This window comes from Prionailurus bengalensis, chromosome D4 (assembly GCF_016509475.1).
Source record: "Prionailurus bengalensis isolate Pbe53 chromosome D4, Fcat_Pben_1.1_paternal_pri, whole genome shotgun sequence".
NCBI classification, from domain to species: Eukaryota; Metazoa; Chordata; class Mammalia; order Carnivora; family Felidae; genus Prionailurus; species Prionailurus bengalensis.
This window is the reverse complement of record NC_057359.1, coordinates 31,322,960-31,395,048: the sequence shown is the minus strand read 5'-3', so window position 1 is coordinate 31,395,048 and position 72,089 is coordinate 31,322,960. Positions and strand designations below refer to the sequence as shown.

The following is a 72,089-nucleotide window of genomic DNA, read 5'->3' as shown; positions in this document are numbered from 1 at the left end:
TAATATCATTTTACAAATATTTGTATTTCTGTGGAGTTGGTTGTTATTTCTCCTCTTTCACTTGGGATTTTCTTCATTTGAGTTCTCTCTCTCTCTTAATGAGTCTGGTTAGAGGTTTATCAGTTTTGTTGATATTTTCAAAAACCAGCTCCTGATTTCATTTATCTGTTCTATTGTGTTTTTTTGTTTTGTTTTGTTTTTTTAGTTTCTATACAATTTCTTTCTGCTCTAATCTTTATTATTTCCTTCCTTCTGGTGACTTTAGGTTTCATCTATTGTTCTTTTTTTGTGGTTCCTTTAGGTGCAAAGTTTTGTTGTTTTATTTGAGTTTTTGTTTTGTTTTGTTTTTGCTTCTTGATATAGGTCTAAATTGCTGTAGACTTTCCTCTTAGGACCACTTTTGCTGCATCCCAATGGTTTTGGACCACTGTGCTTCCATTTTCATTTATTTCTAAGTATTTTTTAAATTTCTTCTTTCATTTTCTGTTAACACATTCATTGTTTACTAACATGCTGTTTAACGTCTATGTATTTGTGGTCTTTCCAGATTTTTTCTTCTGGTTGACTCATTGCATTGTGGTCAGAAAAGGTGTATTTTATAACTTCAATCTTTTTGTAATTATTAAGGCCTGATTTATGATGTAATATATATTATATGATCTATTCTGGAGAATATTCAATGTGCACTTGAAAAGAATGTCTATTCTTTTCTTCTGCTTTAGGATGGAATTTTCTGAATATATCTATTAAACCTATCTCGTCCAGTGTGCCATTCAAAGCCTTTATTTCCTTGTTTATTTTCTGTTTAGGGGATCTGTTGACTAGTGTAAGTGGAGTGTTAAATTCCCCTACTATTACTGTATTATTATCAATTAGTTCCTTTATGTTTGTTATTAACTGTTTATATATTTGGGTTCTCTCATGTTGGGTACCTAAATATTTACAACTGTTAGATCTTTTTGGATTGTTCCATTTAGATGATATATTGCTCTTCTTTGTCTGTTGTTATTGTCTTAGTTTTAAATCTCGTTTATCATATGTATTGCTACACCAGCCTCCTTTGACATACATTTGTATAATAAATGTTTCTTCATCTCTTCACTTTCAATCTGCTGGTGTCTTTGGGTCAAAAATGAGTCTCTTATAGGCAACCTATAGATAAGTCTTGTTTCTTTATCCATTCTGACATGCTATGTCTCTTGATTGGAGTGTTTAGTCCATTTACATTCAAAGTAATTATTAATAGATATGTATCCATTGCCATTTTCTTGCTTGTTTCGTTTCTGAAATTTTTTTTCTCTGATCCCTTCTTGTCTTTGTCACTTTTGCTCACTCCTTTCCACTCAGAGTCCCCTTTTATATTTTTTGCAGAACTGGTTTAGTTTTCATAAACTCTTTTAGTTTTGTTTGTCTGGGAAACTCTATCTCTCCTTCTATTTTTAATGATAGCCTTTCTGGATAGAGTATTGTTGGCTCCAGACTTTTCTCACTTGGCCATTTGAATATAATATGCTACTCCCTTCTGGCTTGCCAAGGTTTTTTTTGTTTGTTTGTTTTTTTTCAACATTTATTTATTTTTGGGACAGAGAGAGACAGAGCATGAACAGGAGAGGGGCAGAGAGAGAGGGAGACGCAGAATTGGAAACAGGCTCCAGGCTCTGAGCCATCAGCCCAGAGCCTGACGCGGGCTCAAACTCACAGACCGCGAGATCGTGACCTGGTTGAAGTTGGATGCTTAACCGACTGCGCCACCCAGGCGCCCCAATGGCTTGCCAAGGTTCTATTGAGAAACCTCCAGCTAACCTTATGAGTTGTCTCTTATAAGGAATTCTTTTTTCTTGTTGATTTAAAGGTTTTTTTTTTTCTCTGTATTTTGTAAATTTAACTACAATATGTATTGGTATGGATCTGCTTTTGTGGATTTTGATGGATGTTCCGTGTGCCTCCAGGGTCTGGATATCTGTTTCCTTCTTGAGATTAGGGAAGTTTTCAGCTATTACTTCTTAAATGACATTTCTGCCCCCCTTTCTCTTTCTTCTTCTTCTGGGACTCCTATAATACAAATGTGATTACATTTGATGGAGTCATAGACTTCCCTATTCTCATATTGCCTAACTCTTCTTTCTCTCTTTTGTTCATCTTTATTGCTTTCCATTACTTTGTCTTCTCGTTCACTAATTTTTCCTCTGCTTCTTGCAGCCTGCTATTCATTGCAACAAAATGTTTAATCTCATTTATTGCACTTTTCATATAATCATTACTTTAAATTCTGTATCAGGCATATTATTTATTTTTCACTAGATCTCCTGCTGTGATTTTGCTGTTATTTCACTTATGACATATTTCTCTGGCTCCTCATTTTGTCTACCTCTCTGTGTATTTCTCTGTGTTAGGAAAGTCAGCTACATCTTCTGATTTTGAAGGCAGTGACTCTATGAAGATAGGTTCTATACTGCCCAGCAGTGCACTCTACCCTGGTCACTAGAACTCTTATGTGTGTTGCTTGTGTCCTGTGTTTGAGTCACTTTCCATTTCAGCCCAGATGTCTACAAAGACTGTTTGCATTTTGTGGACTGTGTTTTCTCTCTGGGATGTTTGTGAGACCCAGGCTCTGATGGGGTGTGATCATAGAAAAGCTCAGGGGCAAGGCAGCAATGTTAGCAAAATTTTCACTCAGCTGTAAGGCCTGGGCTGGTTCCTTTCCAGCTGGCTGGTCATGGGTGTGCAGTGTGTGGTGGTGGTGCTGGGAACTGAGTTCATGTGTTGTCTCTGTGTATGGCAGCTGGGCAGGGCCTGTGCAGCATTATCAAAATTTGCACTGAGTCACTAGTCCTAGGCAGAATTCCAGGAAGCACAGTGGCAGTAGGAGCATGCTGCATGGCAGTGGTGGTGGCCAGGGGTATGAAATCTGTGTTTGTGATGGCCTCGTGCACCATCTGTGCACCTGGAAGCTGGCCATGGCATATGGCATCTGTGTGCATGGCAACCAGCACAGACCATGGTGGCTGGGGCATAGGATATCTGTGTATTCAGCAAATGAGCAGGGAATACACAACATTAACAAAATTTGTACTGAACCCAGGGCCAAGGCCAGCAGTCTTGGAGTGGATGAGTTCTCAGGAGAACTGGTGGGTAGGGCACACTGCCTGTGCAGTGCCTGTGCAGTGTCACCTCCTGCAGATGGCTCAGTGTTTATGCTGGTGGGTAGGGATGGGAAATAGTACCTGCTAACTCCTTTATTCCCAGAGAAATCTACCAACACACACCAAAATCAAGATAAACATATCTCCATGCTGTTGCAAGCTGTCATCTCTATGTAGCCTCTCCTAGGGCTGTTGTCTTTTTATGATGGGGACAGTCTATCACTCATCCTGCCTGTTCATCCAGTGCTGAGTCAGCTGACATTTAAAACTCAAGGCTCCAGTTTCTTTTTTTTTTTTTCAACGTTTTTTATTTATTTTTGGGACAGAGAGAGACAGAGCATGAACGGGGGAGGGGCAGAGAGAGAGGGAGACACAGAATCGGAAATAGGCTCCAGGCTCCGAGCCATCAGCCCAGAGCCCGACGCGGGGCTCGAACTCACGGACTGCGAGATCGTGACCTGGCTGAAGTCGGACGCCCAACCGACTGCGCCACCCAGGCGTCCCAAGGCTCCAGTTTCTAATGGTTATAGAAACTCACAGAATTCAGCCCCTCTGGTTTTCAAGGTCACACAATATGGTTATTCATTTTCCCTGTGTAGGCTCCCTGGTAGTTTGTGCTGTTCACCACTACAGCTCTTGTAGACAGCTCCTCTGTGTCCTTCTTAATCTTCTACCACTTCTGCCCTTCTTAATCTCTATGATATGGCTTTTTTTCCACCTTTAGTTGTGGAGTTTGTTTTTCCAGTCTTCAAATTGCTCCCTTGTCTATTCACTTGTGTGACAGTGATATCAAGTAAAAAATATGGGACAAGGTGAGCTTAGAATCCCCCTAATAAACCATCTTCTCAAGCCTCACATGTGTTACATTTCTCCATATTAATAATGAAACAGCAGAAAGATAAATTTAAAAAGTCATCCCATTTTCAATTGCACCTAAAATAATAAGATACCTAGGAATAAACCTAACAAAAGAGGTCAAAAACTTGTATTCTGAGAACAATAAAACACTGTAAAAGAAATTGAAGTCAACACAAAAGAAATGGAGACATTCCATGCTCATGGATTGAGAGAACAAATATTGTTAAAATCATTATACTATCCAAAGCAATCTATGCACTTAATATAATCCCAATTGAGATACCAACAGCATTTTTTACAGAACTGCAACAAACAATCCTAAAATTTGTATGGATATATGCAAAAGAACCTGAATCGCCAAAGCAATCTTGAAAAGGAAAATCATAACTGGAGGTATCACTTTTCCAGATGTCGAGTTGTACCACAAAACTGTAATAATCAAAATAGTATGGTACTGGCACAAAACAGATACATAAATCAATGGAACAGAATAGAAAGCCCAGAAATAATCCCGCTCTTATAATTCAATTAATCTTTGACCACAGAGGAAAAAATATGCAATGAAAAAATACAGTCTCCTCTATAAAATGTGTTGGGGAAAACTGGTCAGTTATACTCAAAAGAATAAAACTAGATCACTTTCTTACGCCATACACAATAATACATTCAAAATGGGTTAAAGACCTAAATGTGAGACCTGAAACCATAAAAATCCTAGAAAAGATTATAGGCAGGAATTCCTCTGACTTTGGCCATAGCAACATTTTTCTAGATGTGTCTCCTGGGGCAAGGGAAACAAGAGCAAAAATAAACTATTGGGACTACACCAAAATAAAAAGCTTTTGCAAAGGAAACAAAACTAAAAGGCAACACACCGAATAGGAGAAGATATTTGCAAATGACTTACCTGATAAAGGGTTAGTATCCAAAATATATTTTAAAAAAAACTTATAAAACTCAACACCTCAAAACAAATAATCTAAAATGGGCAAAAGACATGAATAGACATTTCTCCAAAGACATCCAGATGGCCAACAGACACATGAAAAGATGCCCAACATCACTCATCATCAGGGAAATGCAAATTTAACTACAATAAAATATCACCTGACACCTGTCACAATGGCTAAATTCAACAACACAAGAAACAACAGGTGTTGGCAAAGATGTGGAGAAAGAGGAAACCTCTTTCTTGCACTGTTGGTGGGAATGCAAACTGGTGTTGTAGCAGGATTCTCACACAGAGTCATGACACTGAAGCTTTTTAATTTCCAGGAAGCAATTTTATTCATGCCGGCACCGCTCAGTTGGGTTTGTACCCAAAGAACTGAGTACTAAATTTCACGTGACATACTTTTTTACATGTTTTCTATTTCTTTGTCTCCCATATATGGTAATACACATAAACATGCAGTCTGATTAAATAGTCTCAGTTTACAAGGTCATGAGGGATGTTGCACATAGCCAGGTTACCTTGAAGTTTTCTCCCCTTTTTTTTTCTCTCTCCTCAAGGGACAGGACCCTACCACATTCCCCCCTTTGATGCTCGGACCCCTCTGGGTCAAAGAGAATCATCTTGGTTTAGAGGTTTATATTTCCATAACATCATTACTTGAATGGCTGTCTTTCTCTCAACGATTGCCTCTATGAGACTGGAGACAGACTGCACAATCAAGGGAGATAAGCAGGGTAAGATCAAGCACCCTCCCAAAATTAGGAGGATAATCCCCATGAGGGTTTTGAATCCCCTGAGAGTTGAAAACCATCCTCCAAATAACTCCCCAAGGTCCAACCTTTCCAGGTCTGGACTGGGACATGAGCAACCTTTCTCATTTGGTGATTTCCTCTATGACTTTTCTCTCATCATCTATCTGTAGGCAGCAGTTGCTCAGGTTAAATTTTCCACAAACACCTCCCTTAGAGGCAAGCAGGTAATCTAAGGCCAAGCGATTTTGATAGATGGTATTGTGCATTTTGGTTTGCTGCTTGGCTAGTAAGAGTTCTGGCAGTTTCATTGGCTATAATTGCTACACCTGCTTGCAGTCTAATTATGCAGTTTAGCATGTTAATGGGAGTGTGGTAGCCCCAGGACCCATCCTCTGCCCAGGTGGCAGGGCCATAATATTGGATTATACGTTCAGGAGGCCACTCATCATTTTTCCACTTGCCAATTTGCAAGGCACACTGCTTTCTTTGAGCCTCTCTATCTCCATATATCTGAACTACCAGATGTTCTCCCCTTGCAAGTGGGAGTAGGAAGAAAGATGGACAGATAGTCCCCAGCACACATGACCCTGACCAGCCTGAAGGAAGTACTGTGTAGGTTGTTCTCCACATATCCAGTATAGTCCACCTGGGGCCTGCCATTCAATGGCTGCATCAATGCAGATGGTTGTCTCAGGCCTCTTGGAGATGAGACAAGTAAAACAAGGGGTAAGAGTCTGGCTCAAAGTGACCCAGGGACTCCCACCATTGGGTTTCCCAGGTGGTTGAATTATAAAACCTTTGGCCTAAGCACATTAACTTTCCAACATGGATGGTGAAGTTTTGTTTCCCCATTGGGCAAGACAGTTCATCCCAATGATTGAGGTTTTGAGGAGCCAAACCCTGGTAGTAGAACTGGGGTATTTTGTTCCATTATAAGGCTTGTGGGCTAATTATAAGGAATTATAAGGCTAATTCCCTGGCCTCCCATGGCCATTGATCCCCCACATTGGTTCCCCTACATACATAGCAAGATCTTTAGGGTCTGGGCTATAGTCTCTGCCAGGGCTAGAAACAAGTTCCTTGCTGTGACTGAAATGGGAGGGGGACTACTTCTTACTTCTTCATAAAAGGAGTGGAAGAGTTGATGAGATGTGGTTGGACGGGTGGTAGTGACCCTCTTGAAATACAGCACAGTCCCTGGGTCTCTGCCTTGCCTATAGATTTGGATGCCAATTCGGGTGACCCATTGCCATTTGTAGTCTTCTGGGTTAATGTTAGTGAAATTAACAGGGTTACTGGCTTTTGACTGACAACCTGTAGGGTTGCCCTCTTCTGAAGGAGTGCTGTTGTGCCTTTTTTTTTTCCAAGTAGCCCATAAAACACAGCTCCAACTGGGACATAAAAACTCAAGTGTATAGGCACATAAACCATTTTCCTCACACGTGTTTGCCATTGAGTCGGTATTTTTTGCTCCCAATCTAAACCTCCACATGGTCCTCAAGAGTCCTTTGGCCCTCCACAAGTGCCCACTTTTTTCTTATGACAGATGTCTCTGGGCCTATACCTATAACTTCCCCATACATCAAGCAGTATTGACACTGGACACTTGGGGTTAGTGATTTATGTCTGGCTGATCAAGGGCCCCCCCCCCCCGCCAAGTAGGATTGGACTTCTAACCAACCTTCATTTGGGGACCAAGTGTATTGACCCCCCCCCCATTGGAAGATGGAGTATGCATGTCCCCAGGGTCTTTCTCTGGCATGAGAAATGGGTATGGTATAGTAAGGTCCAGGTGATTCCTTGCCCTGACCTGGTTATGTGAATACATGGGTCACATGATGAAAGATCTATGTTTACAAACGGGGTCCAGATTAAAAGCAATCAATACCAACAAAACATTCTACCCACAAGAGGAAAGTGAGTGGTAACAGAAACCTCTCACCACATTTCCAGCTTGCTGGGGCAACCTCCACTAATCCAATGGCAAGAAGTAGGGCAAAAATTGCAATAACAGTGATAGACAAGGGGTGACAGTGCATCACAGTAAGAAGGCAGATATAGAAAATAAGGACAGTCTATTTATTTCACCGGACTGGCAATTCCTCAAGTTTCTGCCATGCGTAGATTAGTCAGCTTCCAGAGTGACTAAAGCAGGGCTGCAGTCTCCTGCCGGAGTCTCTGGCATTGCAGATTACTTCTTTCAAATGGTCAGCTGACAGAGAGTGGATGGATCAGGAATGCACTCCCAGTCCCAGGTTGCCAGCTTCACTCTGCTGTGGTGAATCCAGGGACCCACCTCAGCTACTTTTACTGCAGTAGGGGTGGACAGAATGACAGTGAATGGGCCCCTCCAAAGGGGTCTGAGTGGTTGGACATTCCACTCCTTTACCCACACAGCATCTCCTGGCTCAAAGGAGTGAGCATCTGTGGTCAGACTCACAGGCAATTGCTCTTTAACCCATCAGTGTAGGGTGGTTAGAGTAGAGCCCAGAGCCTGCATCTGCTGCCTTAGGGTTGATTGCCTATCTCATTTAAATCCTCCCTTATCCCCTTAATAATTGGGGGAGGGCGCCCATAAAGGATTTCATAAGGGAAAGCCCTGTTTGCTTATTGGGGCTACACCTGATTCTTAACAAGACTATAGGCAACACCTGGTCCCAGTGCAGGTGTGTTTCTTGGCACAGTTTACTTAATTGTAGCTTCAGTTCATTTGTTCCACCTTTCTGGGTCTCTGGGGTCAGTATGCAGTATACAACTTCCAGGTGATCTTTAGCCCTTTTGCCACCAACTGCACCACCACAGCCATGAATGCTGGCCCATTATCTGAACCCATAGGAATCCCAAATCATGGGATAATTTCCTTTAGAAGAAGTTAAGCCACTTCTTGTGCCTTTTCTGTTTGAGTAGGGAAAGCTTCCATCCACCCTGAGAAAGTACATACAAAGACCAACAGATATTTACAGCTTCTGGCCTGGGGGAGCTCAGTGAAGTCCACCATCACATTTTCAAATGGGGCTCCCCTGACACTCTGCACCCCAGGAGTGGCCTTGGGTCCCTGACGTGGGTTATTCCGGGCACACACTTCACATTGCTCACATACCACCCAGGCTATGCTGGAGATTTGAGGGATGTAGAAATATCAGCTTAACGTTGTCTCAAGGGCTGTCAGGCCAATGTGAGTTTCCTGATGGAACTGCTTAACAAAGGCTGGAGCCAGGGTCTGCCTCTCCATCTGCCTTTGTTAAGCAGTGTGCATGCAGCTTTGGTGTCTCCCCTTTGATGTCCCCGACAATGCATGACTTCCACACATTTAGGAGACCACAGAGCATCTAAGAGTTCAAGGATTTCCTTACCGTATTTTATGTCCTTTCCTCCTGAGTTTATTAGACACTTCTCTTTGTATAAGGCCCCATGTACATGGAGGGTGGTGAAGGCATATTTAGAGGCTGTGTATATAATAACACGTATCCCTGCCTCCAGTTGGAGGGCTCAGGTTAGAGCTATTAACTCTGCCTTTTGTGCTGAAGTCCCCTTCGGCAGGGGCTCTGCTTCAATGACAGAGCTCAGGGTCACCACGGAATAACCTGCAAGATGCTCTCCCCTCTTTGCAAAACTGCTACCATCAGTGAAATATTCAGTGTAGGGGTCTTTGAGGGGCTCATCCCTCAAGTCTGGTCGGCTGGAGAACACCTCATCCATGACTTCAATACAGTCATGGTCTGGTTGGCCTGGCCCAACAGGCAATAGGGTTGCAGGGTTCAGGGTCCACACTACTTCTAGATGAATGCACTGGTTCTCACATAGCATTCCCTGATAATCTGACCATCCTGGCTTTGGTTAGTCAGTATTGTCCCTTGTATTCCATTAATGTCAATACTGAATGTGGCACTTGAAATGTCAATTTCTGTCCCATAGTTAACTTGTCAGCCTTGGACAATAAGAGAGCTGTGGCTGCCAGTGACCATAGGCAGGGAGGTCAGCCTTGGGCCACAGAGTCAAGTTACTTGGAGAGATATGCCACCGGGCAATGCTATGATCCTAACATCTGAGTTAGGACTCCCACTGCAATACCAGTGCACTCATGGACATACAGAAAGAAAGGCTTGGTCAGGTCTGGGATCCCTAAACCAGAAATATTAGTAAGGGCTTACTTTATTTTCTCGAAGGTCTTTTGCTGTACTGGTTCCCACATCAGGGGTTCCCTCTCTCCCCTCTTAGCCTCATAGAGGGGTTTTGCCAGGGCTGAAAATTTAGGTATCCAGATCCTACAGAAACCTGCAGCCTCAAGAAACTCTCAAACCTGGTGTCAGGTTGTCAGGGCCAGGATCGAGCAAACAGCCTGCTTCCTCTCTGGACCTAGTTGGCACTGCCCCTGAGACAGGTGGAAGCCAAGATATTTAACCTTTTCCTGACAGATTTGGGCCTTTTTCTTCAAAATCCTGTAACCAGTTTTCCATAGGAGAGGGTAAGGAGCTGTTGAGTCCCTTCCATGCAACCCTCTTGGAACCTTCCAGCTAGCAGCAAGTCATTGACTTACTGAAGCAGGACACAGCCATATTGACCCACTGGGAAGGCTTTTAAGTCAGAGGCTAATGCAGTGCCAAAAATGGTTGGGGAGTTTTTGAACCCAGGATCCAAGTTAACCTGGTCCAAGTCAATTGGCCCTTGTCACCATTTTCAGTATCCTCACATTGGAAGGCAAAGATCAATGGGCTCTGGGGGGCCAGATAGATGCAGAAAAAGGCATCATTAAGGTCCAAACAGATGAAGAATGTGGCTTCAGCTAGAATGAGCCCCAAAAGTGTATAGAGGTTTGGGACCTGGGTGTATGGTGACAGTTACCTGGTTTACTGCTCACAGGTCCTGAACCAGCCGGTAGTCATCTGTGCCTGGTTTTTGGACAGACAAGAGAGGCATCTTCCAAGGCAACTGACATGGCTGGAGGATCCCATACTTTAAAAGTCTCTCCAGGTGTTTTTGGATCCCGACCTGTGCCCTGCGAGGGATGAAGTTTTTTTCTCTGGTGGGTGGGCTCTGCCCCGGGCTTTAATTCCACAACCACAGGGGGTATGTTTCCAGCCAGTCCTGGTGTGTTGTCTTCAGTCCACACCCCTGGGACCTTAAAGGGAAGCTCAGGCACCCGTTGTTTTTTTCTTGAAACTAGAGACACCACTCCTTCCCTTGGGGAATCATGAGTGTCATAATCTTTGTATCTGGTTTTCGTAGGGTCAGAGCAGCCTGTCCCCAAGAGTTGAAAGTCATCTGTGCCTGCAGCTTTCCCAATAGGTCATGACCCAGTAGAGCCACGGGGCAGTCCAGGAAGTACAGAAATTCATGGATGACTTCATGGCTACCTAAATTGCATTGCCGAGGCAACAGAAAGGGATGGTGTGACTGACTGCCAGAGGTGGCTTGTCTCCATGAGAGGGAACCCACGGGTCGAGTCACTGCTGAGTGTTTTGCTCCAGTATCTACCATAAAGTCAATGGGTCAGCCCCCCACATTAATTTAGACCATAGGATCCTGGGGGCATAAGGAAATAGAGCCTGGTCTCTCCTAGTCCTCCTCATAGTCCTCCATGGCTTCTAGCTCCACATAATCGTTTTTGGGGACCCCAATAGACTATGGAGACAGTTGGTACCAGCCCTGGACCTCTTTTTTTTTTCTGCTTGGGGCCTTGCTGAGAACTGTCTGGTCTGTACCAGCTGTACCGGCTGGTACAACTGTACCGGCTGGGGCATTCACTTTTCCAGTGGTCCTTCTGATGGCAGAAAGCACACTGATTCCATTCTATTTTTGGTGTAGGGCAAGACCCTCCTCCCTGCCACTCCACTTTCTGGCCTTGGCCCTTTCCCTGCAGGACACTCTTCTGGGGGTGTTTCAACTGCTCCACCAAGGTGGCAGCTAACAAGTCTGCCTGTTTTTGTATCTTTCAGCGTTTTTCCATCCGTGCCATCTGGTCACAGTGAACTAACACCTGGGTTGCTACTTCTAGCAACTGACTGGTATTCATGCCAGTGAAACCTTCAAGTTTTTGCAGCTTGTGCTGAATGTCTCCCTAGGCCTGACCTAAGAAAGCTGCATTAATCATCCACTGGTTGGTGGGTGCTTCTGGATCAAAGGGAGTATAGAGACGAAATGCCTCACACGATCTCTCATAAAATTGGCTCAAGCTTGCCTTGGATCCCTGGAGCACTTCTGATGTTCTACTCATATTTATGTGCTTCTCCACCCCCCTTCTTTATGCCATTCATAAGGGCTTTTTGATATTGTTTAGTCCTTGCAAACCCTCCACCTATACTTGAATCATTTGGGTCCCATTTGGGGTCCTTCCCAGGGAAGTAAGCCTGAGCATAGGCCTGGGGGTCTAGTGTCCCAGCCAAAGCATTTTCCTCTAACCATTTTAAGCCTGCCTGAGTAATGCTCCTCTATATTGAAGAGGGTCAGAAGAAGTTGGCAGCATTCCATCCAGGTAGGTTTGTGGGTTTGAATTATGGACTGCATTAGGTCAATCATAGCCTGGGGTTTCTCTGTATAGGAGGGGGTATGGTGCTTCCAATTTAGGAGATCCATAGTGGTAAATGGTTGGTACATAAAAACACGTTGGCCTCCTTGGATCTAGCCTTCCTGATCATAATAGATGGATCCCTTGGTTTCCCTCAGTGGCATTTGTATGGCTCTCCTGTGTGGCTACAGGGAGGGGCTGCCTCTGCTGGCCTGATTCTCTAGTCTCTGTTCAGGAGGCATATGCAGCATTAAGACTGGTGGCCCAGGGGAGTCACATTCATGGAAGTGCTAGGGATGGTGAGGCCTTGGGGCTGGGAGCAGACTCCGATGAAGTTTCTGCAGTTAGGACTGCTGGCGGCATGGCAGTGAGGGGTACAAATGGGACATATGGTGGTGGGGTTTCTTCAGGTTCTCCTGACTGTGGGCTTTTTCATTTATGGCCAGTATTTGGAGGAAGCCATGATGGGAGCCATCATAACTTTACAGCTCTCTTCAATGCAGACTTTTAGCCAAAGAGGCTGGGATAGGACCAGCTCTTCCCAACAGTCAATATAAGGAAATTGGTCAGGTTAGCCTGGGTCCTCTGCAATGACCCTGAACACTTGGCCAACTAGTTCCTTATCAAGTGAATCCTCGGAGGGCCAGTCCACCCCAAATGATGACCAATCAATTTCACAGGATGTTCGGAACTTTTCAGGAGTTAATTTCACACCATAATTTCCTGAATATATATATTTTTGAGATTTCTCAACATACATTCTAGGGGAGTAGGTTTACTCTGCTTTCCACCCATTTCCTACCCCTAACAGACTACTTTTATGCACATGAGGAGGGAAAACAAAGGAAGGAGGGGGACTAGTTTGGAGAAAACACACACTCGCTTTGTCCATTTCCAGCCGCTCTCCTCTTGGAGATATTTCAGGTGCCTCTTAGCATTGGCGGGTTCAGTTTCAATCCCTGACCCAGATCAGACTCCCGAGGAAGTCTGACGCTACCTTAAGCCATATGACGTCACCACAGAACCGCAGATCAGAACTCAACACTCGCTTTGGCCCTTGGTCAGGTCAGAAACTTCCTGTTGTCCATCTCATTTACACACATTCACTCAACAACTTCCGCTCACTGCCCTACATTCAGCACCTTCGAGTTGCAGTTTCATTCCTCGTCCCTTGTGGAATTACTAGGACAATTCTGGGAGGTGATCAGTCTCCCCTTCTGCCTCTTAGGGGCAGATCTACCAAAACGAACCCAGGTTCTTACCAGTCTGAGGGGTGGCGCTCCTTAAGCTGTTTCCTGGGCTTCATGGGTTCCATTAGCACACAGGGCCTTTGCCCCTGTGTGCCAGGGTAGGCTAATTTCCTATGGATCAAGTGGTCCTCTGGCACCAGGTGAGGTTGCTTCTCCTGGTGCTCCAAAGCTCATACCCCAGTGGCAAAGGAGGTGGAAACGCACTGTCTCCGAATCCCAGACATGAGCCCCCAAGCAGTGTAGCAGGATTCTCACACAGAGAGTTTTGACACTGAGGCTTTTTTAATTTCCAGGAAGCAACTTTATTCCTGCCGGCATTCCAAATGTCACGTGACATAGTTTTGTATATATTTTCTATTTCTTAGTCTCCCATATATGGTAATACACAAAACATGCAGTGTGATTAAGTAGTCTCAGTTTACACAGTCATGAGGGATGTTGTCACATAGGTGCATATCCAGGTTACCTTCAAGTTTTCTCTCCCTTTTTTTTTTTCTCTCTCCTTAGGGAGGGAATCCTACCACAGTGCAGCCACTGTAGAACACAGTACAGGGTTTCCTCAAAAAGTTAAAAATAGAACCCTAGAAGGCAGAAATTGCACCCAAATAATCCAAATATTAATTCAAAGGGGTACATGAACCCTGATGTTTATAGCAGCATTATCTATATTTGCCAAATTATGGAAACAGCCCGTGTCTATCAACTGATTAATGGATAAGAAGTAGAATATATATCTATATCTATATCATCTATCTATATCTATCACCTATATCTCATCTATATCTGTATCTGTATCTATATAATAGAATATTATTCAGCCATAAAAAAGGATGAAAGCTTGCCATTTGACACAACATGGTTGGAACTAGAGAGCATTATGCTAAGTGCTAAGTGAAATAAGTCAGTCAGAGAAAGGCAAATACCATATGATTTCACTCATATGTGGAGTTTAAGAAACAAAACAAATGAGTAAAGGACAAAAAAAGAGGAGAGGCAAACCTCTATACTTAAGAACACACTCTTAAGTATAGAGAACAAATTGAGGGTTACCAGAGGGCAGGTAGGTGGGGGCATGGGTTAAATGGGTGATGGGGATTAAGGACTGCCATTGTTGTGATAAGCACTGAGGAAGTGTTGAACATTATACTGTATACCTGAAAATAATATTACACTGTATGTTACCTTATGTGAATTTAAATAACAGCTAAAAACAAGCAAACAAACAAAAAATAAAACACATTGTAAAGTCAGGCAGCTGTTAGTCTAGAAAAATTGAAATTCATAAATACTGGGTTGGAAATAAGGTTGTAATTATAAACAAGGTATGGATAGTAAAACAATGTGTCAGCCATGGCCAGGGCTTTGGCATGGTCCTACACCCATTTTAGAAGGTCCTACACTCATTTTACACTCTCTTCATTCAAATATAAGACCCTGTTGATGAATAATGTAGACTTAACAACTGTAGAAGCTTTGGATTTTGAGTATAAAATAATTGTGAACAAATATTCAAATAAATATATACCCCCCAGATTGAAAACTGATATTCAAATAAATATATACACGTTTACAACAGCACTATTCATAATAGATGATAGGTGGAAACAACACAAATTTCCACCAATGGATGAATGGTAAATTGTGGTATACCCAGAAAAGAGATATTATTCAACCACAAAAAAGAATAGATTTGATATATGCTGTAACATCTAAAAACATCAAAAACTGTACAAAGTGAAAGACACAACAAGCCACATATTGCATGACTATGCCTATATAAAACATCCCGAGTAAGTAAATCCATGAAGATGGAAAGCAGACTACCAGGAACTAGAAGAAAACAGAATAATGGGAAGTAACTATTTAATGGATGTGGAATTTGCTTTTGGAGTGATGAAAATGACTTGGAACTAGATAGAAATGAGAGTTGCACAACATTGTAAAGGTATTAATGCCACTGAATTGTACACTTTAAAATGGTTAATGGTTATTTTGTGTTATGTAAACTTTGCTTCAATTAAACAAAAATTGAGATAGAAAGTATGAATTACTCTTGATTTACAGGAATTGAATATTCTTTTAACATATATTTCTTCTGGGTTGAGATTGAGTTTCAGATAATACATTTAACAAAATTTATACACTTTTGTTATATGCTGCATCTCAAATTGCCTGTATATGTAATTTTGCAAAAGAGATAAACTTTGAAATGAATAAATATGTAGCAAAATAGTAAAATTATTTTAGAAATTAAAGCCCTCTGAATTAAAATTTGGAATCTTTGTTTAAAAATATTGCACTATTATTTAACTTAAAATTATATTAATTAAATATCATTTACTTATTTTTAAAATTTTTTTAATGTTTATTTTTGAGAGAGAGAGAGAGTGGGAGAGGGGCAGAGAGAGAGGGAAACACAAAATCCAAAGCAGGATCCAGGCTCCAAGCTGTCAGCAGAGAGCCCAACGTGGGGCTCGAACCCATGAGCTACCACAAGATCATGACCTGAGCTGAAGTCGGACACTTAACCGACTGAGCCACCTAGGCCCCCCTAAATATCACTTATTTAAAAAAGATTGTTAAACTCTGAAATACACTTCAAAGGAGAAAGTGCTAATAAAATTATTGTTTTTCTCTTCCCTATTATTTCCTTAAGACAACTATCTGTTCCAAGATTATTTATACAAAAGACTAAGAAAATGAGACCACACACACACACAAGTTTAGTAGTCTGAGCTAGTATTGGTTCCCTATTACACTTGCTAAAACAGTAGTATGTTTTAAATTTATTATATATCTAATAATAAATACTTATTAAGCCTTATAAGTTGAATGTCCTATGTGTAAATAACAACCATATTTTCCTCTGAGTGTGTGAAATTAAAAAAAAAAAAAGTATGGGGATGATATTCTCGGCATTACCTAAAGAGATATGAAACAGTCTAATTGGAATCAGGAACTTGTTTTTCTCTCTTGCTCTGAGCCAGAAATGGTTCAAATTAATTTATTGTCTGCCAAAATCCTGACTTTATTAATGACTTGAGTACTCCCTTCATTGAAATACTACCATTGAAATTCATTGAAAAGTTGTAGGGCAATATATTCCCACTGTGGGTGAAATATTCAGATAGTAAGAAGTTCAATAAATTAAATACTAAATTGGTAGTTGAACTAGAATTTAACATTATAATTTAGACCAATCCATTGTAAACAGAAAATAGATTGAAATACACTAAATTGGAATCATTAATTCTTTTTAAAAATGTATTTACTTAAATTCAAATTAGTTAACATACAGTGTAGTATTGGCTTCAGGAGTAGAACCCAGTGACTCATCACTTACATATAATACCCAGCGCTCATCCCAACAAATGCTCTCCTTAATTAGATAGAAAGGGTGGGGCACACTTTACTATGGAATTCTAGTGCTACACTTTGTTCATGATGTATGCTTTCCACTAAAACATGTTTCACTAACATAGCAAGATTTTTCTTTTTTTTTTGATGGCAAAACAAAATATTTTTATTTTATTAATTTTTTGAGGGTATATTTTAATTTTATTTTATATTTGTTAAAATTTACATCCAAATTAATTAACATATAGTGAAAAAATGATTTCAGGAGTAGATTCCTTAGTGCCCCTTACCCATTTAGCCCATCCTCCCTCCCACAACTCCTCCAGCAACCTTCAGTTTGTTCCCCATATTTATGAGTCTCTTCTGTTTTGTCCCCCTCCCTGTTTTTATATCATTTTTGTTTCCCTTCCCTTATGTTCATATGCTTGGACTTTTAAAGCCCTCATATTAGTGAAGTCATGTGATTTTTTCTTTCTCTGACTAATTTCACTTAGCATAATACCGTCCAGTTCCATCCACGTAGTTGCAAATGGCAAGATTTCATTCTTTTTGATTGCTGAGTAATACTCCATTGTATATATATACCACATCTTCTTTATCCATTCATCAATCAATGGACATTTGGGCTCTTTCCCATACTTTGGCTATTGGTTATAGTGCTGCTATAAACATGGGGGTGCATGTGTCCCTTTGAAACAGCACACCTGTATCCCATGGATAAAAGCCTAGTAGTGCAATTGCTGGGTTATAGGCTAGTTCTATTTTTAGTTTTTTGAGGAACCTCCATACCGTTTTCCAGAGTGGCTGCACCAGCTTGCATTCCCACCTCAGTACAAAAGAGATCCTCTTTCTCCTCATTCTCACCAACATATGTTATTGCCTGAGTTGTTAATGTTAGCCATTTTGACAGGTGTTAGGTGGTATCTCATTGTGGTTTTGATTTGTATTTCCCTGTTATGAGTGATGTGGAGCATTTTTTCATGTGTCAGTTGGCCATCTGGATGTCTTCTTTGGAGAAGTGTCTATTCATGTCTTTTGCCCATTTCTTCACTGAATTATTTGGTTTTTGGGTGTTGAGTTTGATAAGTTCTTTATAGATTTTGGATACTAACCCTTTATCTCATATGTCATTTACAAATATCTTCTTCCATTCTGTAGGTTGCCTTTTAGTTTTGTTGATGGTTTCCTTCGCTGTCCAGAAGCTTTTTATTTTGATGAGGTCCCAGTAGTTCATTTTTGCTTTTGTTTCCCTTGCCTCTGGAGATGTGTTGAGTAAGAAGTTGCTGTGGCCAAGCTCAAAGAGGTTTCTGCCTGCTTTTTCCTTAAGGATTTTGCCGGCCTCCTGTCTTACATTTAGGTCTTTCATCCATTTTGAGTTTATTTTTGTGTATGGTGTAAGAAAGTGGTCCAGGTTCATTCTTTTGCATGTCGTGGTCCAGTTTTCCCAGCACCACTTGCTGAAGAGACTGTCTTTATTCCATTGGATATTCTTTCCTGCTTTGTCAAAGATTAGTTGGCCATACATTTGTGGGTCCATTTCTGGGTTCTCTATTCTGTTCCATTGATCTGAGTGTCTGTTCTTGTGCCAGTACCATACTGTCTTGATGATTACAGCTTTGTAGTAGCTTGAAGTCTGGGATTGTGATGCCTCCTGCTTTGGTTTTCTTTTTCAAGATCACTTTGCCTATTCGAGGTCTTTTCTGTTCATACAAAACTTAGGATTATTTGTTCTAGCTCTGTGAAGAATGCTGGTGTTATTTTGATAAGGATTGCATTAAATATGTAGATTACTTTGGGTAGCATCGACATTTTCACAATATTTGTTCTTCCTATCCAGGAGCATGGAATCTTTTTCCATTTTTTGTGTCTTCTTCAATTTCTTTCATAAGCTTTCTATATTTTTCAGCATACAGATTTTTCACCTCTTTGGTTAGATTTATTCCTAGGTATTTTATGGTTTTTGGTGCATATGTAAATGGGATTGATTCCTTGATTTCTCTTTCTGTCACTTCATTATTGGTGTATAGGAATGCAACTGATTTCTGTGCATTGATTTTATATCCTGCAACTTTGCTGAATTCATGAATCAGTTCTAGCAGTTTTTTGGTGGAATCTTTTGGGTGTTCCATATAGAGTATCATGTCACCTGCGAAGAGTGAAAGTTTGACCTCCTCCTGGCTGATTTGGATGCCTTTTATTTCTTTGTGTTGTCTGATTGCAGAGGCTAAGACTTCCAATACTGTGTGGAATAACAGTGGCAAGAGTGGACATCCCTGTCTTGTTCCTGACCTTAGGGGGAAATCTCTCAGTTTTTCCCCATTGAGGATGATATTAGCGTTGGGTTGTTCATATATGGCTTTTATGATCTTGAGGTATGCTCCTTCTATCCCTACTTTCTTGAGGGTTTTTATCAAGAAAAGATGCTGTATTTTGTCAAATGCTTTCTCTGCATCTATTGAGAGGATCATATGGTTCTTGTCCTTTCTTTTATTGATGTGATGAATCACGTTAATTGTTTTGTGGATATTGAACCAGCCCTGCATCCCAGGTATAAATTCCACTTGGTCGTGGTGAATAATTTTTTTAATGTATTGTTGGATCCAGTTGGCTAATATCTTGTTGAGGATTTTTGCATCCATGTTCATCAGGGAAATTGGTCTATAGTTCTCCTTTTAGTGGGGTCTCTGTCTGGTTTTGGAATCAAGGTAATGCTGGCTTCATAGAAAGTTTGGAAGTTTTCCTTCCATTTCTATTTTTTGGAACAGCTTCAAGAGAATAGGTGTTAACTCTTCCTTAAATGTTTGGTAGAATTCTCCTGGAAAGCCATCTGGCCCTGGACTCTTGTTTTTTGGCAGACTTTTTATTACAAGTTCGGTTTCCTTACTGGTTATGTGTCTGTTCAAATTTTCTATTTCTTCCTGTTTCAGTTTTGGTAGTGTATATGTTTCTAGGAATTTGTCCATTTCTTCCAGATTACTCATTTTATTGGCATATAATTGCTCATAATATTTTCTTATTAATGTTTTTATTTCTGCTGTGTTGGTTGTGATCTCTCCTCTTTCATTCTTGATTTTATTTATTTGGGTCCTTTCCTTTTTCTTTTTGATCAAACTGGCTAGTGGTTTATCAATTTTTTTAATTCTTTCAAAGAACCAGCTTCTGGTTTCATTGATCTGTTCTACTGTTTTTTTGGTTTCGATAGCATTAATTTCTTCTCTCATCTTTATTATTTCCTGTCTTCTGCTGGTTTGGGTTTTATTTGCTGTTCTTTTTCCAGCTCCTTAATGTATAAAGTTAGGTTGTGTATCTGAGGTCTTTCTTTCTTCTTTAGTAAGGCCTGTATTGCTATGTATTTTCCTCTTATGACCACCTTTGCTGTGTCTCAGAGGTTTTCGTTTGTGGTGTTATCATTTTCATTGACTTCCATATACTTTTTAATTTCCTCTTTAACTTCTTGGTTAGCTCATTCATTCTTTAGTAAGATGGTATTTAGTCTCCAAGTATTTGTTACGTTTCCAAATTTTTTCTTGTGGTTGATTTCAAGTTTCATAGCATTGTGGTCTGAAAATATGCATGGTATGATCTCAATCTTTTTGTACTTACTTAGGGATGATTTGTGTCCCAGTATATGGTCTATTCTGGAGAACGTTCCATGTGCACTGGAGAAGAATGTATATTCTGCTGCTTTAGGATGAAATGTTCTGAATATATCTGTTAAGTCCATCTGGTCCAGTGTGTCATTCAAAGCCATTGTTTCCTTGTTGATTTTTTGATTAGATGATCTGTCCATTGCTGTGAGTGGGGTGTTGAAGTCTCCTACTATTATGGTATTACTATTGATGAGTTTCTTTATGTTTGTGATTAATTGATTTATATATTTGGGTCCTCCCACATTTGGCGCATAAATATTTACAATTGTTAGGTTTTCTTGGTGGATAGACCCCTTGATTATGATATAATGCCCTTCTGCATCTCTTGATACAGTCTTTATTTTAAAGTCTAGATTGTCTGATATAAGTATGGCTACTCCTGCTTTCTTTTGTTGACCATTAGCATGATAGATGGTTCTCCATCCCCTTATTTTCAATCTGAAGGTATCTTTAGGTCTAAAGTGGGTCTCCTGTAGACAGTATATAGATGAATTTTTTTTTAATGCATTCTATTTATCCTATGCCTTTTGATTGGAGCATTGAGTCCATTGACGTTTAGAGTGAGTACTGAAAGATATGAATTTATTGCCATTATGATGCTTGTAGAGTTGGAGTTTCTGGTGGTGTTCTCTTGACCTTTCTAATCTTTGTTGCTATATATATATATTTTTTTTCTTCATCTTTTCTCCCCTCAGAGAGTCTCCCTTAAAATTTCTTGCAGGGCTGGTTTAGTGGTCACAAACTCTTTTAATTTTTGTTTTTCTGGGAAACTTTTTATCTCTCCTTCTATTTTGAATGACAGCCTTGCTGGATAAAGAATTCTTGGCTGCATATTTTTCTGATTCAGCACACTGAATATATCCAGGCCTTTCTGGCCTGCCAAGTTTCTGTGGATAGGTCTGCTGCAAACCTGATCTGTCTTCCCTTGTAGGTTAGGGACTTTTTTTCCCTTGCTGCTTTCATGATTCTCTCCTTGCCTGAGTATTTTGTGAATTTGACTATGATATGCCTTGTTGATGGTCAGTTTTTATTGAAACTAATGGGGGCCCTCTGTGCTTCCTGGATTTTGATGTCTGTGTCTTTCCCCAGGTTAGGAAAGTTTTCTGCTATGATTTGCTCACATAACCCTTCTACCCATATTTCTCTCTCTTCCTCTTCTGGGACCCCTATGATTCTGATGTTCCTTTTTAATGAGTCACTGATTTCTCTAATTCTTAAATCATGCTCTTTTGCCTTAATCTCCCTCTTTTTTTGCATCATTATTCTCTATAAGTTTTTCCTCTATATTGCTGACTCTGTTCTGCCTTATCCATCCTTACCACTCCTGCATCAATCGGTGATTGCAGCTCAGTTATAGCATTTTTAATTTCATTCTGGCTATTTTTTACTTCTTTTATCTCTGCAGAAAAGCATTCTAATCTATTTTCGACTCCAGCTAGTATTCTTATTATCATGATTCTAAATTCTGGTTCAGACATCTGGTTCAACATCTGTGTTGGTTAAATCCCTGGCTGTTGTTTCTTCGTGCTCTTTCTATTGGGGTGAATTTCTTCGTGTTGTTATTTTGAAGGGAGAAAAGGAATTAATGAGGTAGAAAAATTAAAATTAAAAAATTAAAATTAAAAAATATTAAAACTAAAAAATTAAACACACACACACACAGACAAAAATAGAATGATGCTAGATCCTAGGTGTGTTTTGATCTGGTTGTTGAAAGTGGTTTGACAGATTTGAGAAAAAAAAGCGATGTGGAAAACAATAAAAGGAAATCATTTGAGAATTTGAAAAAATGAATACACTGAAGTAGACTAAAATGAGATGATGGGGTAAAATAGAATTTGAAAAAATATACACAAAAGTAAATAATATAGTAGAAAAAATTCAAGACAAATATTTTTAATAAAAATTAAAAATAAAAATGAATTTTTTCTTTTTATATATTCAAGAAAAAGAAATGAAAAAGAGAAAAAAGTTTTAAAAAAGAAAAAAAGGAAATCATTTGAAAATTTAAAAAAGTGGATACACTGTAGCAGACTAAAATAAAATGATACAAGTAAAATAGATTTTAAAAAAATTACATAAAAGCAAAAGATATGGTAAAAAAAAATTTAAAGAAAAATATTTTTATAGAAATTGAAAGTGAAAATGAAAATTTTCTCTTTCTGCATTCAAGAAAAAGTAAAGAAATGAAACAGAAAAAATGAAAAAGGAAAAAAAGAAAATTGTTTGAAAATTTGAAAAGGTGCATATACTGAAGTACACTAAAATAAAATGGTGGAAGTAAAATAGAATTTGAAAAAAATTACACAAAAGTAAAAAATATAATAAAAATTAAAGAAAAAATTTTTAAATAAAAATGAAAATAAAAATGATTTTTTTTCTCTTTCTTTGTTCAAGAAAAAGAAAGGGAGTGTAAAAGAGAAAAAAAAATAAAGAAAATTGAATAGATGGGCCTGCTAACAGATTGAAGTAGGACTGAAATTACCTCATTTTTCCTTAGAAGTCAGGCTATGTAACACTTTATAGTCCATAAACTAAGAAGGAAATGAGACTTGTATTCTTGAAGAGGGAAGTTGGCCCAGTTGTGCGGGGCTCAGTGTAAGAGTTGTGCTCTCCACTAGATGGCGCTGCTAGCCTACTGGGGTGGAGTGTTGTGGCACTTGTAAGTGCGGGAGCTGTGAAAATGGCTCCACTCAGCTACACAGTCTCTAGATTTGGAACTCTGTTCTCCTGGATCAGCAATCATGCACTTGTCCTCTTTCTTCAGCTTTCATCCACTCTCTGCTTTTTTCACTCTCCGTGACCAGGCCCCAGGCAGTACCTCTCTCCTGAGTTTTGTCTCAAGTGCTGCTGTTTTCCCTGGCCCCTTACTTCTGAAGGACTGTGGCTTTGACCCATTCCACCCCTCTGTGGGAGGGTCTCACCGAGCAATGGCTGAATGAGCAATGGCCAAATGTCAGCTGCACCCAGGAACGCTTGCTGGACCCTGCTGCTGCTGGTGCCTTGAGACTGCGGCCAGGTGCCAGCCCACCCCAGAAAAGTTCACGAGATAGTGTAGCAGCAGCTTTTCAGGGATTATGGAAAATCACAGCACACATCTGGCACCAGCCTTCACCCTTAATGACCTTGTTCCAGCACCAGTGAATGTGGCCATTTTCTCAGGACCAGGTGGCTTCAACAATCTCTACCAAATGTCCTTCCAGCAGTTGCAACTACTTTTCCCCATGTGGCCTGAGAACCTCCCAGACCCCACTCTGTTCCTGGGGATTCGCCCTTCCCACAGAGCACTGCCAGATATTGAGCTGCAGAGTTGCAGACTTTGCACTCCCCTTGTTTACATTTTTAATGGAATTTAAACCCTCTCCTTTCTACTTTATTCTTTCTCCCTTCTCCTTTTTTAGTTTAGTCCCTGTGGCTGTTTCCAATTTTCCACTTTCTCTCCAGCTGCTTTTGAGGAGGGGTGCTTTTCCCGTGTTCTCCCTCCCCCCAGTCTCTGTCCTCTCTCCCCTCACAAAAGCACCTCCCTTCCTGCTCCTTCTCTCTCCCTAAGTTCACCTCTCCGCACCATGTACCTGCTGAATTCTGTGGTTCAGGTGTGTAGATTGTGCTAATCCTCCAATCAGTTTTCTAGGTGTGTAGGATGGTTTAATGTTGGTCTGGCTGTATTTGATGGATGCGAGACATACAACAAAACTTCTATACTGTTCCACCATCTTGGCTCCTCCCCAAAATAGCAAGCTTTTTCTAATGTTCATAGGTTATATCACTGCATCTATACTACAATATGATATGATGTTTAATATAAGAATAGATATATGCATTTTTTTTTAATTAAGAGATTTTATAACACTCTTCCAAATTTTAATTGATTAAACCACAGAACAGTTTTAGGGTATATGTCATTTTACCACCATATATATTATCATATATTGCTATACATATATTTTTTCCTTGACAGCAATTATATTGACTAATTGCAGCAAAAGGGAATAATTTTCTTTTCATCATTTAACTCTGAGCATTTCACCATGTACTTCCTTGTATGATACTAAGTAGTATATATATTTTTTAAAAAGAATAGGAAGAATCAACTCATTAAGGACAGACACAGTCTGTGGGGAGATCAGAGAAGAAGAGTTGGGAAGCCTTGCACTGTATGCTCTGAGTTTGTCCTTATCTGGATACCTAAGACACAACATCACATTATTTGGTCAATTTTTCCCATTTATCACTGGATGGTAATTCTTTTCTCACTGCTTTGGAGAAAGTTATTTCATTACATTTTGTGAAATTAATAGTGTATTTGTTTTTGAGGCTATGAAAGTTACATGATGATGCCCTGATGGATGTAGGCAAGATCACAGAGCTCCTTATGTTGTGGACAAATCAACACAATTATATATCTTACTCTGTTCCTTTTTTTACTTGTTCAGTTTTTTTAAAAGATATGTTTTTAGAGGAGTTTTAGGTTTACAGAAAAAATGAGAGGATGGTATATAGATTTCTCATATAACCTCCACACATCCCCCATTACTGATAACCTCCACCACAGTGGAGGACAATTATGTTACAATTGGGAAATTTACAGTGACATGTGATTATCATCCAAAGTCCATACTTTACATATAATGTAAATAATATATAATGTAAATAGTGTAAATAATATTTAACCATCATTATAATATAGTACAGTGTATTTTTATTGCCCTGAAAATTCTCTGTGCTCTATCTACTCATTCTAACACCCTGACCCCTGGCAACAACTGATCTTTCTACTGTCTCCAGAACTGTTCTTTTTCCACAATGTCATATTGGTGCAGTCATGCAACATGTTGCTTTTTCATATTGGCCTTCTTCACTTGGTAATATGCATTTAAGTTTCCTCCATGTTTTTTCCCCATGGATTAATAGCTCATTTCTTTTTAGGGATGATTAACATTCCAATGCCAGGATGTACCAGTTTATTCATTCACCCACTGAAGGATATCTTTGTTGCCTCCAAATTCTGACAATTATGAGTAAAGGTCTTAAAAAAATTTTTTAATGTTTATTTTTGAGAGAGACAGAGACAGAATGTGAGTGGATTAGGGGCAGAGAGAGAGGGAGACACAGAATCAAAAGCAGCCTCCAGGCTCCGACCTGTCAGCACAGAGACCAATGCGGGGCTCACACTCACGAGCTGTGAGATCATGACCAGAGCCAAAGTCAGATGCTCAACTGACTGACCCACCCAGGCACCCCTACAAGTAAATCTCCTTTAAAGATGGTTTTGCAAGATTTTCTATGGATAAAAGTTTTCAACTTCTTTAGATAAACACCATGGTGTGGTTTCCTGATTTGTGTAGTAAGAGTATGTTTAGTTTTGTAAAAATTGTAAAATAATCTTCAAAAATGTCTATACCATTCTGGATTCCACCAACAATGAATGACAGTTCCTGTTGCTTCAAAACCTCACCAGCATTCAGTGTTGTAAGTGTTCTGGATTTTGGCCCTTCTAATGTGTAGTGTTTTTTAAATATCCAGCTATGGCACATAAAAAAGGGGGATCTGGGGAAGATGGTGCCATAGGAGGACGCTGGGCTCACCTCATCGTGCTGATCACTTATATTCCACCCACATTTGCCTAAATAACACAGAAAACTGCCAGAAACACACATTCCAGAGCCAAGCATAGACAGGGACCCACGGAAGAGGGTAGGAAGGACAGAGAGGTGGCGCATGCTACACAGACTGGCAGGAGGGAACTGGGGCAGTGGAGGGCAGAACCCCTGATTCTAGCTTGCAAAAGCAGAGGGGCATGACTGCATGAGTTCTGACAACTAGCGGGACTTAACATCTGGAATGTTAAAAGTCAACAGCTCTGCTCTCAGAGAGCCGGGAGAGTGAGAGGACACCAGGAGGGAGAGTTGTTGAGCCCCAGAGACAGAGCTCAGCTTGGCAGGGAAAAGGCACTGGCAAGCACCAACTCCCTCTCCCAATCGCCAACCAAACTCCCAAAGGGAAACATTTCCTGTCACCAAACTTGCTTGCACATGCAAACACTCAACACTGTGCTTCTGTGGATCCATCCCTCCAAAGGCCTGTCTCCCTCCCAATGCTGCAGGGCACCTCCCACAGGGTACCACCGACAGCAAAGCAAGCTGAGTGTGCCCTTCCCACCCCTATGCATCTTGCGTATCCACACCAGCTAATATGCCGGATCACATCAAAGCAACACCACAAGCCTGGCAATGTGCAAGTAGCCCAGACAGGGGCCACACCACTTCTCAGTGAGTCCTGCCCTTGGGAGAGGGGAATATAAGGTACAAATCAGTCTGACTGTGGCTCCAGTGGTGGGCTGGGGACAGACATCAGGTCTGACTGCAGCCCCGCCCACCAACACAAGTTACTCCAGACAGCACAGGGGAAGTGCCCTGCAGTCTGGAGCCACAGCAGGGACTACCCAAAATGATGAAACGAAAGAATTCTCCTCAAAAGAAACTCCAGGAAGTAGCGACAGCTAACGAATTGATCAAAAACGATTTAAGCAATATATCCAAACAAGAATTTAGAATAATGAAATTAATCTCTGGGCTTGAAAAAAGCATAGAGGAGAGCAGAGAATCTATTGCTATTGCTACAGAGATCAAGGGACTAAGAAATAGTAATGAAGAGCTAAAAAATGCTATAAACGAGGTGCAAAATAAAATGGAGGTGGCCATAGCACGGATTGAAGAGGCAGAGGAGAGAATAGGTGAATTAGAAGATAAAATTATGGAAAAAGAGGAAATTTAGAAAAAAAGATTAAAAAAATCCAGGAGTATGAGGGGAGAATTAGAGAACCAAGTGATGCAATCAAATGGAACAATATCTGTATCATAGGAATTCCAGAAGAAGAAGAGTGAGAGAAAGGGACTGAAGGTGGACTTGAACAAATCATAGCTGAGAACTTCCCTGATTTGAGGAAGGAAAAAGGCATTGAAATCCAAGAAGCACAGATAACTCCCTTCAGACGTAACTTGAATTGATCTTCTGCATGACATATCATAGTGAAACTGGCAAGATACAAGGATAAAGAGAAAATTCTGAAAGCATCTAGGTATAAACAGGCTCTAACTTACAAACGTAGACACAGAAGAATAGTGGCAGACCTATCTACTGAAACTTGGCAGGCCAGAAAGGAATGGCAGGAAATCTTCAGTGTGATGAACAGGAAAAATATGCAGCCAAGAATCCTTTATCCAGCAAGTCTGTCATTCAGAATAGAAGGAAAGATAATGGTCTTCCCAAACAAACAAAAACTGAAGGAATTCATCACCACTAAATCAGCCCTACAAGAGATCCTAAGGGATTCTGTGAGTGAAATGTTGCAAGGACCACAAAGTACCAGAGACACCACTACAAGCATGAAACCTATAGACATCACAATGACTCTAAACCCATATCTTTCAATAATAACACTGAATGTAAATGGACTAAAGGCTCCAACCAAAAGACATAGGATAACAGAATGGATAAAAAAACAAGACCCATCTATTTGCTGTCTACAAGAGACTCATTTTAGACCTGAGGACACCTTCAGATTGAAAGTGAGGGGATGGAGAACTATCTATCATGCTACTGGAAGTCAAAAGAAAGCTGGAGTAGCCATACTTACATCAGACAAACTAGAATTTCAATTAAAGGCTGTAACAAGAGATGAAGAAGGGCATTATATAATAATTACAGGGTCTATCCATCCAGAAGAGCTAACAATTATAAATGTCTATGCACCGAATACAAAAGCCCCCAAACATATAAAACAATTAATCACAAACATAAGGAACCTTACTGATAAGAACGTGGTAATTGCAGGGGACTTTAATACTCCACTTACAACAATGGATAGAGCATCTAGACACGGGATCAATAAAGAAACAAAGGCCCTGAATGATACTCTGGATCAGACGGACTTGACAGATATATTTAGAACTCTGCATCCCAAAGCAACAGAATATACTTTCTTCTCGAGCGCACATGGAACCTTCTCCAACATAGATCACATACTAGGTCACAAAACAGCCCTTCATAAGTATACAAGAATTGAGATCATACCATGCACACTTTCAGACCACAATGCTATGAAACTTGAAATCAACCACAGGAAAAAGTCTGGAAAACCTCCAAAAGCATGCAGGTTAAAGAACACCCTACTAAAGAATAAATGGGTCAACCAGGCAATTAGAGAAGAAATTTAAAAATATATGGAAACAAATGAAAATGAAAACACAACAATCCAAACGCTTTGGGATGCAGCGAAGGCAGTCCTGAGAGGAAAATATATTGCAATCCAGGCCTATCTCAAGAAACAAGAATACAAAATCTAACAGCACACCTAAAGGAAATAGAAGCAGAACAGCAAAGACACCCCAAACCCAGCAGAAGAAGAGAAATAATAGAGATCAGAGCAGAAATAAACAACATAGAATATTAAAAAAAAAAAACAGAGCAGATCAATGAAACCAAGAGTTGGTTTTGTGAAAAAAATCAACAAAATTGCTAAACCTCTAGCCAGGCTTCTCAAAAAGAAAAAGAAGAGGACCCAAATAGATAAAATCATGAATGAAAATGGAATTATTACAACCAATCCCTCAGAAATATAAGCAATTATCAGGGAATACTATGAAAGCTTATATGCCAACCAACTGGACAACCTGGAAGAAATGTACAAATTCCTAAACACCCACACACTTCCAAAACTCAAACAGGAAGAAATAGAAAATTTAAACAGACCCATAACCAGCGAAGAAGTTGAACCAGTTATCAAAAATCTCCCAACAAATAAGAGTCCAGGACCAAGTGGCTTCCCTGGGGAATTCTACCAGACATTTAAAGCAGAGATAATACCTATCCTTCTCAAGCTGGTCCAAAAAATAGAAAGGGAAGGAAAACGTCCAGACTCATTTTATGAAGCCAGAATTACTTTGATTCCCAAACCAGACAGAGACCCAGCAAAAAAAGAGAGCTACAAGCCAATATCCCTGATGAATATGGATGCAAAAATTCTCAAAAAGATACTAGCAAATCGAATTCAACTGCACATAAAAAGAATTATTCACCATGATGAAGTGGGATTCATTACTGGGTTGCAGGGCTCTTTCAACATTCACAAATCAATCAATGTGATACATCACATTAGTAAAAGAAAAAAAGAAAAGAAAAGAAAAGAAAAGAAAAGAAAAGAACCATATGATCCTGTCAATCAACGCAGAAAAAGCATTTGACAAAATTCAGCATCCTTTCTTAATAAAAACCCTCGAGAAAGTTGGGATGGAAGGAACATACTTAAACATCATAAAAGCCATTTATGAAAAGCCCACAGCTAATATCATCCTCAATGGGGAAAAACTGAGAGCTTTCTCCCTGAGATCAGGAACATGACAGGGATGTCCACTCTCACCACTGTTGTTTAACATAGTGTTGGAAGTTCTAGCATCAGCAGTCAGACAACAAAAGAAAATCAAAGGCATCAAAATAGGCAAAGGTGAAGTCAAGCTTTCAGTTTGCAGATGACATGATATTATACATGGAAAACCCAGTAGACTCCACCAAAAGTGTGCTAGAACTGAAACATGAATTCAGCAAAGTCGCAGGATACAAAATTAATGTACAGAAATCAGTTGTATTCTTATACACTAATAATGAAGCAACAGAAAGATAAATAAAGAAACTGATCCCATTCACAATTGCACCAAGAAGCATAAAATACCTAGGAATAAACCTACCCAAAGATGTAAAAGATCTGTATGCTGAAAACTATAGAAATATTATGAAGGAAATTGAAGAAGGTATAAAGAAATGGAAAAACATTCCACGCTCATGGATTGGAAGAACAAATATTGTTAAAATGTCAGTACTACCCAAAGCTACCTACACATTCGATGCAATCCCAATCAAAATTGCACCAGCATTCTTCTCGAAGCTAGAACAAGCAATCCTAAAATTCATATGGAACCACAAAAGACCCCGAATAGCCAAAGTAATTTTGAAGAAGAAGACCAAAGCGGGAGGCATCACGATCCCAGACTTTAGCCTCTACTACAAAGCTGTAATCATCAAGACAGCATGGTATTGGCACAAAAACAGACACATAGACCAATGGAATAGAATAGAGACTCCAGAATTAGACCCACAAAAGTATGGCCAACTCATCTTTGACATAGCAGGAAAGAATATCCAATGGAAAAAAGACAGTCTCTTTAACAAATGGTGCTGGGAGAACTGGACGGTAACATGCAGAAGAATGCGACTAGAGCACTTTCTTACACCATTCACAAAAATTAACTCAAAATGGATGAAGGACCTGAATGTGAGACAGGAAACCATCAAAACCCTAGAGGAGAAAGCAGGAAAAAAATCTCTCTGTCCTCAGCCACAGCAATTTCTCACTTGACACATCCCCAAAGGCAAGGGAAGGAATTAAAAGCAAAAATGAACTATTGGGACCTCATGAAGATTAAAAGCTTCTGCACTGCAAAGGAAACAACCAACAAAACTAAAAGGCAACCAACAGAATGGGAAAGATATTTGGAAATGACATATGGAAGAAAGGGCTAGTATCCAAAATCTATAAAGAACTCACCAAACTCTACACCCAAAAAAACAAATAATCCAGTGAAGAAATGGGCAGAAAACATGAATGGACACTTCTCTAAAGAAGATACCCAGATAGCCAACAGGCACATGAAAAGATGCTCAACGTCGCTCCTCATCAGGGAAATACAAATCAAAACCACACTCAGATATCACCTCACACCAGTCAGAGTGGCTAAAATGAACAAATCAGGAGACCATAGATGCTGGCGAGGATGTGGAGAAACGGGAACCCTCTTGCACTGTTGTTGGGATCGCAAACTGGTGCAGCTGCCCTGGAAAACGGTGTGGAGGTTTTTAAAAAAATTAAAAATAGATCTACCTTATGACCTAGCAATAGCACTGCTAGGAATTTACCCAAGGGATACAGGAGTGCTGATGCATAGGGGCACTTGTACCCCAATGTTTATAGCAGCACTTGCAACAATAGCAACAATAGCCAAATTATGGAAAGAGCCTACATGTCCATCAACTGATGAATGGGTAAAGAAATTGTGGTTTATATACACAACGGAATACTATGTGGCAATGAGAAAGAATGAAATATGGCCTTTTGTAGCAACTTGGATGGAACTGGAGAGTGTTATTCTAAGTGAAATAAGTCATACAGAGAAAGACAGATACCATATGTTTTCATTCTTATGTGGATCCTGAGAAACTTAACAGAAGGCCATGGGGGAGGGGAAGGAAAAAAAAAAAGAGAGGCAGGGAGCCAAACCATAAGACACTCTTAAAAACTGAGAATAAACTAAGGGTTGATGGGGGGGGGGGGAGGGACAGGAGGGTGGGTGATGGGCATTGAGGAGGACACCTGTTGGAATGAGCACTGGGTGTTGTATGGAAACCAATTTGACAATAAATTTCATATTAAAAAAACATATTCATTAAAACACACCCAAAATAAATATACAATCTTAATAGGCCAATATATATATTAAATATTTTGATCAGTAGTTAATAGCCTTTCTAAAAAATACTTCAGGTTTTATTGTTTCACTGGTGAATTCTACCCAAAAATTAAGGTTAAAATGTTATCAATTCTATACAATCCCTTTCATAAAATAGAGTGGAGAAAACGATTCCTAACTCATTCTCCGAGGCCAGCATTAGCCAGCTAAAACCAAAGATATTACAATTCAGAAAAAAGTACAGAATACATGAATGTAAATGTATAACCCCTCAACAAAATTTAGCAAAAACTTAATACAAAAATGTATAAAAGCAATGATGTACCATAACCAAGTGGGATTTATCCCTGGTATGCAAGGCTGTTTTAACATTGAAAATCAGTTAATGCAATCAATGATATCAACAGAATGAAGAAGAAAAACATACAATCATATCAATAGAAACATAAAATGTATTTGACAAAATTCAGCACCCATTCACGTACACACAAATGTCTCTGGAAACAAGGTGCAGAGGGGACTTCCTCAACTTAATAAAGAACACCTGCAGAAACGGGCAGCTAATTTCATAATTAAATGCTGACAAACTAAATGATTTTTTCCAAGATAGAGAATAGAAGAAAGATGTACCCTTTCATTGCTCCTACTCAACATGGTACTGGAAATCCTAGCTAATGCAGCAGAACAAAATAAATAGATAGATGATAGATAGATACATAGATAAAAGGCATACGGATTGGGAAAAAGAAATAAAATATCTTTGTTCAGAGATGACATTATTTTCTATGTCAAATAATTTACCAGAAAGAAACATATGTAACTAAAAAGTGAATATAGGAAGATTGCAGGATACAATGTCATTATATAAAACTCAATTGCCTTCCTATAAACCAGCAATGGACAACTGGTATTTGAAATGAAAAACACAATACCATTTACCTTAGCACCAAAACATTAAAATGCTTAGAAATAAATTTAACAAAATATGTACATAATCTATATGAGTAAAACTACAACATTCAGATGAAATAAAAGAAGAACTAGATGGAGGTATTCCATGTGAATGAATAGAATTCTCAATATTTTAACATGTCTTTTCCAACTAACTTGATCAATAGATTCACTCAACCTCAATCAAAATCACAGGAAGTTATTCGTACATACCATCAACTGATTCTAAAATTTATATGGAAATGCAAATTGTCCAGAAAAGTTAAACCGGTATTGAAGAAGTCAGTCAGAAGACTGACACTACTTAATGTCCAAAACTACTATAATGCTACAATGATCAAATCAGTGTGGTGTTGGAGACAGAATTAACCAAAAATTTAAATGGAACAGCATACAGAGCCCAGAAATAGACTCATACAAATATTGTCAACTGATGTTTGATCATACAGCAAAGACAAATCAACAAACAAAAGACAGTCCTTTAAAACAATGGTGATAGAACATTTGGACATCCATATGCAAAAAGATAACACAGACCTTACACATTAACTCAAACATTAACTCAAAATGGATCAGAATTCTAAAAATAAAATGCAAAACTATAAAACTTCTAGATTATAACATAAAAGAAAATCTAGGTGACCTTGAGTTTGGCGACCAATATTTAGGTAACATCAAGGCACAATCCATTAATGAACAAATTGGTCAGTTTAACCTCATTAAAATTGAAATTTCTGCTGTGTGAAAGAATTTCAAGAGAATGAAAAGAGAAGCTACAGACTGAGAGAAAATATTTGCAAGAAAATATCTGGTGAAGGAATTTTATCTAAAATATATAAGAACTCTTAAAATTCAACAATAAGACAATGAACAACCCAATAAAAAGTGGATGAAGGAGTTGAACAGATAACTCACAAAATAAGATATACTTGGGGCGCCTGGGTGGCGCAGTCGGTTAAGCGTCCAACTTCAGCCAGGTCATGATCTTGTGGTCCGTGAGTTCGAGCCCCGCGTCAGGCTCTGGGCTGATGGCTCAGAGCCTGGAGCCTGTTTCCGATTCTGTGTCTCCCTCTCTCTCTGCCCCTCTCCCGTTCATGCTCTGTCTCTCTCTGTCCCAAAAATAAATAAACGTTGAAAAAAAAATTAAAAAAAATAAGATATACTTATAGCAATAGGCATATGAAAAGCCCAGTGTCACCTGGTATTACAGAATTGCAAATTATGAGATACTACTACACACCTATGAGAATGGCCAAAATCCAGTGCAGTGACAACACCTAAAGCTGGTGAAGATATGGAGCAAGGGAAACTCTCATTCACTGCTAGTGAGAATGCGAAATGACACATCCACTTTTGGCAGACAGTTTACCAGTTTCCTGTAAATTTAAACACAGTCTCTGCTACACAATCCAGCATTGTTTTACTTGCTATTTCCTCATTGCTTTGAAAAGTTATGTCCATGCAAAAGCCTACACACACACACACACACACACACACACACACAAGCCCTTTTATTTTGTGATTGCAAACACTTGAAAGCAACCAAGATGCTTTTCAGTAAGAGAGTGTATAAACAAACTATGCACATCCATATAATGGAATTTTATTCAGCATTAAAAAATAAATGAGTTATTAAGCCACAAAAAGGGAGAAAGCCTAAATGCATATTCTAACTGAAAAAAAAAAGCCAGTCTAAAATATTTTAACTATATGACATTCTGGAAAAGGCAAAACTATTGAGATAATGAAAAGAAAAATGGCTGCCAGGAGTTCAAGAGGGAAAAGCCAAAGGGGAGAGGTTGAATAGACACAGAACAGGTTTTCCAGGCCAGTGAAACTGTTCTTTATGTTTTAGGGCAGTGAGACTGTTGTTCTCTATGATAATGTAATAATGGGTATTACAGTAGATGAGATTATTCATGTAGCAAAACCCATAGAACCATACAACACAAAGATTGACTGCCAATGTCAACTATGGATTTTAGGTAGTAATAATATATCACTCATTAATTGTAGAAAATGTACCACACTAATGTAAGATGTTAATAATAGAGGATACTATGTGTGGGGTATATGGGAACTCTACTTTCTTCTCAATTATTTTGTAAACCTAAAAATACTCTTTAAAAGTCTACAAATAATTTGTTTTTGTGTCCTTAGGTCTCTAATTTGTTAGAGTCTGATGTGTGCATGCATTAATTTTGAAAGAAAGTTTACTTGTGGAAATGCAAAATTGATAAAATTAATTTTCTTACTGTGGGTTATATATATTTTCATGTATTGTGTAATTTTAAACAGCTAGCTTACCCACCTCCACCCCCCAGATAAATCCTGCCAAAATATGACTTTCTTTTTTTGTTAATGCTTGCCCCGTTTTCTGGTATTTGTTCTATTGCACAGCAGTATTCATAAGAGATACTTGTGTATACCCTTGAAACTTTATTTTAAAAGATATACTTCTGGGGGCACCTGGGTGGCCGAGTCAGTTAAGCATCTGATTTCAGCTAGGTCACAATCTCATTTTTGGTAGGTTCAAGGCCCATGTAGGGCTCTATACTGACAGTGCAGAGCCTGTGTGGGATTCTCTCTCTCTTCCTCCCTCTCTGCCCCTCCCTAACTTGAGCTTTCTCTCTCTTTCTTTTTTTTTTTTTTTAATTTTTTTTTTTTAACGTTTATTTATTTTTGAGACAGAGAGAGACAGAGCATGAATGGGGGAGGGACAGAGAGAGAGGGAGACACAGAATCGGAAGCAGGCTCCAGGCTCTGAGCCATCAGCCCAGAGCCCGATGCAGGGCTCGAACTCACAGACCGAGAGATCGTGACCTGAGCTGAAGTCGGTCTCTCTCTTTCAAAATAAATAAATAGACTTAAAAAAAAAAAGATATACTTCTGGAGGGGAAGTAAGCTCTCTTTAACCCTCCTCCCACCACCAACTCATCGTCCCTGCTCCCATTTTTACTGTGTATTAAAAATAAATTCAAACATTCTAGATATAGTAAAATGAGCATCGTATGCACATATTACAGATTTAACAATTCTTAACTTTGCCATATTTTCTTTTCTGTTTTGCTGCATTTTAGAAAGTAAATTATAAATATATGATTTAATAATTGAATTTTTTTTTTATGTTTCAAGTTTCTATTTAAATTCCAGTTAGTGAACATTTAGTGCAATACTTTCAGGAGTAGAATATAGTGATTCACCACCCACACACAACACCCAGTGCTCACCACAACAGATGCCTTCCGCAACACTCATCACCCATCCTGCCCATCCTCTGCCCACCTCTCCTCCCAGTACTCCCAGCACCCGCCAGTCCCCACAGTCAAGAGTGTCTCAGGGCCCCTGGGTGGCTCAGTCGATTAAGCATCTATTGATTACGCTCAGGTCATGATCCCAGGGTCATGCTCTCTCCTGCTCTGTCTCAAAATAAATAAGTAAAACTTAAAAAAAAAACAAGTCTCCCATGGTGAACCCCATCGCCCTTCTTATCTTTTCTTCCCCTATGTACATCTGTTCTGCCCCTCAAACTCCACATTTCTTTAAGTATCTTTAAAAATAAGAACAATTTCCTACATTGTACAAATAATCACACTAACCAAAGTAATGGTAATTTTCCTTTATATTTCTAGTATCTAGGCTATATTCATGTTTCTCCAATTGTAGTCTCTTGTAGCTGTTTTTTTCCAACTAGAATCCAACTGAGAACGATGCTTTGCAATATGTTGTCATGTCATAAAGTTAAAGTCTAATCCACGTATCTGGAGACTTAGGAAAAGTCTTCAAGGGTCAAGTTCAGTTGTCATGTCCCAAGGCGCTAATTGCGGGGGGGGGGGGGGGGGGAGGGATGGGGGGAAAGCTTCTAACATTACTTCCTGCAGTTTCCAAGTTTTGTGGGAAATGTAGTCTTTTTTTAATGTTTATTTATTTTTGAGAGAGAGGGAGAGTGTGTGAGCCTGGGAGAGGCAGAGAGAGGGGGAGGGAGACAGAGGATTTGAAGCTGGCTCTGTGCTAAAAGCGGGGGGGGGGGGGGGGGGGGGGGGGGTGGCGGGAGTCGTACTGGACCGCAGGAAGGGTGAGATCACGACCTGAGCCAAAGTGGGATACTTAACCTACTGCGTCACCCAGGCCCCCTGGGAAATGTAGTTTTAAACGTCACGGGCCTACCGCGCAGCACTCTGGGAATCCAGCTTGGGGGCTCATTCTGCGCAAGTGCACATCCAACCCTATCTCTTTCCGCGGGCCTTCTCTGCCTGGAGAGGACACGATCTCGGCTTCCTTGGGTCTGTGGGGGAATAGAGGCTGCGCGCCGGGGGTGAGAGCACTGGGGACACGGCTTCGAGAAGTGTGGGGCTCTGCCAGGTCGGGTAGGTTTGTGTGCGGCGAAAGCCAGGGGGAAGTTCGAGGAAGCTCCCGGCAGATTCTCCCCTCCTCCAGCCTCTGTGCATGTGCGGGGGGGAGGGGTGGGGTTGGTTCCCACCTACTTCTGCGGAGCAGGTGGGACTGAGTCCCCTGTCTGGAGAAGGTACTTCCTGTGGGCTCTGGGTGCTGGGACTGTGGGCAGTGGAAAGGGAATCCGCCTTTATGATGTTTTCGATGAACACGAGGCTACCAACAGTAGCTTGTGCATTAGTCTGAGAATTAAGTGTGTAAGTTGCTGTCACAAGATGCTTTGTTCCCTTTGGTATTTTATTTAAGCCTCACAATTGCCTTTAACATTCCATGTTAAAAAGTGAAAGGAACTTACTGGGGACGGAATGATATACCTGAGGGCACGGCTGGTAGGTGAGAGAGGCTGGAATAAATACAAGTAGATTTTACTCCCTACTTCTTACTCTTTCCAATATCCATTCTGCCCCAAACCCAGAGGTGAAACCTCTGGAGCTCTTAGCAGAGTCTCCAAATTTTCAGAGGAGATATGATTGTGAAGTGAATATGGACAGAACCTCACAATGTGGTAAATATTTCCTGGGATTTGTGGATTCTTTTTAGAGCCGCTCCTTCAGACAGAGACTCTTGAACCTTCCTGCGCTAACCTATCTCCATCCTCAGAGGCACATTCTGATAATCTAACGCAGTGCTGGCCAGTAGAAAGATAACACAAACCAAACATAATTTAAAAATTTTCAGTAGCGACAGTGAAAAGATTAAAGAGGTGGGGCGCCTGGGTGGCGCAGTCGGTTAAGCGTCCGACTTCAGCCAGTTCACGATCTCAAGGTCCGTGAGTTCGAGCCCCGCCTCAGGCTCTGGGCTGATGGCTCAGAGCCTGGAGCCTGTTTCAGATTGTGTGTCTCCCTCTCTCTCTGCCCCTCCCCTGTTCATGCTCTGTCTCTCTCTGTCCCAAAAATAAATAAACGTTGAAAAAAAAATTAAAAAAAAAAAAAGAAAAGATTAAAGAGGTGAAATTTGTTTTACTGATGTGTTTAACTCAGTATATCCAAATTACTATTTTGATTTGTGAGTAGGCACACTTCAGGTGCAGTAGTTGCATGCAACTAATGACTACATTACTGGATTTGAAGTGAATTCCAAAGTCACATTTAGAGTGTTAAATGGAGATTTCAAATGCAGTAAATTTGTTTCTCAGACCTGGATCCCAGCCCCTCTGGAGGAAAGTAGGTCTTAAGATAGGAAAATGAGAGCCCTAGAAACCATTGTCAGCTCTTCTGACAGATCCTTCATTGGAGTTTCAGAACAGAGGCAGAAGGTTCAGGAAAGGCACAGGTCCTGATTTTCTATACCAGAAGCAGTTCTTGATCCCTGTACAGCATGAGTGATGTATATTCAGGAGTATTTTCATGAATTGTGTAATTTTAAACAGCTAGCTTACCCCACCTCCACCGCCCCCCCCCCCAATAAATCCTGCCAAAATATGACTCTTGGTAATGTCATCACACCCCTGAAGCCATCACAGACTGGACAGTGGCACTGGACCTCCTTGCAGAAGGTGGTAACTTGAGGTTGAGAGGGGTGGGTTACTGTCATGCTGCACAGGAACAGGCACATCACTGGATGGCTGGTGAGGACATGATGCCCAGGGATGATATAACCAGTCAGAACTGGTGAAATCTTACACAGCACCCAGTTTCCTTCATTCTCCCCTCTTTCCAGATTCTGAGCTGCCCTCACTCTATGTCCATCAGCACATATGGCATCTAGTTATGCGATGCTCCCTCTTTCCTGAATGTAGGTAATAATAAAAGGAGAGTAGAAGAAAGGCTTTCTATATTGGACACTTTGGAAGCCCAAAATATTGGGCCTGAAAGAATGATTTCTGTAAAGACACCCAAGGCAGAATCAAGAACTAAGCACAGTACTGTTTACTTAAATAGATAAGTACTATAGGCATCTTATTAAAAAATATGTCTTATAAGTTGCAACCAAGTTAGAACAAAAAGTTAGAAAATATATTTCTTGCATAAAGCATCCCATCTTTATTTTGGAGTTTTCTGGGGAAGTTCTAACTCAAGGTATAAAGACAACACAAACTTGATTAACAATCACATCTAAGTAATTTTTTTAACAGTTTAAATGAAGGTAGAAGGTTTTACCTTTGTATGCCTGAATTTGTTTAACCAATCTCCTTTTGTTTTATTTTGTGTTTTTTGTTGTTGTTCTTAATTAGAAGGGGACATAAATTGTTAATTCATCGACTTTTGAGTTACACAGCAGTGAAAAGACAAGTTTAAGCCGACATAATCATATTGGAGATGCACTTGTTCAGGTACTGCCTCTGTGTGGTCCCTCCTGTTCCTTCTCAAGAATGTCAAAGGGACATTCTTCTATAGGGAAACCTTTTTTTCTAGCTGGTGTTATGGAAATTTTTAGGCAAATGAAAATAGTTGTAAGGCAGACCAGGTGTCTCATAACTCTATTTTTCTTTCCTCTTCCTCAGGAGAACCTTTTCATTTCTTTACATTCTTCAAGGAGCAGCAGAAAATGAACATAGCTCAGGTGAGTTCTGTTTTAATAATCTGTTTGTTTTACAGTAGATTTTATAAGGGCTTAGGTGTCTATTCACATGGAAAAGTAAAAATAGAAATGGATCAGATGCCTTCATAGGTGCAGATACAGATGAAAAGCAGAGCAAAGGTAGCCTGTGGATATATGTAGATGCTCTTGTATTACAATTTTATCAAATTGGAGCTCTAAATCTATTTTTGAATTTTTGGTAGCCATGTCAGAGTGTTAGACAAACAATGCTTTTATTTTTTTTTATTTTATTTAAAAGAAAATTTTTTTTTCAACGTTTATTTATTTTGGGGACAGAGAGAGACAGAGCATGAACGGGGGAGGGGCAGAGAGAGGGAGACACAGAATTGGAAACAGGCTCCAGGCTCCGAGCCATCAGCCCAGAGCCTGACATGGGGCTCGAACTCACGGACCGCGAGATCGTGACCTGGCTGAAGTCGGACGCTTAACCGACTGCGCCACCCAGGCGCCCCTTGTTTACTAATATTTTTGTTGCAAATTGGACATTTTAAATAAAATAATGTGACAACTCTAGAATTTCTCCTCTTCATAGGGGTCATTGTCAAAATTTATTTTGTTCAGTGACTTTTTAAAAAATTCTGTAGAGCCTGTGTTTCTTGTCATCTGAGGTAGCTAAAGTTGTCTATAGAAATTTCTTTAAATGCCTAGAACCAGTAAATTTTCCAGTCTTTGCTAAGGAGATCTGTGCATGTTTGGGAATTCCTTCTACAGTCAGACAGGCAGTTAATAACTCTGCATTAGCCTACACTTCTTCTAATGCCAAACTCAGAGTCACCTAGAATTGACAGCTTAAACCCTTCTCACATCTTTCCTGAGCATACTCACAGCCTTGGGTGTATGCACAGCTCTGTGCAAGTATATGACCTCCTAGATTTCAGGAATATATCAGAGCTTTTCAAAACATTTATGGACATCTCATTATCCAGCTTTTCCTTTCAAGCTTCTTAGTTAAGCCATTAATTGCCCCAGCTGTTATCTACCACCTCAGATAGCCATTAAGTTAAACAAATGCCTTTAGTTGTTGTTGTATTTAATGTTTATTTATCTTGAGAGAGAGAAAGCATGTGCATGTGGGAGGAGCAGGGAGAGAGGTAAAGAGAGAATTCCAAGCAGGCACCATGCTGTTCGCACAGAGCCATTACAGAGCTCAATCCCACAAACTGTGAGATCATGACCTGAGCCGATACCAAGAGTCGGACACTTAACCGACTGAGCCACCCAGGTGCCCTGCCTTTAGTTGTTTTTGACAAATGCCTGTGAGAATAAGGCTTTTCCTGCTCTGAGCTAGCTCAAATAAAGGCATCCTGATAACCAGGGTCTTTTAGGAAACCACCAAAGAGGTCAAATAATGACAGTTTTCTGTGAATGAGGCTTTGATGGATCTCCAGCCCAGTTCTGCTGTTGTTGTGGTTGCCAGGCTTCTGGTTGCAGACCATTGGTTCTCAAACTACTGCAGAGTTGGGAGAGAGAGGGATGGGAACAGGGTAAGTTAAAAGGATATGGATCAGCATCCTTACTATGATTCCGCTGGTTTTTTTAATGTTTTGAAGATAGCCTTTGTTAATTTCTATAATTTTGCCAGTTTTTTCATTGTTATTTATGGGCAAGAGAAATTTCTTAGATCCTTACTTCAATATTTATATTACGTCACTTGTTAGCTTATTTTTTTTTAATCCAAGTGATTTCATTATGTCAGATAGTAAAGAGATTGGCAAAATGAAAGCAATGCCACTTTTCTCACTAATTTTTTAGTTTTGGAGGATATAATTAAAAATTTTTTTAGATTAAATTTTATGAGGGGTATTCCTGTTCTTTTGTTTGTTTTAGTTACCAGCTACTGAGTTTCACACACAGGAGGTACTCACTTAGTAATACCGAAGACATGAATGAACAAATAATTGGATACATAACACTGGGGGAAAAAACTTGCTTCTATCCTATTATTTCTTAGTCTTTTTCTTTTTCTTTCCTATTTATAATCGTGATAAGAACATTTACATGAGATCTACTCTCTTAGCACATTTTTTATGTGTATAGTACAATACTGTTAATATAGGTGAGCTACACAGCAGATCTCTAGAACTTAATGATTTTGCATAACTGAAACTTTTTACCAGTTGAACAGCAACTCCCCAATTTCCCCTCCTCCCAGCCCCTTTGAAGTGCTTTGTTGTGGAAATTTTCCCTTTTCTCATTTTCTAAGATTCTACCCTTTCCTGACTCTTACTACTTTTCAGAAAAACTTTTTATTTAGCTTTGTGGCCTATACTTTATTTGCCACCCTCTTTAATATTCAGGCTTCCTCAAATACTGTTTGGTATTTTTCTTTCCTCAGTCCCATATAGGATGCATAGCAAGCATATAGCTCAAATTGTTGTCTGTTTGCCTCTTAAAATTTTAGGTACAACCCAAATTGCTAATAAGTCCTAACTTCTTGCCATCATTTTAGACCTCGCTTCTGTGTTCTAAAACCATGTGTATACTAGTTTAAGAGATAGGTCCAGTTTTATGTTCACAGACCCTTCAAGATCTGTTCACTAAAACTTCTAACATTTATTTTCCTTTTGTTTTCTAAATGTCAGTGTTTAGCATCAACATTCCAGAAACTGCTCGTACAGTTAGACTAGGTGGTTGCACAAGAAGGTAGTTATCAAATTGGTTGTTGCTGCTGCCCTGTGATTATATCCCTATCATTATATTCATTGTTGTTACTTCAGTTAAAATAATGTTCTCTTATATTGCTCTCCATGGTTCCAACTCCCTGGTAACTTGTTCTTTGCTCTTCATGAACTCTAGATTTATGTTATCTTTTAAAATTTTTTTTTTTTAACGTTTATTTATTTTTGGGACAGAGAGAGACAGAGCATGAACAGGGGAGGGGCAGAGAGAGAGGGAGACACACAATCTGAAACAGGCTCCAGGCTCCGAGCCATCAGCCCAGAGCCTGACGCGGGGCTCGAACTCACGGACCGCGAGATCGTGACCTGAGCTGAAGTCGGACGCTTAACCGACTGAGCCACCCAGGCGCCCCTAGATTTATGTTATCTTTATGTATTTATTTATACCTAAGTTTGATTGTGTAAAATATTTTCACAGCTTACATGTTATCTCTTCTTTGTCTCTCATTATTTACAATGATCATGCCTGAAGAGGGAATGAACATCTTAGAATTCTCTAAATACCCACGGTAATCACTTGGGATGTAGAGGAAGAATTGTAGGAAGCCTCTATACATTGAATTTTTTTGTCTTAAAAAAATCTCTGGTTTATAAACAGATATAAATGAATTATAGTAAGTTAAAAATCTTGATAACTGAATAACTCCACAAAGACAAAATTAGGTCAGAAATAGATGCCTTTTAAACCATTTGTTTTAAAGCTTAAAAGTAAACAGGAAAAATAGTAATTCTCAAAGATACTTTCTTTTCACTTAATTCTGAATCCGTGAATAAAATGTATTGTCACAGGAGTCTGTGTCATTCGAAGACGTGGTTGTCGAATTTACCCAGGATGAATGGCAGTACATGAGCCCTGCTCAGAGGACACTGTACAGAGATGTGATGCTGGAGAACTATAGCCACCTCATCTCAGTGGGTAAGCATACCTTAGTATGTGACTTCCTCTAGGTTACATTTACTTTTTTTTAAAGTTAACAAAACACATGGACTCTTTGTAGAGATTAATGTTGTACAGGCTTTTGAGTAAGGGGTCCAAGATAACTGAAACCTTTAAGGAAACAGAAACAATGTTTATGTTACTACTTTCCATGGAAAACTTCAGTTGAGCACATTATTTTGCTTCTCTTGCTGCTGTTAACTTTCTACACCTTTGGAAACCAAAAAGCCAATGGATCTGGTCTATATATACCCTCAATTGTCATGTTTACAGGGTATTGCTTGACCAAACCCAAAATGATCTTCAGGTTGGAGCAAGAAGAAGAGCCCTGGTCCTTAGAGGAAGAATTCCTAAACCAGAGGTACCCAGGTGGGTGAGCACTGACAAAAGGAAACACTTGGGGTAGTTCAACTTAGGGGAATACCTTCGAAAGTTTGTTTTATCCTTTTAAACAGCTCTATTGAGATAGTTTTACATATTGGACAATCCACCCATTTAAAGAGTACAATTCGGTAGCTGTTCGTATATTCACAGATACGTGTAAACATAACCACATTCCCATTTTCATCACCTCAAAAAGAAACCTTATACCCTTTAGCTATTGTCTCCCTTCCTCCTGTCCCCTACAGCCTTAGCAATCACTGATCTACTTTCTGTCTCTATAGATATGCCTATTACATTTCATGTAAATGGAATCACACATTATGTGGTCTTTTATGATTGGTTTCTTTCACATAGGATTACAAGATTCATGTGTATCAATATTTCATCCTTTGACAAAATAAGGTCTCCTTGTTTGTTCATTCTTCAGTCGTTAGATGTTTGGGATTCTACCTTTTGGCCATTATTGAATAATGCTAATAGAAACATTCATTTACAAGTTTTTGCATGGATTTATGCTTTTTTTTGACATGTGTTTTTATTTATTGAGTTATACTTAAGAATGGAATCACTGGGTTTTATGGTAACTATTTCAGGAACCTCCCGACTATTTTTCACAGTGCCTGCACCATTTTTCATTCCTAATGACAGCATATGAGGGTTCTGATTTTTCCACATCTTCACCAACAATTGTTATTATCTGACTTGTAGCCATCCTAGTAAAAGAGAAGTGATGTATTAGTGAAGTTTTGATTTGCATTTCTGTATTAGTCATCTGGCCTGGCATAATAAAATACCATAGTCTGGGTGATTTAAACGACAGAAATTTTTCATAGTTCTGGAGGCTGGAAGTCCAACATCAAGGTGCCAGCATAGTTAATTTCAGTGAGGCATCTTCCTGGCTTGCAGATGACTGACTTTTGACTATGCCTTCATATGGCCTTTCCCGTGTACTTGCATGGAGAGAAAGAGAGCTGTGATGTCTCTTCCTATTCTTATAAGGACACCAACCCTATAAGAGTTGGAGCTCTACCATTATGACTTCATTTAGCCTTAATTATTTCTCCAAAGGCCTTATCACCAAATTACATTGAGGGTGAGGGCTTCAACATATGAATTGCAATTCAGTCTATGACAATTTACCTGTTCACTAGTGATGTCAAGCATTTTTTCACGTGCTTGTTAGTATTTGTACAAACTAATAAACAATTTCAAGAATTTCAAAAATTATAGTTTCAATATAACTCTTAGAGCAAAAAGGTAAAATCATCCTGAGCATGTTTACTGAAAGTTTTTGTTGTGAAACTATTAAAACAGATTGTGTAACATAAAAATTGACATAATTTTTGGACCATGCATGTTTCCCAGTCACTAAATATAAATTATTTGATCATATTAGTTAGCTAAAAAAGATATTCCTAAATAAGTATCTTTGAAAGATTTTAATAAAAGGATAGTAAAGTTATTAAGTCAAAAATAAAATAGTATAGGGTTTCATGTTCTCATTCAGGTTTGAATTTAGGCAATAAATGCATAACTTAAAAAAAACGCCCTCTAGTCAAGAGCACAAGTTATGCATTTGAATGACTACACCAAACAATATCATACCAATTATCATAAAACACAAAATAATGGAGTACTAAGAATTTAAAATTCACCAGGATTAGGAGGTAATAATGTACTTTATCTGATTATATTAGACATGCTATGAACATTAAATAAGTATGCCTATATAAACGTAGATGATATTTATATTAAAGGGAACCATATATTTGTACATGTATCCTAAAATCAAAGAACAAGCCTTTCAAGTTCCCATGGATTTATTATAAGATAGTGAAATGCAATATTAGTCTAAAAAAGAAAACCTCAATAAATCCAAATTAGAATCCCATAAATAGTAATCTGAACATATTTTGATAAATCTAGAAATTAATGATAACATGAGTAAAAAAATCTATTGATATGGATATTTCAAAGATTACCTCTTTTAAACAACATATAAATACAAAAGGATATCAAATCCAAAATTGCATGACATTTATAAAAATAAATGTGCATATTATTAACATTAGGATATGTGTAAGTTAATGAACAGAGGTAAATTGGTAGTCTCCTAGTAATAAATTAAGCAAGAACAATAACAAAAATGTACTAATACAAGCAGAATTTAAAAGTGAAATTAAAAATTAATAAACTGGAAGATTGAGAAATTGTCGTATGTTTCTTAGAATAAAAAACAGTAAAATGAATGAAATTTGAGCTAACCCTAACAAAAACAAAAGAAAAGAAACACTTATGTGATAAATTCAAGATTGTAAAATTTAATGCAATATCAAAGCAAATCTTATTCATAGAAGTGATGTGATAGGATTTGCTCTGTTAGATATGTAAAGCTGTGAGAGTTAAGTAGTATGAAACTGGAGGTGGGATAGTTTAATATAATAGTGAAACAGAAAAGAAGGGTCAAGAAAAACACATATGCTTTATAGATAATTGGTCTTTGACAGGTGGTTCTATTCCCACAGATCAGTGGAGAAAGAATGTTGAGGTAATCTTTTGGATCTACATGAAAAATGGGATTCAGGTAGCTTAAAGTCCTGATTTTCAAAGCAAAACTAGAAATATTCTATATGATAATGAGAATGTGTTTATGACTCTGCTTAGGGAAGAAATTAATAAGATATAAAAAGTATTAACTGGGGGAAAGATGGAGTAATGTATTTTGTTTTACTCTGCCCACTAAGTACAGCAAAATGTATACGTGTGTGTGTATGTGTGTGTGTGTGTACAGACATAAACATAGACCTATATATATGTATATGTATATGCATATTATATATAAAAGTATATATATATATAGATATATATATATATTTGTGTGTTTAGAGAGAGAGAGGGAGAAAGACAGAGACAGAGAGAGAGGGAGAGAGGGGAAATGTAACATTCTGATAGATAACAAAACAATGAAGGTGAACTAGGGGCCTTGGCACTTGATAAAATACAGGGTGGTTAGTGTTAGGAAAATGCTGGTAGGGACCCTGATCTCTTACCCTTCTCCACTGTTAATAGAACAGCCCACTCCTCCAACTCCCAAAGGTGTCTGTGGAAGTTTAGTCCACACTTGGCAGTAGTGAAGCTGCAACCCATTTCTTTTGTTGGCATGATTTCAGAAGAGGTTGGTTAATACTGAACATTAATTTTGATAAGTCCTATTTATTAATTTTTTCTTAAGGATCATGCATTTATTGTGCTGTCTAGAAGTATCAAAACTCAAAGTAACACAGATTTATTCATGTTTTCTTCTAGAAATTTTTAAATTTCACATTTTATATTTTATGATCCACTTGGTAGTTTTCATAGACAGGATGAGTTATGTGTTAAGTTTAAATTTTGAAAAGGGGAGTCTAGTTATTCTAGCACCATTTTATTGAAAAAATTATCATTTCCTATTGAATAGCATTTCCATTGTTCTTAGAAAATGGATGAACATATATTTTGTATATGGTACATAAGTATAAATATATGTGTATATTTGTACTTTTATTCTGTACATTTAAGAGTGTATATTTCTGTGGTATCTCTATTCTTTTTTATTTATCTACATATTTATCCTTCCCCAGTACCACATTAATTTTATTACTCTAGATTCTTAATTAGACCTTGAAGTCAGGTAATGTGAGTCCACCAATTTTCTTCTGTATAAATTTTAAAATGATCTTCTTGATATTTACAAAAAGCATGCCAGCTATTCAACTGGGATTGTATTGAATTTATAGATCAAAAGAGGATTGATATCTTAACAATATAGATTCTTCCAATCAATAAAGAACATATACATATCCTTTTATTTATGGTTTCTTTGATTCTTTTTATCAGTAGTTTTCAGCAGATACCAAGTATTTTGTTCTTTGTTTTTTCAGCACTATGGTAAATCATATTCCTTGTCAGATTTAAAATTCCAGTGATAATTGCTTGTATATGATTGGCTTTTGTATATTGGCTTTGCATTTTGCCTTGCTGAAAACAGTTATTAGTTAAGGAGCTCTTTTGAAGATCTTCTTGGGGCTCTCTGGGTAGACTTACTGTGTATCGTTTATTTCTATTCTTGCTTTATTGCATTGGTTGGAACTTCCACAGTCTGGAATAGAAGTGCTGAGGGTAGACAGCCTTGTCTTTTTCCAATCTTAGTATTCAGTCTCTTATTCTTAAGTAAGTCTCTTATTCTTAAGTATGATATTAGCTACAGGCTTTCTGTATATTCCCTTTATAATAGGTTAATGGATGGAATTTGAATTTTGTAAAATATTTTTTCCCTTAAATGATGTGATTTGTCTTCATTCTTTAGATGATTAAGATGATGGATTACATTGATTGACTTTTAAATATTGCAATAGTTTGTATTCTTGGGATGAACCCCCACTTGATCCTGATAAATCATTTCTTTTCATATATAGTTCTTTTTGATGCTTTTTTTTGAGGATTTTTACATTTATGTCATGAGGGATATTGGTCTGTAGGTTTCTTTTCTTGTGTTTTCTAGAAGAAATTATGTAAAATTGGTATTTTATTATTATTATTATTATTATTTTTAATGTTTGGCAGAGTTCACTAGTTACTACCATCTGACCCTGGAGCAGTTTCTTGGAACTACATCTTTGTCGATCACATATTCAGTTTCTCAGATGCTGACCTATTGTGTTACCTCTTCCTTCATGAGTTAATTTGGTAGTTTTTTCAAATGAAATTTGTCCATTTCACTTAAATTGTCAAACTTATGGGGATAGAGCTTCCCCTAATATTCTTTTACTGTCTTTTTAGTATCGTATCAGTATTTATGTCCCCTCTTGCATTTTTTTCTGTTATTAATACTGTGTGTCTTCTCTTTTTTCTTCTTGGTTTTAGCACTTAAAAAAAATCTTCAATGAACTAAGCTTTGGTTTCATTTTTTTCTCTGCTTTCCATTTTCATTTTCATTGTCATCTTTAGTCTTTATTATTTTCTTTTTTCTTTCTTTAGATTTAATTTGTTCTCTTTGTCAAGTTTGTTAAAGTAGAAGCTTAGGTGACTGATTAGAGGTCTTTCTTTTCTAATATAAAAGATTGTAAGCTATGAATTTATCTCTGAGAACTACTTTAGCTGCATCCCACAAATTTGTATATGTTCTAAACAGTTTTTGTTTTCATTCAATTCTAAATATCTTAATTTCTTGGGAGATTTTCTCTTTGACTAATGGATTAATTGGAAGTATATTAACTTACAAATATTTTGTGTCTCTCCAGGTAACTTTGTGTTAATCATTTCTAGTATAATTTCTCTGTGGCTTGAGATTATACTTTATACAATTTCTGTTCTTTTATATTTGTAAAGATTTTTCTTGTAGTCCATGATGTGGTCTGCCTTGATGAATATTTTATGTATATTTAAGAATAATATGAATTCAGCTATTTTTAAAATGTTCTTGGGTTTTGAGAGTATAGTTATTCCAAATGCTGCTGGATCCCTTCTAGCTATAATATTGTATTCCTGCCTCTTTTCCCTTTTTTCCTTCCCCTACCTGCTGTGTTGCCACAAGTACCCTAAAACAGATTTATTTCTTTTGCAGATTCCATAGAGTAGATAGGAATGTGGTTTTAGGAATAGTTGCGGTAGTGATTGTTGTTACCATCCCTGAATGTCCTATGAATAGAACTTGCTTAGGATTCTTCATGATCTTTCCACTAAGCTCTTGGTTTGGCTCATGGAAAGAAATTTTGCAAGTGTCCAGTCCTTTATACCTGTGGCAATGGAACTTTCATTTCCTGTTAAACCTATCTAGAACCACAGGGAAATATTCCATTTTTGTTAGGCTTGAGTAGGGTGCATATTGTCAAAAAGATTTTCTGTTCTGTTAGACTATCTTTATTTCAGACCTTTGGCCAGAAGGAATAGGGTTTTCTTGTAGCTCTTTTTGTCTGTGTGTTGTTGACTTTGGATTACAGGCTTCTCCAACACTCCAGTACCCCATATAAGAATTATGGGAAACAGAAAAGCCTTGAAATCCTCTGCCATGTCATTTCTTGAGTCCCAAAGTTCCACATTCCATTTTGTAGCATCTTACTTTTTTATTTATTACTGATTGATTTATTGATTTTCCAGGGATATTTTAATTGTAAGAGAGAGGACTTAGGAAGATAGATACTCCATCTTGGCCAGCTCTGGAAATAATACCTGTTTTCTTTAAATAACATGGATGAAGGGAGAGAGAGTATATTTTTTTTTCTCTGTGTGTATGAATTACTAATCTCTGGGAATGTGATCTGTAACAGTAGATTACAATACATAACAAACATATGGGTATAAATTCCTTTCTATAAGAAATGTAAGATACAGAGATGTTTTCGATTTTTCTCATTTTAGGATATCTCAGCATTGATATTCACATTGAGGGGAACCAGGAAAAACAAGAGAAATCTCTGTGGCAAGTAATATTCACTAATAACAAAACATTGAGTAAAGAAGAGCAGAAAGTCTTAGAAAAACCGTTTAATCTGGATATAACTCCAAATTCTTCAGGAAATATGCCTTGTAAATATGACTCATGTAGAATGAATTTGCCAGTTGTTTCTGAATTAATTATTTGTGATAGAAACTATTCAAGAAAGAAGGCTGATTACATGGATGTATGCAAAAAATTGAAGCTTGATACTAAGCATGAGAAAACTTACACTGGAGAGAAGTCTTACAGATATAATAAAAATGTAAAACCTCTCAGTTATTGGAAAAATCATCAGAAACTTCAAACCCTGGAACAATCTTTTGAATGTAATGAATTTGGGAAAATTTTACATGATAAGACTGTTTGTGTTATAGGAGAGGAATCCTATAAGGGTGATGAATTTAGGAAACACTGTGATAACTACATGAGAACTGGCACAAAAGAGAAATGCTTTCATCTTAACGAATGTAGGAAATCCAAAACCACTATTGAGAATTACAATAAAGTTCACATGGCTGTGGCACACTATGAATGTAATGAAAGTGGGAATAACTTCAGCAGTATATCATCTCTCACTCAATCTCAGAGAACTGCTACAGAACAGACTGGTTTTGCAAGCAATAAGTGTGATGAAAACTTGAGCCAGTGCTCGGCCCATATAGTACAAAAAAAGACACAAACTCGAGATGAATTTTGTGTGTATAATGGATGTATAAATACCTTCTACCAGAAATTAGACCTTATAGTATGTCAGAGAACTCACACAGAAGAGGAATTGTACCAGCGTGGTAAATACAGGAGGTCCTTCCATCAGAACTTAGCCCTTAGTGTACATCAGCAAAGTGAAACTGGAGAGAAGTCATTTGAATGTAATAAATGCAAGAAATCCTTTTACCAGAAAGTACAACTCATTCATCATCAGAGGACCCATCCAGGGGAGAGACCTGAGGAATGTGGGGAATCTTTTTGTTCAAATTCACACCCTGTTCATTACCCTGGAACTGATATAGGGGTCAGTCTCTATGAATGTAGTAAATGTGAGAAAACTTTCTGTCAGAAGTTAAACCTCAGTGAAAATCGGACAGTTCACACAAAGGAGAAACCTTATGATAATAGTGGATGTGGGAAATCTTACAAGAAGTCTGCTCTCGTAGTATGCCAAAGAACACACACAGGGATGAAACTCTGTCAAAGTAATGTATATGGAAAAACATTCTCCAAGATGTCACATATCAGAGAACATCAGAGAATTCACACAAGGGAGAAATCCTACAAATGTATTGAATGTGGGAAAGCTTTCTCTAAGACATCACATCTCAGAGCACATCAGAGAATTCACACAGGTGAAAAACCCTACAAATGTGTTGAATGTGGGAAAACTTTCTCTAATAAGACACACCTTAGTGCACATCAGAGAATTCATACCGGGGAGAAACCCTATGAATGTAATGGATGTGGGAAAACTTTTGCTGATAATTCAACCCTCAGAGCACATCAAAGAATTCACACAGGGGAGAAACCCTATGAGTGTAATGAATGTGGGAGGCCTTTTACCCATATATCTGTTCTCAGAGCACATCAGAGAATTCATACCGGTGAGAAACCCTATGAATGTAATGACTGTGGGAGATCTTTTGCCCATAATTCAGCCCTTAGAGCACATCAGAGAATTCACACAGGAGAAAAACCCTATGAGTGTAGTGACTGTGAAAAAACTTTTGCCCATAATTCAGCTCTCAAAGTACATCAGAGAATTCACACAGGAGAGAAACCATATGAATGTGATGAATGTGCAAAAACTTTTGCCCATAATTCAGCCCTCAGAGCACATCAGAAAATGCACACAGGGGAGAAACTCTATGAATGTAATGAATGTGGGAAAACTTTTTCACAGAAGACACACCTCAGTACACATCAGAGAATTCACACAGGTGAGAAACCTTATGAATGTAGTGAATGTGGGAAGACCTTCTCTCAGAAATCATACCTCAGTGGACATGAAAGAATTCACAAAGGGGAAAAACCTTATAAATGTAATGAATGTGGGAAAACATTTGTTTATAAGGCAGCTCTCATTGTCCATCAAAGAATTCACACAGGAGAGAAACCCTATGAATGTAATGAGTGTGGGAAAACTTTCTCCCAAAGGACACACCTCTGTGCACATCAGAGAATCCACACAGGGGAGAAACCTTATGAATGCAATGAATGTGGGAAAACTTTTGCTGATAATTCAGCCCTCAGGACACATCAGAGAATTCACACAGGGGAGAAACCCTATGAGTGTAGTGAATGTGGGAAAACTTTCTCCAAGACATCACACCTCAGAGCACATTTGAGGACTCAAACAGGGGAGAAACCCTATGAATGTAATGAATGTGGGAAAACTTTTTCCCAGAAGTCATATGTTACTGCACATCAGAGAATTCATACAGGTGAGAAACCCTTTGAATGTAATATATGTGGGAAACCTTTTGCCCATAATTCAACTCTCAGAGTACATCAGAGAATTCACACAGGTGTAAAATCCTATGAATGTAATGAATGTGGGAAGACTTTCTCCCAGAAGTCACACCTAAGTGCACACCAGAGAATTCACACAGGGGAGAAACCCTATGAGTGTAATGAATGTGGGAAAGCTTTTGCACAAAATTCAACTCTCCGAGTACACCAGAGAATTCACACAGGAGAGAAACCCTATGAATGTAATGAATGCAGAAAAACTTTTGTCCGTAAGGCAGCTCTTAGAGTACATCACACCAGAATGCACACCAGAGAGGAAACCCTTACATGTAGTGAATTTGGGAAGTCCTAATGGGACTCAGATCTTATTGGATAACATATATTAAAGAAGCTTATGTCACATAGACTGGCAAACTGTTTCCTTTTCCACTGGGCACATACATAGCTTGTCTAATTTAACAATCTGTCCTTCATTCAAGTGATGCTGGTCATGGAATATGACACTATTACATTTAATCTAAGTCTAACCTTCAGAAGTCACCTTACATTCTTTCTGTCCTATATTATACTGTATAGAGATATTTCCAGGGCAGACTTCAGTGCCATGTATTAAATATGGTAGAACATAAGGTGAAAGAAGCCAAATCTGAATAACTGGGTGAAACAACATCTCCACTAACATCTTCACAAGTTGGCTTAAAAGAAAAACATCAAATTGTACTCTGTTGAGCTTTTACAGATTTTGTTCTATTGGTTAAACACACATAGCTTAGATAATTCTGTTATGGTGGGACAAAACCCTATGAATATAAATGTCAGGAAGACCTATAAAATTCAGCCTGTCACTATGTATCAGATTTCATATGAGGAGAAAAGCTGTCAACATCTTGAGGGATCAGAAGCCTTCATTAAAAATTAGAGAAATCTCAGGGAAAAACACAAAAGCCTTTACTAGATGTTAAACATCAAATAATTAAGATTTGACCAAAATCTTATAATTTGATAATTTATATTTTAATGAATATTGAACAGTTGTTTCAGATTTTTTTCCTGAGGAAATGTATCAGTTTCAGAATTGAAGATAAAATCTTCACCTAGAACTGTTGTACCTAAATTTGTAATTTATATGTAACTTCAAGTTTTATAGAAACATATAATAAAATATTCACCTGTACAGAAACTCACTGTGGAATGTGAAGTTTTAAAGATGGAGGAATAACTTAAATTCTGTGTACAACCCCAATAAATGTTTGTGGCTAGTCTCTGAGCTATGTGGTACATCTGTATTAGTTTGTGTAATAATTCATTATTGGTTATGAGTTCTAGTAGAAGACAGCAACCAAACCTCCTCTGGACCTAATCCATTTTCCTTTTTTTTTTTTTTTTTTAATTTTTTTTTCAACGTTTATGTATTTTTGGGACAGAGAGAGACAGAGCATGAACGGGGGAGGGGCAGAGAGAGAAGGAGACACAGAATCGGAAACAGGCTCCAGGCTCTGAGCCGTCAGCCCAGAGCCCGACACGGGGCTCGAACTCACAGACCGCGAGATCGTGACCTGGCTGAAGTCGGACGCTTAACCGACTGCGCCACCCAGGCGCCCCTCCATTTTCCTTTTTGATTTATAATTTATGTTCTTCTGTTGGCTTCCTTCAGCTTGATGCTGTTGATGCTGTGAGATTTTGGCCTGCCTGCTAGTGTGGCCCTGTTTTTCTAGGATATTGGAGATCCATAAGATTTCCTAAGTATCCTCGTGTATCTGGATGGGTGAGTGGGCTGAATGTTGATTCTTACATGGTTTTTTGGCCTTCATTATATCGCACAAGTGGCTTATTTTGCACTGTGTAATTATAAAGGAAATCATCTCCTCATCCCTCTTGTATGCATGTAGCCTGGGCATCTCATGTAGGCTCGTTTTCCAACCTCATAATGTATGCTCACACTGCAGCGTTGCAAACCAGTGTTATTTCTATCCTGCTTGGACAGTAGGTTTTGGAATTGGAATGAAAAAGGCTACTTTCATGTCATAAGTACCACACTGATATTGAAAAACAGACTAACTTGAGAACAGGTATTTTTTTGACAGTGGGTGGTTACCACCCAGCGGCATCACTACCAAAGAAAGCCATTGGATGAAGGCTGTATCATCATAGTACCAGGGCTACTACACCAGCCACTGAATCAGCACTCCTTGTGACAAGGAAGTTCCAGCAGCTAAGAAAATGTTTGCTCTTCCTCAGTCTCTGTGCTCTTCCTCAGTCTCTGACACCTTGATGCAACTTGAGTTATTGCACAATGTTCAAAGGGAAATGAAAGAAAAAAACATCTCTTTCCACATGTCTGATTTTTTCAGAAAACTATGAAAAGGAAATTATCAAATCTTGAATACATTAAAAAAATTAACTTCAGTTTAGAATAGTGTTAGATTTAAATAATTACCAATTCTAGGTCCTATATACTCACCCAATTCCTCTTATTAACATCTTTTATTACTCTGGTATATTTGTCTTAACTAAATAATGACACTGATACATTATTAACTAAACATCATTTTTCAGATTGCACTGTTTTTTCCTAATTTTTTTTAATATTTCAAGATGCCATTCAGGATACCACATTACATTTAATAGTCATGTCTCCTTATCTTCCACTAGTCTGTGACAATTTTTTAGACCTTCCATGTGTCAGTTACCTTGACAGTTTTGAGAAGGACTTGTCAAGTATTTTATAGAATACCTCTCGATTTGGATTTCTTATATCTTTTTTTTTTTTTTAATGATTGCACTGGCACTACAGATTTGTTTTGTGTATTCATTTTATTTTGTAGGAAGATCACAGATAAAATGCTATTCTTACCATATTAATAGTATATGCTATCATCATGAATAATCACTGACAATGCTAAGCTTGATCACCTGGTTTAGGTTGTATCCCTCAAAATTGTGTAGGTGAGCACTATGCTACTTGGTAAAAAATTATTTTATCATTTAGTTTATATTGTACACAAACTAATATCAGAATCCTTTTTATATATTTCTGATTTTAATGTTGGAAACTGTAAATACAGATAGGTAAAAATTATAACACCAAGAATTTAAAAACTTCACACTGATCCAGTATATAGTCCAAAATTTGTGTTTTTAGTGTTTATTGGAATATGAATGAATCATTGCCCTTTGACCCCAAGGATTTAATTTCAGAATTTTATTTTCATACATCATCATCAGAGTAGTGCCCAATTCTTCTAAACTATTTAATTGCTAAAGCTTGGACTTTGAGTAATGAAAAGACTGAAAGAAAGTTTGTGTTACATGAGCTTATCAACCCAGATCATTGCATTAACCCAGATAACAATAGGAGATATGAACAATGACCAGCCATCATAACTAAGAAATCTGATAATAGGAGAAATAAGTAAAACTTAGAAAGGTGGAGTATTAAAAGCTTTTAGCTTGTATAGGGTCTTTCAAAAGCATTGATAAATTGGATGGTACTAGTCAGAAGATTTAAAAGGAATGGGTGTGTTATCATTAGAAAGCTAAGTTTAGAAATATATGCTAAAGCCATAGGTAGATGACAGATATATAAAGATGAAGGAGCATGTTACACCCAGATAATAACTAAACAATGGAAGGATCATAGAGAAGCAAGAGCTACTAGTGAAGCAAGAACACATGGGCATATGTTACTGCACACATATAATGCATATTGTCCAACATAAGTGTGAATGAAAATCTAATAGGAATTCTTATAAAAGCAACACTTCTGGGAGAAAACTATGCTGAATGGAGTACATGTGGAAAACAGTTTTGTTGATAAACATGTTCTCAAAACAGGCATATGTAATATGCATAGTAATGCAATAGCACAGGTAGAATGTAATTATGTCCCTATTGAGATAAACAAGAATAAGACACTTACTACACTACTCTGGAATCCAGAAAAGATTGTTGATGGCCAGAGTGCAGTAAATCCAAGAGAAATAGATCAGAAACCAGCAAGAACAGTGAGAAAGTTGTTAGCATAGAAAATAAGGCAACAAAACACTAAATAAACAACATAAAAAAAAATTATACATGACTTGTGACCAGACAAGAGAAAGAAAAAAGTTACACATTGAAAAATGAACACAAAGTCTAAAATGACAATACTGCCACATTGCCAGAAAATGTGGTGCACTAACAATGACAGTTAAACAGGATTAAATTGCTGAAGAAGACTCATAGGACCCAAAATGACAATGCTGACAAGTGTGCAATTTATTAAGGGGAAGGGATGCAATATAGGATGTCATTATTTGCATCACAGCCAAAGGCTGCTTCATACCACAAGGTTTGGATAATGGCCAGGCATCAGCTCCCATTTTCCTCCATTGTATGAACACAATTTCACTGCCAGAAAAGAGCCATGTGCACAGAATCACTCAGAAGCTCAAAATGGATTTACTGCTGAGGTTTCTTTCCCCTGCCAGATATGTAGGCATATTCTTGCTATGTAATCAGCCCCAAAAGCAGAGGACTCTGAAGGTCTCAGTGAAATCATCAATCACACTGTTATTAACAAACACTGTTGAAAAGTTGTTAAAATCTGCCTCCAAACATTTTGGACCGCTGGTTACAAAGAAACATTGTTAATATATTTCATTCCTTAAACAACAGATAATGATGTGCAGATACCTTAGCTCAGGACTATTCTGGGTCTGCAGGACTTAACCCTCACAGCAAAGTCCACCATCCTGATTTTGGGTCAAAGCCTTTTATAACAAGAGTAAAAACAACAACAACAAAATTCATTCTTAGTTTGATAGCAATCATGTAGATGTGTCTTTCAATAGCATATAATCAAATAGATAATCAAAACACATATACATATTTCCAAGAGTTGTAATAATCAGGGAGGGTTTGTATCATTTAAACCATCCTATAATGCAGCACAAATTGTCTTATATTTTTATATTTTTCCCTTTTGTTTGCCTCCCTGATCTATAGCTATCTGTACTTTTTGGTATACATCTATTGAATAATTAAGAACCCTAGTCAATCTATCATCACTTAAGTCTAAATCTGTAGGCCAATTCTGTTTCATAGAATAGTATTCTGTGAAATGAAAACCATAAGAGACAGACACATTAGTATTATTCCACACAGTCATTGTCTGAGCTCTGGTCTATTTGTTGATTAGGAGTACATAAAACCATCCTGGAAGTATGTTTATTAAATTAGCCATTGTACAACTCCCTCGTTTTTTTTTTATTAAAAAAATTTTTTAATGTTTATTTTTGAGAGACAGCATGAGCAGGAGAGGGCACAGAGAGAGAGGGAGACCTAGAATCCGAAGCAGGCTCCAGGCTCTGAGCTGTCAGCACAGAGCCCAACGCGTTCGAACTCATGAACCGTGAGATCATGACCTGAGCCAAAGTTGGAAGCTCAACTGACTCTCAGTCACCCACCCAGGCGCCCCAGCTCCCTCGATTTTTAGAAGAAGAATTTTGGTAGTCTTTGTCCCAAGGGACATCTAAATCTAAGCTAAAAGAGCATATCATTCACTTGTTCTGAACTTTTCAAAAGGCACCAGAGTGATCTTAGATTCTCCTCCCTTGTAACACCCAAATGTTGGCTACTTTCCACTAAGCAACAATCTCACATTGTACTCACTTACCATTAATTGAAAAATAAACCTTTCTCCTTGAAGTCAGTGATGGTAATGGTAACAAGATGAGATGACCAGGCCTTATTCTTTGGGCCATTCCCAATCATATAGAGTTGGATTGGATAAATACAGAGAAATATATCTATTCAACCCACTAGGCAACAAAATATTTGCATAGTCAAGCCCAACTAGGTGAAATATAAAGAGAATTTTGTCCATCCCATCAATATCTTGGGAATTCTTGTTATTAGTCAAATTAATACACATAGTTTCTGGTTTGGGAATGTTTCTTGCACCTTAATTTTAGCCCTGTTAGGGCCTTCCAGATATGGCATTTAAAAAAGAAAATTGTAAAGTATAGATGAGTTGTATGTAAACTTATTTTTCATCCCCTATGATATGGACTGAATGTTTGTGTCCCTACCCACCCTCACCCCACCCCTGAATCCATACTTTGAAGGCTTAATTCCCCAGTGTGATAGTATTTGAGATGTCGAGCATTTAAGAGGTAATTAGGTTTAGTTGAGTCATGAGGATGCAGCCCCCATGTTGGCTTAATGTCCTTATAAGGGGAAGAGACCAGAGCCCTCACACTTTGCTCCATGTCAAGATATAGAATGCAAGGAAGCTATCTGTAAACCAGGAAGAGGACCTTTACCAAGAACCCCCACCATGCTACCAATCTGATCTCAGACTTCCAGCCTCCAAAACTGTGAGAAATAGATATTTGTTATTTAAGGCACCATATGTGTGGTGTTTTGTTATAGCAGTCTGAATTAAGACATCGTATTCTATCTTCCCAGTACTACCAATAAAACAGTTATTTAACTAATCAAGACTCAACTTTAAGTCCCTCATGTTAAATTGCAAAACAATGCTGAAGGTTTGTAGATTAGTGCTTCTATCTTTTGTTACCCCTGTGTATTGAAGCAGATATTTAAATTGCTAATTCTGTTTGTTTATTAAATGGTCACTAAATTAACCACACTTAATCCAGTAGTCCAGTTAGTATATCCTTTTAGTTTGGTATATCTTTTAGTTTCACAGGAACTTTCAACCACCATCTTATACACTTCCTCCCAATTTTCACTGTTATTTTCTGTTTCCAGTTTTGGATTCAGTTCCTGGAGAGAAACGTCTGCCACATTCACTCCACTCCACACAGTCACACTTGGGACACCATGTTCTTCCCAAATCCATCCATGGCAGCTGCTGGGTTGAATGCCAAGTTTTTTCAGCCATAAAATAGCTAAATCTAACAGAATCCAGATTACACCCACTTCCTCTAGGTGACATATGTGGGAATATCTGCTGGGCTGGAAACCATAATTATGAATCAATAAGGGCTGCATGTGACTATCTGAGGAATAATGAATTTGAAGACATTAACATTCCTCTGCACCGGATTGAGATGGCTCTTTCTCTACTGCTGGCGGACTCCTGTAGTTATCACCACAATCTTAGAACCGGCAGTCGCAGGTAATCCTTATCTGTCATGTCACAACTTCAGGTGTCTGAAGAAATAATGTCCCATGTTGCAGATCCATCATTTCTCCTTTGAGTTTATCTTCCAAAATGCCCACAGGGCAAGCTCATCATCCTGAGGCTTTCCCAAAATACTGATGGCACACACTGTACCAACATCCACTACAGTGATCTTATTGTTTGAGACAGTTGCCTCTTCTACAACTGGTGTAATCAGTTTTCCCTTAAGAGTTGCCATTGTATCCAGGAAAGAAATGTCTGTAAAATTCATGTGAAGGAGACAATGTCAGATTTCTGGCACTCTTTTCTCAGACTCATAGCCTTAAGAACTATGAAGAATAAATTTTTTTTAAGCCATCTAATCTATAATTTATTATAGCAGCCTGAACTAAGGGCCCATCCATATAACCTCATTTTCCTTAATTACCTCTTTTAAGGCCATGTTTCTAAATACAGTGGCATTCTGAAATACTGAGAGCTAAGATTTCAACATATGAATTTAGAGGGGCTACACTTCCCTCCGTAATATAGATGAATCTTAAAAACACACTTAGTGAGATAAGCCAGAGACAAAATAATAAAAATTGTATGATTTCACCTATATAAGGTACCTACAATAGTCAAATTTATAGAGACAGAAAGTAGAATATTGGTTACCAGAAGGTGGAGAAAGAGAGGAATGGAGAGTCATTTTTTAATGCATACAAAATTTCAATTTGGGATGATGACAAAGTTCTGAAGATTGGATGTTGTGGCAGTTGCACACCAATGTGAATGTACATAATGCCATTGAGTTTCATATTTTAAATTATTGAAATGGTAAATTTTATGCTGTGTATTTTACCACAATAAAAAAATGGTAGAAATAAAACATACAGTAATGGAAATAAGGGATGCCTTTAATGTGCTCATTGGTGTACTCATTATAGCCAAGAAAAGAACAAAAAGAATCAGTGAACTTCAAGGTATGTCAATACTTCAAAGAAGGAAAGTGTGAAATTAAAATTAAAACTTTAATGTTTTTACTTTTAATTGATCTAAAACATGTTTTTAAAAGCAATAACTATCACAATGTGTTGGGTGATTATAGGATATAGGTAAGTAAAATGAATGACAGGAATGTCACAGGGACATAGGGAGAACTAGGGAATACTCTTATAAGGTATCTATGATACATGTGAAGTCATATAGTGATATTTAAAAGTAAACTTAGAATACATTTTAAGCTGTAGGGCAACCATTAAGAAACTATAAGATAAATATAATTTTTCTTCATATATTTTCCCTCTGCTATAGTGGGTTGTAATTGACAAAATTGTATACATTTAAAGGGTACAATGTGATGATTTGATGTATGTATACCTTGTGAAATGATTATCACAATCACATTAATAACTCATCTATCACTTCACATAGTTTTGTGTGTGTGTGTGTGTATGAGAACTCTTAAGATTTACTCTCTTAGCAAATTTTAAGTATACAATACAGTATCAACTATAGTCCACATGCTTTACATTAAACCCTCAGAACTTATTTATCCTATAACAATATTTGTATCCTTTTACTAACATTTCCCCATTTCCTCCATCATCCTGGCAACCACCATTTTATTAGTTCAAAAAAAATTTTTTTTTTAGATTTCACATCTACATGATACTATACATTAATTGTCTTTGTCTGGCTTCATTACTTAGCATAATGCCCTCCAGTTTCATCCATGATGTTGCAAATGGCAGGATTTTCTTTTCTTAAGGTTGAATACTATTCCATTGTATATATACATATACTACATTATCTTTACACATTCATCCATCAGTGTACACTTAGGTTGTTTCCATACCTTGGATATGAACATAGGAGTACAGATATCTTTTTGGGGTAATGATTTTGTCTCCTTCAGATATACACCCAGAACTGGAATTGCTGGATCATATGGTAGTTGTATTTATTTTTTATTTTTTTAAATGTTTATTTATTTTTGACAGAGAGAGAGATAGAGCATGAGTGGGGGCGGGGGGGGGCAGAGAGAGAGGGAGACACAGAATCTGAAGCAGGATCCAGGCTCAGAGCTGTCAGCACAGAGCCCCACGTGAGGCTAGAACTCACAGACTGCGAGATCATGACCTGAGTGGAAGTCGGACGCTCAACCAACTGAGCCACCCAGGCGCCCCTATGTTTTTTTTTTTTTAGGAACCTCCATACTGTTTTCTATTGTGGCTAGATAGTTCACATTGCCACCAAAAGTGTACACAAGTTTCCTTTTCTCTACATTCGCACTAGTGTTTATTATTTCTTATCTTTTTGATAGTAGACATCCTAACAACTGTGAAGTAATATCTCATTGTGATTTTGATTTAGATTTCCCTGATGATTAATAATTTTGAACATCAGTTCATGTCTTGTTAGCTTTGTATGTATTCTTTGGAAAATGCCACTCAGGTCCTTTGCTCATTTTTTAGGCAGAATTTTATTTATTTGTTTATTTATTTAGCTATTGAGTCATAGAAGTTTTGTATATATTTTAAATATTAACTCCTTATCAGATGTATGATTTGCAAATATAATTTTCCAGTTCATAGGTTACATTTTTCTTTTGTTGATTTTTTTCCCTTGCAATGTAGAAGCCTTTTAGTTTTATGTAGTCCCGCTTTTTTGTCATTGTTTTTGTTTTGTCATTGTTGGCTTGTTTCATTTTTGCTTTAGTTTCCTGTAATTTTGATGTCATACCCAAAAAATTATTGCCAACAACTATAGCAAGGAGATTTTTTCCTATGCTTTCTTCCAGGAGAGTTACAGTTTCAGATCTTTTATTTAAATCTTTAATTCATTTAGGGTTAATTTCTGTGAGTGGTATAAGATAGGGGTTCAGTTTCATTCTTTTGCATGTGAATATCCATTTTTTCCAGTAACATTTATTGAAGTGACTTTTCTTCTCCATTGTGTTTTGGTGCCCTTTTCAAATATTAGTTAATCATATATGTGTGGGTTTATTTCTGGGCTTTGTATTCTATTCCATTAGTCTATATGTCTGTTTTTATGTCAATAACGTACTGTTTTGATTACTATAGATTTGTAATATAATTTGAGGTCATGAAGTATGATACTTCTACCCTCATTCTTCTTGCTCAAGATTGATTTGGATGTTTGGGACTTTGGGGTTCCATATAAATCTTAGGAATTTTTTTTCTAGTTCTGTGAAAAATGCCAGTGGAATTTGATGTGTATTATATTGAATATGTATATCACTTTGGATAGTATGGATATTTTAACAATATTAATTCTCCTAATTATGCACATGGAATATCTTTTCCTTTATTAATGTCTTCTTCAATTTCTTTCATTAGTACCTTAAATTTTCCATGTACAAATCTCTCACCTCCTTGGTTAAGTTTTTTCCAAGGCATTTTGTTGTTTTTGATTCTATTGTAAATAGTATTGCATTCTTAATTTATCTTTCAGATAGTTTATTTCAGATAGCTATTGATGTGTAGAAACAACTGATTTTTGTATGTTGATTTTGTATCCTGCAAGTTTATGGAATTTATTTATTAGTGTTATAGTTTTCTGGTGGAGTCTTTAGGATTTTTTTATATATAACACCATCATCTGCACATAGAGGCGATTTTACTTCTTCCTTTTTAAGTGTTTTTTTTTTTTCTTTTTTTTCTTTTTCTTGCCTGGTTTTCTGGCTAGGACTTCCAATACCATGTTTAGTAGAAGTGGCAAATGTGGTATCCTTGTTCCTGATTTTAGAGGAAAAGCTTTTAGTCTTTAATTAAGTACGTTGTTTGCTATGGATTTATCATATATGGTCTTTATTATGTTGAGGTACATATCTTTTATACTTAATTTGTTGAGTTAGGTCGGGAATGGGCTATATGGATGATGGATATTAAAGAGGACCGTTGTTATGATGAGCACCAGGTGTTCTATGTAATTGATGAAATCACTGAATTCTACTAAAACCAATATTGCACTGTATGTTAACTAAAATTTAAATACAATTTTGGAAAAGGATGTTGAATGCTGTCAAGTGTTTATTTCTCCATCTTAAGGTTATTACATAATATCTATTCTTCCTTCTGTTAATGTGATATATCATATTTATTGAATTGTGTACATTGAACCATCCATGCATTTCAGGGATAAATTCCACCTCATTATAGGTTATTCTTTTAATGTGCTGTCGATTTGGTTTGCTAGTATTTTGTTGAGGATTTTTTCATGTGTTTATTAGGGATATTGGCCTATACTTTTCTTTCCTTTCAGTCCTTGTCTGGCCTTGGTATCGGGGTAATGATACTTTGTAAAATGAGATTGAAAGTGTTCCCTCCTTTTTAATTTTTTTGGGAGACATTGAAAGGACTTGGTGTTAATTCTTCTTTAAGCATTTGGTAGAATTCACTAGTGAAGACATCTGGAACAGGCTTTTTTGTTGGGGATTTTGTTACCACCTTAATATTCTTACTTGTTATTGGCCCATTCAGATTTTAAATTTCTTCATGGTTAATTTGGGGTATATTATATATTTCTAGGAATTTATCCATTTAACCTAGGTTATTCAATATTATTGACCTACAGTTGTTCATAGCAGACTGATTATCCTTTGTAGTTCTGTGATATCAGTTGCAATGTCTTATTTTTCATTTCTGATTTCATTTATTTGAATCCATTTTTCCCTTAATCTGCTAAATGTCAATTCTGATTATCTTTAAAAAAAACAAACAAATGTTATTCCAATAGGAAAGATCTTCTATTTTTTTTTTCTAGTCTCTATTTCATTTATTTCCTCTCATCTTCATGATTTATTATTTATTTTTTGCCTTCTGCTAACTTTGGGCTTTGTTTATTTTGTAGTTCCTTAAAGAACTTCATGAGCAAATTATTTTCCTATTATTTTTCTTTAAAGATAATTGAGTGCTTAAACATAACAATATCACATTATTATAATACATGTATAAGTAAAATATATAGCGAACAAAACCATATGGATTGAAAGGAGAGAAGTGGGGTGCACTATTGTAGTGTTCTGATGCTATATGTAAAGTGGTATATTAGTTGAAGTTAGATTGCAATGAATTTAAGATGTATATCATTACATCTTGGGTAATGAGCTTATAAAATGAGATAAAATGTAACAATAAAAATATCTAATCAAAAGGAAATCAGAAAAGAGGAAAATAAAATAGGTCAGCAACAAAAAGCAAAATGAGCCATATAAATATTGACATTAAAAATGTAAGTGGTTTCAACACCACAGTTAAAGTGGTCAGATTGTCAGATTAATAAAAAGAAAGAAATAGAGAAGGAAAGAGAGAAAGAGAAAGAGAAAGGAAAGAAGAAAAGAAATAAAAGAAAAAAGAAAAGGAAAAGAAAAGAAAAAATCAAACTCTACTGTTGGGTGCTTACAAGAAACACATTTTTTTAAATAAAGAAATAAATATTCTTTGGATAAATACCTACTAGTGCAATTGCTGCATCATAGAGTCGTTCTACTTTTTAAATTTTTGAGGGACCTCCATACTTTTCCCCACAGTGGCTGCACCAGTTTCCATTCCCACAAACAGTCCAAAAGGAGTCCCTTTCTCCACATCCCCACTAAAATCTATTATTTCCTGTGTGGTTGATGTTATCCATGCTGACAGCTGTGAAGTGATACTCATTGTAGTTTTGATTTGTATTTTTCTGATGATCAGTGATGTTGAGCATCTTTTCATTTGTCTGTTGGCAATCTGGATATCTTATTGTGATAAGCACCAGGTGTTGTAAGAAAGCCTTGAATCACTATATTGTACATCTGAAACTAATATTACACTGTATCTCAACTAACTGGAATTTGAATAAAAACTTAGGGAATATCACATGAGGCATGGGGTGAAATAAACTGGACACCTCCCCCAAAAAATAAAAGAATAAGCTAAAAGTAAAGGGATGCAAAATACATATCATGTTAACAGAAATCAATGGAGAGTTGAAGTGTAAATATTAATATTAGACAAAGTAGGTTTCAGAGCAAAGACTATAACTAGGGGAAAAAATTATGTACTATGTGATGGACCATAAAATAAACCACAAACAATGGGTTATTTAATTAAATCAATTAAACAAAAAGATTAAATAAGTTGAAAAATTATGTATTTAATTCATTTCAAAATGTAATTAAGTAATAAAATCACTTATGTCATATAAAGTATGTTTTCTGATTACAATTAAAATCAATAACAAAAAGTTAACAGGATTTTCTTTTTTTAACTTTCTTATTTTACTTATTTTTTTAAATATAATTTATTGTTCAAATTGGCTAACATACAGGGTATACAGTGTGCTCTTGGTTTTGGGAGTAGATACCTGTGATTCATCGCTTACATAAAATACCCAGTGCTCATCCCAACAAGTTCCCTCCTCAATACCCATCACCCATTTTCTGCTCTCCCCCGCCTCATTCACCCTCAGTTTGTTCTCTGTATTTAAGAGTCTCTTATGGTTTGCCTCCCTCATTTCTGTTTGTAACTTTTCCCCCTTCCCTTCCCCCAGTCTTAACAGAAGGCTGTTAAGTTTCTCACGGTCCACATATGACTGAAAACATATGACTGTCTTTCTCTGACTGACTTATGTCACTTAGTATAATACCCTCCAGTGCCATCCACATTGCTGCAAATGACAGGATTTCACTCTTTCTCATTGCCTAGTAGTATCCCATTGTATGTATAAGCCACATCTTCATTATCCATTCATCAGTTGATGAACATTTTGGCTCTTTCCATAATTTGACTATTGTTGAAAGGGTTTCTATAAGCATTGGGGTGCATGTGCCCTATGAATCAGCCCTCTTGTAACTTTGGATAAATTTCTAGTAGTGCTATTGCTGGTTCATAGGGTAGTTCTATTTTTAATTTTTTGAGGAACCTCCACACTGTTTTCCAGAGAAGCTGCACCAGTTTGCATTCCCACCAACAGTGCAAGAGAGTTCCCATTTTTCCACATCCTCACCAGCATCTATAGTCTCCTGATCTGTTCATTTTGGCTACTCTACTCTCAGTGTGGTTTTGATTTGTATTTCCCTGATGAGGAGTGACATTGAGCAGAATTCATGTATTGGGTTTAGCAGACTTTTGGTGTACTCTTTTGGGTTTTCCATAGAGTATCATGTTGTCTGCCAAAAGTGAAAGTTTGATTCTTCTTTGACAATTTTGATGCCTTTGACTTCCTTTTGTTATCTGATTGCTGATGCTAGGACTTCAACACTATGTTAAACAACAGTGGTGAGAGTGGACATCCGTGTCATATTCCTGATCTCAGGGGGAAAGCTCTCAGTTTTTCCCCATTGAGGATGATATTAGCTGTGGGATTTTCATAAATGGCTTTTATGATGTTTAAGTATGTTCTTTCTATCCCAACTTTCTCGAGGGTTTTTATTAAGGATGCTGTATTTTGTCCAATATTTTTCAGCATCTATTGACAGGATCGTATGGTTCTTATCCTTTCTTTTATTAATGTGATGTATCACACTGATTGATTTGCGAATATTGAACCAGCCCTGCAGCCCAGGAATGAATCCCACCTGATCATGGTGAATAATTCTTTTTATATGCTGTTGAATTTGATTTGCTAGTATCTCATTGAGAATTTTTGCATTCTGTTCATCAGGGATATTGGCCTATAATTCTCCTTTTTTGTGGGGTCTCTGTCTGGTTTGGGAATCAAGGTAATGCTGGCTTCATAGAATGAGTCCAGAAGTTTTCTGTCTGTTTCGTTTTTTGGAACAGCTTGAGAAGGATAGGTATTAACTCTGCTTCAAATGTTAATTCCCCTGGGAAGCCATCTGTCCCAGGACTCTTATTTGTTGGGAGATTTTTGATAACTGATTCAATTTCTTCAGCAGTTATGGGTCTGTTCAAATTTTCTATTTCTTCCCATTTGAGTTTTGGTAGTGTGTGGGTGTCTAGGAATCTGTCCATTTCTTTCAGGTTTGTTGGTATTTAGTTTTTCATAGTATTCTGTGATAATTGCTCGTATTTCTGAGGGATTGGTTATGGTAAATCCATTCTCATTTGTGATTTTATCTATTTGGGTCCTCTCTAATTTATTTTTGAGAGTCTGGCTAGAGAGTTATCAATTTTACTTTTTCAAAAAACCTGCTCTTAGTTTCATTGATCTGTTCTACTGTTGTTATTTTTTATTTTTTGGATCCTATATAGTTTATTTCTTCTCTGATCTTTATTATATCTTTTCTTTTGCTTGCCTTGGGGTTTCTTTGCTGTTCTGCTTCTAGTACCTTTAGGTGTGCTGTTAGATTTTATATTTTGGATTTTTCTTGTTTCTTGAGATAGGCTTGGATTGCAATGCATTTTCCTCTTAGGAATGCCTTTGCTGCAGCCCAAAGGGTTTGGATTGTTGTGTTTACATTTTCATTTGTTTCCATATATTTTTTAATTTCTTCTCTAATTGCCTGGTTGACCCATTCATTCTTTAGTAGGATGTTCTTTAACCTCCATGCATTTGAAGTTTTTCCAGACTTTTTCTGTGGTTGATTTCAAGTTTCCTAACATTGTGATCTGTGTGTGGTATGATCTCAATTCTTTTATATTTATTGAGGAATGTTTTGTGACCCAGTATGTGATCTATCTTGGATAATGTTCCATATGCACTGAATATATCTGTCAAGTCTATCTGGTCCAGTGTTTCATTCAGGGCCACTGTTTCTTTATTGATTTTCTGCCTAGATGATCCATCCATTGTTGTAAGTGCAGTATTGAAGTCACTGCAATTACTGCATTCTTATCAATAAGATTGCTTATGTTTGTAATTGTTTTATGTATTTGGGTGCTCCAAATTGGGTGCATGAATATTTATAATTGTTATCTCTTCTTGATTGATAGACCCCTTACTTGTGATATAATGCACTTCTTCTTCTCTTGTTACAGACTTTAGGTTAAATCTAGTTTGTCTGATATAAGTATGGCTATTCCAATTTTCTTTTGACTTCTAGTAGCATTATAGATGGTTCTCCATCCCCTCACTTTCAAGGTGAGGGGTCCTGAAGGTGTCCTCAGGTCTTAAATGGGTCCCTTGTAGACAGCAAATAAATGGGTCTTGTTTTTTTATCCATTCTGGTACTCTATGTGTTTTGATTGGAGCATTTAGTCCATTTACATTCAGCGTTAGTATTGAAAGATTTGGATTTAGTGTCATTGTGTTATCTGTAGGTTTCATGCTTGTGCTGATGTCTCTGGTCCTTTGTAGTCTTTGCAGCATTCTACTCACAGAGTTCCCCTTAGGATCTCTTGTAGGGTTAGTTTAGTGGTGATGAACTCCTTCGGTTTTTGTTTGGGAAAACTTTGATCTCTCCTTCTATTCTGAATGACAGCCCTGCTGGATAAAGGATTCTTGGATGCATATTCCTCCTATTCAGCACATTGAGTATTTCCTGCCACTCCCTCTGGCCTGCCAAGTTTCAGTAGATAGGTCTACTACTACCCTTATGTGTCTACCTTTGTAGGTTAAGGCCCATTTGTCCCTAGCTGCCTTCAGAATTCTCTCTTTATCTTTGTATTTTGTCAGTTTCACTATGATATGTCATGCAGAAGATCAATTCCTGTTACATCTGAAGGGAGGGCTTTGTACCTCCTGGATTTCAATGTCTGTTTCCTTGCCCAGACTGGAGAAGTTCTCAGCTATTATTTGTTCAAGTACACGTTCCTCCCCTTTCTCTCTCTCTTCTTCTTCTGAAACTCCTATGATACAGATACTATTATGTTTTATTGAATAACTTAGTTCTCTAATTCTCCCATCATGGTTTAGAATTTTTTATCTCTCTTTTTCTCAGCTTCATCTTTTCCCATAATTTAATCTTCTATTTCTCTTTCATCTCCCCTCTGCCTCTTCAATCTTCACTGTCACTGCATCTAGTTTTTTTTTGCACCTCATTTACAGCATTTCTTAATTTGTCATGACTATTTTTTAGTTACTTGATCTCTGTAGCAACAGATTCTCTGCTGTCTTCTATGATTTTTTCGAGCCCAGAGATTAATCTCATGACTATTATTCTAAATTCTTGATCATATATACTGTTTATATCTGTTTTGATCAATTCTTTAGCTGTCATTTCTTCCTGGAATTTCTTTTGAGGAGAATTCTTCCATTTTGTCATTTTAGCTAGTTTTCTGTCCCTAATGTGTTTTGAAAGCTTGTTATATGTCCTGTACCTGCGAGTGCTACTATATTAAAGAGGGGTCATACACTCACTGTCCAGGGCCTGGCCCTTCAAGAGGTGTTTTTAGGAATATTTTACATGCTGTCTGTTGTTCTGACTCTGGTTGCTTTATCTCCCTACTTGTTGTGATGTTTTGGACCTTCCACCAGGTGTGCTTTGATTTGTTCATTTGATACAGCGCTGGAAAAAAAAATTAAAGGCAGGGAGGTGGGATGATGGTGGTGGAAGAGGCCTTATCCCATACAAAGAGAGAAATGACAGGGTCAGGGAAAAATAAAATTAAAAAAAAATGACCAGAAACTATACTACTTAGCCCAGAGAGACAGAGAGGAGAATAAAGGAGATATAGAACAGGTATAAAGAGAATAGATTAAATATGTCTGTTAATAAAACCAACAACCAGAATAACCAGACTAGAGGAGGAAAGAAATAAAAAGGAGAAAAGGAATAAAATATATATACATATATATACATATATGTGTGTATATATATATTTTGTCCAAGAATTGTCCAAGAATTAAGTCAGAAAATGCAAAACTGCTGGGTGTTTTGGAACCAGTGGCAGTGCTGGTCTGGAGGAGGGGCTGTCTGTTTGGTCAATTACAATCTTACTCCAGTAAATACCCAGTTACTAGGCATGGAGCGGCATGGTCTGATGTAGGTGGGTTCCCTCCTCCATTGTGGGCCCACTGTCCAAAGCCCCACCTTGTTGGTGATGGGGGAAAAGTGGTGACACCCCAGTCTGTCCTCCCCAGTCCGGGTATCCCAAACCACTCTGTTCAGGCAGTCCTTACAGTGCTGTGTGGACACAAGCAGGCCATTTTTTGGTTTTTGGTTTCTGTTTTTGCACTCCACAGTCTCCGGTGCCTCCCTGGGGCTCAACTGGGAATCAAACTCAGATGTCTTAAAGTGTCCCACTCTGCATGCCCTGGTTCCAGGGAAGTGCCATTCCACCCCACCAATGAAGAGCCTCCTCACAGTGCCGCACAGGCGCAAACAAGGCAGTTTATCCCATTCCACCAACTCCTGTACTTTCCTGGCGTTCAACTGGGATTCAAACCCCGGTGTTTTAAAGGGCCCTGCTCTGTCCACCCCCATTGCAGGGAAATGCACTCTGCCCCACTGATAAATGGCCTCTGGCTGGTGGGCGCAGGCAGGGTCCGTTGTCCTTTAAACAACTATATACCTTCTTCCCACAGCAATAGAAGGAGAGGATTGCTTTCTCCCACTGCAGACTATGCCTCTGAACTAGTTACTGAGCCAAGGGCTGGCTTCCCTGCTCCCCAGATGTGCAAACAGGGCACCCAGCACCAGTCCAGAGAAAGCCTGGAAGTTAGAGATTGGATCTTTCGCCAATTTTTTTCTGATCCTTGGTCTGTGGTTTTTCTCTTTTCCAAATACAGTCCTACACTTCCACAACCTCTCTTTCTCTTCTCTTTGTCTCTCTGAAGAAGGGGATCCTTCCCCTCTGTGCCTACGCTGCCCATTTTTATCTCTCCCGGTTCACAGTCACAATCCTGTGGCCTGCCAGTTTGTCCCTTTGGGCCCCTGGAGATGTCTCTGTCACTCTGCAGACCAGACTTGTAATTCAAAGTCCTCTGGCCTCAAAACTGCTGTGTTTGAAGGACAAGGGAACTTTGGGTCCCCCTACTTCTCAGCCATGTTGGATCTCCTCTTAACAGGATTTTCAAGATGGCATTGGAGTGTGAAGACCCTAGGCTCATCTTCTCCCATGAACACAACTAGATAACAATCACATCATCCTAAATACCCCAGAAATAGACCTGCAGACTGACAGAACATACTCCACAGCTAAAGGGAGAAAAGGTGCAACAGCAAAGAAATTTTATTTTTATTTTATTTTGTTTATTTAT

At 37.9% G+C, this 72,089-nt stretch overlaps 1 protein-coding gene and 1 pseudogene across 5 annotated transcripts; one reads left to right on the top strand and one right to left on the bottom strand.

The window, feature by feature from the left end:
- The first annotated feature begins 37,112 nt into the window (after positions 1–37,112).
- Positions 37,113–54,137, top strand: ZNF658 (zinc finger protein 658). Of its 5 annotated transcripts, none has more exons than XM_043567354.1 (6): positions 37,121–37,307; positions 39,566–39,664; positions 39,836–39,894; positions 43,401–43,527; positions 43,822–43,917; positions 50,329–54,137. In XM_043567354.1, the coding sequence occupies exons 3-6, from the start codon at positions 39,880–39,882 to the stop codon at positions 53,220–53,222; spliced, it is 3,132 nt and encodes a 1,043-aa protein (XP_043423289.1). In that variant the 5' UTR covers positions 37,121–37,307; positions 39,566–39,664; positions 39,836–39,879; the 3' UTR covers positions 53,223–54,137. The 5 variants fall into 5 exon arrangements, with proteins under 5 accessions (XP_043423291.1, XP_043423289.1, XP_043423292.1 ...); XM_043567357.1 differs by having other exon boundaries at positions 37,122–37,255; XM_043567355.1 differs by having other exon boundaries at positions 37,131–37,223.
- A 5,342-nt stretch (positions 54,138–59,479) lies between these two features.
- LOC122474379 lies at positions 59,480–60,240 on the bottom strand (annotated as a pseudogene).
- Between the last annotated feature and the right edge of the window lie 11,849 nt (positions 60,241–72,089).

Coding starts and splice junctions, on each gene's coding strand:
- ZNF658 (XM_043567356.1), top strand. Junction 43,528..43,821: donor TAGCCACCTCATCTCAGTGG/GTAAGCATACCT, acceptor TCATGTTTACAG/GGTATTGCTTGACCAAACCC. Junction 43,918..50,328: donor CCTAAACCAGAGGTACCCAG/GTGGGTGAGCAC, acceptor TTCTCATTTTAG/GATATCTCAGCATTGATATT.